Source organism: Magnolia sinica, chromosome 3, assembly GCF_029962835.1.
Source record: "Magnolia sinica isolate HGM2019 chromosome 3, MsV1, whole genome shotgun sequence".
NCBI classification, from domain to species: domain Eukaryota; kingdom Viridiplantae; phylum Streptophyta; class Magnoliopsida; order Magnoliales; family Magnoliaceae; genus Magnolia; species Magnolia sinica.
The window spans coordinates 8528403-8600491 of NC_080575.1; the positions used below are offsets into that span (position 1 = coordinate 8528403).

Below are 72089 nucleotides of genomic sequence, written 5' to 3' on the forward strand. Positions count from 1 at the left end.
TCCAATCGGCTTCATCGGTTGAGGGTCCTGAAATAAATAAGTGTTAGAGGAAAAAGAGATAACACAAGAATTATGAAGGGCAATTTAGAAAACTGAGAGTAAATTGAAGGATAAAAGTAGAACATAGAAAACGTGTTTTAATTTGAGAGAAGGGGAGAGAATACAAGAACCCAGCCCTTCGGTCGGGATATCTTATCCTGTTGAAAGCCAAATGTGGTGACGAGAGGCAAAGGGCTTCAAATCGGCAAAAGCATCACATTGGTGGCAGATGTGGTGGCTTGCATCACTGTCCACCACCCAATGAAGGGGCCGATTGAAGGAGAAATCAGATGGTGAGAAGAGGTTACCAGTGAAATTTGTAGGGGATGGATCATTCGGAGGTTGTGACAGTGTGAGGAGGCTAAGCAACTTCTGATACAGGTCCGGTGACAATCCAGGGACCGAACTTGAAGTGGATGGAGTGAGAGAAACTAGATTCGCAGTGGACGGAGGTTGCCCTAAGATGGACAACCGCGATTTGTTGGTGCGAGGCTCTCGGCCTGGAGGGTACCCGATGATGGTCCAGCAACATTCACGAGTGTGGCCATCTTTTCCACATGCTGTGCACTTCAGAAGGGGTCGTGAGCTAGCAGTGGTGCGAGTAGCCATTGTCATCGTTTCAGAGGATGATGGTTGAAGGTTGAGGAGTCTCTGTTGTTCTTCTTGAAACAAGATTGAGAAGACTTTGCTTATGGAGGGAAGTGGATCCATGGCCAAGATTTGGGTGCGAAGAGGAGCAAATGAATCATTGAGCCCGAGAAGAAATTAGAAAACACGTTCATCATCAACCTGTTTTTGCAAGTCTTTGAGGTCAGTTGTGGTTTGGAGATGACCAAGTTCATCTCAAATCTGTTTGATTTGATTGTAATAATCATGGACAAAATTTGTGGTTTGTTGCAGGAAGGAGATGGCTCGTTTTAGGTGATAGAAGCAGACATTATTTCCATGACAGAAACAGGAAGAGAGGTCAAGCCAGACATCACGGGGATCTGTATGATATTCGAGGGAATTAACGAGGGAAGGACTGATGGAGTTGAGGATCCAAGTAAGGACCATATCCTTCGTTTGATTCCACTGAGTGTATTCTGGTTTGGTCGGTTCAGGGGGTGTGAAGGTGCCGTCGACAAAACCAAGTTTGTTCTTGGCATTAAGGGCTCTTGTCATGGCTTTTTGCCATTTGGGGTAGTTGTTGTCTGTGAGAAGGCTATTGACGAGAATTAAACTAGGAGAATCTAAGGGGTGAAGAAGATAAGAGGAGGGAATGAGTGGGGTGTTGTTGTCAGCCATGGCAGAATAGGTTGATCTTTTTAGGCTTTGATACCATGTAAAGATGGAAGAGAGAGTGAAATATTTGACTGAATTGTGATTGATTTCGTATTAAGCTTTACAAATAAATAGATGTACAATGAGCTATATATGGAAAAATATATTATAAAAATAATCTAATTACAGATTTTGTGCAAGTCTTGATTTTGTGCATGTATGGTAAGAAATCTATCAATAGTTAGCTCAGTACATAGACTATCTTGATTCACCAAACTCCTTGCCATATGTATACTTGGCCCAATCTTCTTGGTACTTAGAGTTCAGCGCAACAAGATTCACAAATCAGATCTACCTTAATACAAGATGAGTATGTCAGAGTTCTTCATCTTGTTGATCACACAACCTAACTTTCCGAACCAATGTTCTTTATGGCTATCTATATTAAAACACAGAAGGATGCTCTTATCTAATTTAACCAATTGATATTTTTTATGTAGTGTATGATAGATTATGGATGAATTATGGACTATCATGATAGAAGGAAACATGCTTTAGGAGTTGAGACGGGTAAAAGACAGGCAAAAAATGACTTAAAATACACTATAACTACCAGCATTCATAAAATTGGGACTGGAAATAGTCGTTGTCCGCGTAAGATATCATTAAAATGATATCGGCTAGCCATATGACCTAGACAATGGCTATGGTCAATTAAGGCCTAAATGTTTTGTAAAATAAGTCCATTTCAAGGCCAAATTTTCATTGGAAGTTAAGCTTTATGATTTTTAGTAATCCTTTTTAATTGGTTTATGACTTAAAGAGTGTTGTAAGGACTTAAATTTCTTATTCCGAGTCATGTGAGTTTGAGTTAGCCTATATGAGGCAGATTCAAGGCTCAAGTGCACCACATGGTGGGGATTGAATGCCCACCATTAAAAGCTTGTTGGGGGCCACAGAAGTTTCGGATCAAGCTGAAATTTGTGTTTTACCTTCATCCAGTTCTATGTGACCTTATGAACAGTGTGGATGACAAATAAAAATCATGGTGGGCCCTATGAAGCTTTCAAGGTTGGGTGTCATTATCACCGCTGCTTCTTGTGGTGTGGTCCATTTGAGCCTCGGATCTGACTTATTTTTAGGCCCATATCTTAAAATTACCTGGAGAAATGGATGAACGGCGTGGATAAAACCCATCCATCATGGTGGGCCCCACAGACCCCTACCTGGACTGATTTCCATCCACACGGGCTTCCATATGTTAATGGTTATCCTGCCCGTAGCGGGCACGGTACGAATGGCAATTAGAGCCATTCCAGCAGCGATGGGGATTGGTTGCAGTGGGAACTTGTCATACCCGTGCTAACCTGGCACGCGTGTAGGGGATCGGGCCAGTCATCTGGTGGGCTCCATGAACATTCCCTCGTCTGAAATTAAAGATGGTCCACTGATTTGTCATGTAAGGGACGTACTTTTGTACATAGACCACCTACCCACCTTTTTCTATTTGTCCAATGTTCATTTTTCTCGTACAAGTGTAACCCACGTGATTAGGCGTAACTGGTTGATTTTTTGGGCCCGGGCATGTTGATAGTGGCCCACCTAGTGAATGTTCAGCATATTGCACACATGTGCCCCGTTGAACCTTTACAGCGAATAGCCCCTTGACCACCCTTCCCACCATCCCCTCTTGGGCAGGTGTCAGTGATTTACAGTTATGTGACATTTCTTGAAGGGTCATTTTTGTTGGCTTTCGTGTTACCGTGATGGAACCAATTGTACAGTTCAAACGCAGGGGAGGACACGAGGTTGAGCACTCTTCCTTGAGAAGATAACTGTTCTGAATTCGTACTTCAATAATAATTTCTATAAAATTTAAAATTGATGGATAAAAGAAATAAATGAGTTCACTAGGATACCAAGTAATGAGGGAGGAATCAGAATCAAGCTATAACTAAAACTCCTAGAATCCGTAACTTACTATAAATAGTAAACTTTCGTGATGTCTACAAATGGGCAAGGTTTTTAGTAAAAAATAGTAAGTGTCCTATTTGGCTTTACCAAGCTGTTCTCCTAATTATTCTAAGCTCTCTTCGTGCCGGACATAACTCCTAAAGCCCAACGGATGAAGAGTTGTGATCAAATTAAAACTCACAATTTATAGTAAAAACGAAATTAAAATTGGAAAACAATCGTCGATCTTGTGGTACTTTGCAAATCCAGCTTGTGCAACCCGATATAGTGGGGTTGGGTGGCTAAAGTAGCTCGTTCTACCCTAAAATCATATATTTTATGTCTGATAACTCATTCCAAAATGCAAGATACGTCTGATTTAAGGTCCGACGGTCCGAATCACTTCTATCATCGACGGGACTTTTCTTATCTATCTTGGCCATGAAACTGTCCACGACCCTCTTTACATCAAAACCGTTGTCAAATGTGAGCTTATATGATAAAGCCCCGAGAAGATTAGTCTCCTATTCATTACTCGTAATGTGATCATAAGATAATCAGGTGATTATTGAAGAGTGGGGTTTTTCTACAATGATGGATTACACATTTCATTCTATACTTAAAAGATTTTTATAAATAGAAACAATCAAGTAAAAAGAAAATACTTGGAGTGGATCACACGGTTAAATATTACTGCAACCCCCGAAATAGAAGTAAGATATAATAAAGAAAGATAATTTGTTTGTTGGATTGGTACGAGAAGATTTTCTTTACTAAACTTCTTATTTATAGATATTTGTTGCAACTTTTTTTCAACCAATTTTTTTTTCTTTATTTCAATGGTTATGGTAGCTAAATCATTGTTATGTTGGTATTTTAAATCATTCCATCTCTTCGTGTAACTCTAGTCCATCTTTTCCACTCGAATGTTTTCCGCCTCTTAAGCTTTTTTGACCCTAACCTGTCATTAAATGATATGTACTATCCAACTGAACTTGAGTTTACTTCCGTGAAAAGGTTTCAAATATATATGAAGTTATACATTTCTTGTGCACAATGACATATGTCCCTTTCCAATTGGCTATTTAAAAAACTATATAACCTATACGAGGAATCAAACATGTTAGGAAGTGGATAAGGTGTGATCCTTACCATAGGGCTCACCTTAATGTACGTATTCTATATCCATACTACCCATCCATTTTACCAATCATTTTAGGGCATGATCCCAAAAATGAAAGAGATGAACTTCTTAGGTGGACCATGCTATAACAAATGATGGTGACTAAACGCTTCAACATTAAAAACTTCCTAGCCCACCGTAATAATTACATGATGTGTATTCGTCATTGGACCTGTTGATAAGGTCACACATGGGGGTGAACACGAACTGAGCCAGCTCGGTCGACTCGCTTGACTTGGCTCAAGCTGGATTTTAGAGCTCGAAACTGAGTTTTAGCCGAGTTTGTGCTGGCCCGAGCTCTACTCAACTTGGTTCGATATATGGCTCGAACTCGGCTCGATTCGGTCAGATGGTATAAAAAGAAAAGAAAAAACCTTAAATTTACCCCATTTCCTTTTTGTTTGAAAAAAGCCCGCCCGACCGTAGCTCTGCCTCCTCTCTCTGCTCGTCTTAGACTCCCACCTGACTTTAGCTCTACCTCCCTCACTTTTTGCTCATCCCAGACTCCCGCCTTACCCTAGCTCTGCCTCCCTCTCTCTTTGCTTGTCCCGGACTCCTGCCCGACCCTAGCTCTGCCTCTCTCTCTCTCTCTCTCTCTCTCTCTCTCTCTCTGTGTGTTCATCCCGGACTCCCGCCCAACCCTACCTCTGCCTCCCTCTCTCCGCTCGTCCTGCCTGACCAGCAGCGGCTTCCCGACCTTGGCTCGAAAGTTAGAGCTCGAACTCGGCTCGAACTGGTCCGATTTGCTAATCGAGTCTAGTTGAGATGGAGATGATGGCTCGGTCACCGAGCCGAGCCGAGTTCAAACCGGTTGTGCCTGCTGACCAAGCCGAGTCGAGCAAATGCCAGCTCAACTCGGCTCGACTCGATGTACACCCCTAGTCACACAAACTTAGATGAGGTAAAAACAAACATCAGCTCATCCAAAGCTTCCGTAGCCTTCTTGAAGTCTTTAACAATGAATTACTATCAATTCACAAGGCATGGTTTACCAGAAATTTGGATTGCTTCATTTCTAGGTTCTACCTTAAAATAATGAATATCATGATTACAAAATACATTTATCATCAAGGTGGGCCCCATAGTAAGGGCCGTACCTTCTTAGGCAAGGCCGGTGCCGCACCTAAACCGCTCACGGCAGTAGCGGTCCCCATCCAACGTACAACTGTAGACCAATGATCAGAGCCGTCTAACATTTCGTATAGGGACACGACCTGCCCGCCACCCTGGAACCAGCAATGTGGGTGGTACCTTGATCGTGGGGCCCACCTTTTGGTGGCCTACAAAAATTTCTTAATAATCATTCACCACCATTTGAGATTTGTATAAACTTCAATTTTGAGCTCATTTCATAAACTGAGCTGGCAAAGTGGATAAACGTTGTAAATATATAAAGCATATATCAAGGTGGGCCCCACAGTTAGGGTACCGTCCACATCTCTGGTTTGGAGTCGCAGCCGTTCAACGTACCTGAACAGTGGGTCGGAATGCGGATTGGCTGCAACCCAGGATACAGCGAGTAGGTGGGGTGCGACCCTGACCGTTGGGCCCACCTCTGTGGATGTATTGTCTATCCAAGCCTCCATCCGTTTTGCCCGTTAAATTTTAAGGCAATACAAATATCAACAGATCATACAGTAGGGATTTAATCCCCGCCACACAAAAGTTTAGGATGAAGCTGCTATTTGTATTTTGTCTTCATCTAGTCTCTGTGACTTTATCAACACTTTGGATGGCAAATATATTGCCGTGGTCCCTAGGAAGTTTTCAACGGTGAGCGTTCAGTGATCAACACCACTGTTTACTATGGTGTAGTCCACCTGATATTTGTTCTTACATTTTTGGGACCGTGTCCTAAAATAAGCTTGGAAAATGGATAAATCGGTGTGGAGATACAATGCAGACATCAAGGCGGGACCTACAGTTAGGGTGGCACCACCTAGCATGGAGCCTATTATGTAGGGGTGTACATTGAGTTGAGCTGGCCTCAGCTCGGCCACTAGCTGACTTTAGCTTGAACTTGGCTCGGCTCGGTCCTTGAGCTTGGTTGCCGACCTTGGCTTAGTTTGGTCAGCAGCATGGGCCAGTTCGAGCCGAGTTCGACCTAAGATCGAGCAAAGTTTGCCTATACAACATTTTTACAAATACATAAACCGTACATTCAAATTCTCATTGAATGTAAAACACCAATATAGTTTTACAGGTATTTCATCAAACACCTTAGAAACAACATCAAAATTAAGAAAAAAGAAAATTTGTTTGATGAAACATACCTTCTTTGCCACCCGCTAACACTTCGTTAAGTTATTTCATTAAACACTTAGTGAATAACATTAGAGAATACCCAAGTCAATCCAACTTCAAGCTATATATGGAATCAAATTGAGTCAAGCTGGGGACGGCTCAAACTCGGCTCGAACTTATTTTTGAGCTCTAAAAACCACCTCAACTCGGATCGTACTCAACTTCAAACCGAGCCAATGCAAGTTTTTTCAAGCCCAGTCGAGTGAGTTGACCGATCTAGCACGGTTCTTCTACGCCCCTACTATCATGTGAGACCCCGGATCCACTGACATAGGTGGGAGCCTTGACTGTGGGGCCTACTGTGATGTATGTGACTATATTTATACTATTAAAAGGTTATTTTAAGGTATGATCCAAAAAATAAAGCAAATCCAAATCTAAAGTGTGCCATAATACAAAACTAGCTGTTATTGATCATTAAAAACTTCTAGTTGCCTTTTGAATTAAGTTGGCGTTTGTTTGGTCTCTTTGTATAAGTTTTGTATCAAGCTCGACAGGATGGCAGATAAACATTCCGGTGGCCCCCTGGAAGTTTTTAATAGTAGGGGTTTAATAACTAATGTTTCCTGTAGAATAGTCACATAAGATTTGGATCTGATTCAATTTTGGGACCATGCATTAAAATAAACTTTTAAACGGTTGGACGGTGTGGATTTAAGGCACACGCATGAATGTGAGTCGCACAGTCAGGGTCCCAGGTGGGTCCGGGTCTCACATAATTCGCTCCCCACCTAGCCGGATCCAGCTAATCCGCGTCCCCGAGTCTAGCAGATGAACCACCTACATCTCGAACGTGTACTCATCATGGTACCTATACCAGTGATTCAAAGAGATCGGGGCCGTTCATCAGGCAGAGGCAATCGCTCAACATCCCCTGGTAAAAAATTAAGGCCGGTCCACTCTTCAGGTTGACGGGTATTGAATAATGAATAGAGACCACTTATTTTTTCAATCCCAACCGTCCATTTTTTCCTGGTCTCACATGGTGATTATTTTTTAACCACGCAAGGTACTTACCAGGGTCACTTTTGCAATCCGAGAGCGACGTGACTGTAACTTTCATTAGATCCACCCCGTACATCAGGTAGGTTGTCTCATGATACCCGTTGAACCCAAAAGTAATAATAATTTAAAATACAGGTGAACCACACCACAGGAAACAGTTGTGATGAAACGCCCACAACTATCGTTATGAAGGACCCACCGTGGTGTGCCATCCAATCCATTAATCTAATGTGCTTCATCGGGATGAAAGTAATATGCAAAATTTATAGCAATCTAAAACTCAGTGGCCCACACGACTTGAATTTAGATGTTTTTAGTTTAATTTTTTTGGGGTGGCCTACCTGTTTATTGAATCATCCTGATTTTTGGGATCAAAGGCCAACAATAGGACGTTTACGTGATGGACGGCGAGGATTTTATCCAAGTTAGATGTTCTCTACCACGTTATTGAAAGCAACCCTGGTAGGCACCTACCGGGAGGTAAAAGAAAACTGATGATACACAGCGGATGTATGCTAACTAAGCATGCATCTCGGTTTTCCCTACCACCTTGTGAAGTTGGGCGACTGTAAAGATCACCTATCTCGAAAATTTATCCAATCTACTCATTAGGTGGGCCACTGCAGTATCTTAATCAGACCTTCGGCCATCATTTGTTAGGATCGTGTGGCATAGTTGATGAGTGTAGCGGTCCGATTTTTCTATCATCTGATATAAATGACGATCGACACTGTTTGTATCGCTCAGATTTCTTATCAAATGAGAAATTGACAGGAAAAATGGGCTGTATTCTAAGTCAGCATGCAGTCGGTTGTAGGCGAGAAGTTCTTGCTGTTGAAAGATGGCGCGGACCGTGATGATTCTTCGCTACGGGCGCGTGCACGGTTGGTCTGTCCTCGCACGAATCGCCTGATAATATCTGAGTCCTGTTTGGGCATTTCCAGCGTACAACGATGGCATTTCCGCAAATTCAATCCTCCTAATGAGTATTTCCGGTAATGCGTCGATCCGCCATAATTACATGGAGCCGTGCTGATGTGGCAAAAGGGAATGGGAAATGCGGGCGCGACAGACAGGGAGAGACGAGAGATCATAGGCTCCTGATGCATGAGATTGTAACAGTGTCCTGATGCGCGCCAGTTCGTGCAAGTGATAGGTGGGACCCAATTTTTAGTGATCCAGACCGTTGATATGATGGTCCCGTCGTGGATGAGGGTCGATATTGAAATCTTCCCGGTTGGACGACTCTAACCCGTTTTACCTGCGTCCTAAAATAGGCTCTGCCGAGCATGAATAACTTCTAAAATTCACGTCAACGGTCTGGATTAACCACCGTGTGCCACGTTCGTCGCACTTGGCGCATAATCACAGCGCTGTTGAAAGCAAAGCGTACACACGCGCCACACCTCGTATAAGACCCACACGTGTGCAGGATCAGATCCTCACGCAACGGCATCAACGGTGCATTAGATGCCCCGTCCGTAGACTATATCTCGACAACAACATCAGGTGGGGGCCACAAGTGTACCATGGCCGTATTTTCTTAATGGCTCATTTATTTTTCACACGTGCAGTCCACTAATGATCGTATGGGAGTAACTTTTCACACAAAAACATCTAGTTTTCCGGTTAGTCTGATGAGCGGATCGGATCTCATACACGTGTGCCTTTTCCCACGTGTGATGCGAGTGCATTTCTTAATTTGCACTCGCAATCCCTCCGTTATAATTTCTCCAACAGAGAGAGAAGCAGGAAAAAAGGCTGGGTAGAGAGAGAGAGAGAGCGAAAAATGAAGAAATGAAGGAATGAATGGAAGGAGGGGTTGCGATGCTGAGGCAGGTCATAGGACAGATTCAAGAGCTCTGGGATCTCTACGGCTCTCTCCCTCTTTCCCATCCTTACTCCCTCCAATCCCATCCGTACGTTCTTCCTCTCTCTCGCGTTTCCATCCTTTTAGGTTTTGAACGGACATCTGTTTGGCTCTCGATTCGAAAATTCGCGTTAAAAGGGTTTTGAAATCGGCATTCTACTCGATTCGTGAAATTTCAGATGCTTAGGTAATCCGATTCTGGTCGTTTGGCGGGTCCGGAAATCTAATAACTTTGAGGTTTTATCCGAAAATTTGTTTCTTGTTTTTGGAAGATTGTTAGGAAGATTTGATCGTATTTTGCGTCTGATTGGAACTTGGATGGATGTTAACCTACAATCGGTTGTGTGCTCCAACCCCCCTTTTCATGCCTGGTGAACTTTAGTTTCCAATTTTGCCCTTGATCATGCCTTTGATTTCAAGGGAAAAATGGTAAAAAGGATCGTAGTTGTATGCCATCAGTTATTTTTAGTAGAGGATTCGTCTCGCGCGTTTGGTTGTCGTTGTAACTATTTATGGAAATTACGGGTTTTGATGTGCTATGGCGGAAATTCTACATTTCACTTGCAGTTTTTTTTTAAAAAATAAATTTTTTATTGGTGTGGTACCGTTTGGATGTACCCCAAATCGCAATTGGGTTGTGTGGCGAACTGGGGAATGCATCCCATCCATGGAAAAGCGAGAACGACCAAACAGACACTATGAAATTGATGAAGTTGCAAATTTGGTATTTATTGTGAGTCTAAATAGGCTGTAGACGGGTGATGTTTGGTTTCTTGGAATTCTGCAATGCAAGATTTTGTATCTGCCATTTGATCATGGTTTGGAGATTTCCTTTGGAAATTTTCTTTTGTTTGGAATTCAAGATTTTGGTTTTGGTTGCTTTGATTTCCAGGTTTCAACTCTTTTGGCACGTCCTAGATGGATTTCTAAGTTCCATTTCGTGCAAACAATCCTATAGGTGTAGGTTTTGTTCTCTAGGAGAGCATCCGAGCCGTCCATCTGGTGGGCCCTGCCTTGTAGTTGCAATGGTTCAGGAATCAGGATGGTTCGTCATAACAAATGGACAGCAAAAAGAACTTGGTTGTGCCATCCATTTTGTTTCGTTCAGCATGGCTGGCGGAGCTATTTGTGGACCAGGGCATGTGCGTGGTGGGGCTGATTTTGATGGACGGTTCAGATGTTTCACGTCTGCCACGTTGGTGCACATGTTGAGGTGTCTGTGGGGCTGGGCATTGCACACCTGTGGGATTAGCAAACCTCATTACAAGAATACTGCAAATATGTGTCTGAGGATTCAGGTGTTTGTGTGATTATTTCTATTTTGTTGCTTGTACATTTGATTGTTATCAAACTGGTCTTCACATCTTCTTGCTGTTAGCGGGACAAGCCCTGCTTATGATACTTGTTCAAAGAGGAACTTTGCAGTATGCATGGCAAACATTTGTGAAATCTAGGCACCCATCAGGTGGGCCCCATAGTGGTCATGCCCTGGCCCAAAAATCAGGTTGGCCCACTCATCAGGTGGCCCAGATTTGCATGTCCAAAATACATATTCATTTTTTCCAAGGCCAGTCTGATATTTAGGCCAGGCAGGCATGCTCATGGTGGTACTATCTGATGAATGGCATGGATATTGTACATGTGTGCCATGTGCCAAAAAGTTCAAGTCCACTTGACTGACCTCCTTCGCATTTCTGTAATGGATATTTTTTTACTTGGTCAACTGCTCTTCTTGCACGTGTCTGACTGGGGAGCAATTTGTTGACAAAATAAAACAGACTGCATGATTGTGTCGGTTTGCGTCTTGCCATTTTGTTAGAATATCGGTATGATTTGCTTGAATATCCTTGGCCTTATGCTATGGATTCACTCTAAAAGATTTTGATGCATGCGTGGAACTGAATAAGATTGTGACATTTTGTGTTGGAGTTGAGAATATGCATAACATGGAAAAAGACCACAAAACAAATTACTCTTTTTATTTTATTTTTTATTTTATGAAAAGTCAGAGTGAATTACTCATTGAGTCTTCATTCTACATATAATGTTGCTGGCCCTTGAATGCTTCATATCTGACTTTTTTCTTTTGGATTCTCTTTTGCCGAGTAATGGTGTAAATTCATTAGCAGACTATCAAAAGGAACACTATCCCTTAAGGCAATAGATAAGTGTCACCTGAGTACACGAAGTTCTAGTCTACTCCCCCGTTGGTTAGACGATGGGCCCAAGAGTTGGCTTCTTTAGGGATGAGATGGAATGAAATCCAATACGAAGACATGAACCCTTTAAATTTTATTTACAAGAAATTGCCCCTTCTGAGGAGCCAGCTTAAACAGACTATAAAGTGAATTATGCATTGAAGTCTCCTCTCTATGCAGAATTTATGAATCTCTACCATAGATAATGTGGCTTGCCATGGGCAGAAATTTCCCTGAGATCAGTTTTTCCAAACGCTAAACATTGCATTGTTAAAGGACATGGTAAAGGTTTTTAACCGATGGAAAGGGCATTTGAGTAATTTAACTAGGCCTGGCTGTGTGCTAAGCTATGGTCTCCACCCTTTTACAACGAGAAAAAACTTCAATACACTGGTAGAGGCATGATGGTTGATATGCGGGCAGTGAGAAAGTGTAAACATGGCATATACTCAACTCAAAATAAACCATAGTAGTTGCTTGTGCACCCTGATTTAGATGGTTCTTGAACCAACAATCACATTGATTTAATTTTGTCACTAGCTTATCAATGGAAACAGCCAACGGTCCAAATTCAACAAACTAATGCTTATTGATAAGAGTTTGGATCCTTAGACCAATCTCAATTTTGGAAGATGACCTCTCTAATGTGGTAACTATGACTTGAATGGCTTGAATGAGTTAATGTATGTGGGTGTACAATGTTTTAGATTGCCCGAGTATCAACCAACACTCTCCTAGAGTATAAAATAATTCCCCTCTTACAATCACTTCAACACCCCTCTCCCACACCTTGCAAACCCACTTCCTCTCTCTCTGCTCTCCCACATCTTGCAAACCACTTCCTCTCTCCGCGTGCGTTGCATGTGCCATATATACCAAGTATAAATAGCATGGCAAACATACTACCAAAGTTTAAAAAATCATTAGAAACTGGTACATATCAGGTATGTGCCAGCATCGGTGTGTAACAATGTGGTACACCCATCGAGACAGAGTCAGCACCTTTGAACCAAACTGATTCGGATGTACTTGTCCATATTGGTGCGACTTGCTGAGTTGGACTGAGTCAACCTGATATTCAGGGCGTCTGACTCAGATTTTAGAGTTGTGGACAGTTATGTGGGTCCACCCATGATGCTGATTTATCATCCCATTACGTTTATCATGATGCCCATCCATTTTTGGCCCTAGACCCAAAATCTACTCCAAAACCAAAATAAAGCGGGTACAACAGTGGGAACAATGGGGAGAATGGCCACCTTGGAAAAATCCAATTGGTTTTGGGGTCTATCCTCTGTGTATCTGGCAGAGTATGAAGCTTGATATGCATGCACCCAGATATTGCTCGCTTGGTATATATCAACTCAGATTAAACTGACTAGATTGTGGAACCCACTATTACTAAGACATGCTCCTAAATTCAGATTGTTTGAACAATCCTAACTTCTGATTCCTGGATACTTAATTGTTGAAATGAGACCATTGGACCATGGTGGTGAGTCTGGTGACTCATCCTTCTCACGTGTGTCAATTACATATGACATCAAAGCTGTCTAAATTATGTGGCACATTGTACACGGAGCATATCTCTAAGATCACAGTAATCGTGAGATCCTAAACATCTTGGACAGAAAGAGCTAGGATTGGCTTATTATCCTGCATTATTTGACATGCATTGGTTTCTGTGGTGACTGATATGGTGCAGTGAAACCGATTTTAAACCTTGCATACTACAAATCGAATTATGCATTGAGTTTTCACTTAACATATAATGTTGTTGGCGTGATTTAAATCTAAGTTTTTCATATTTGACCTTTCTTTTTTGATTTTCCTATAAGTAATATTATAAACTCATTAGCATAAGAGAAAAGGGACATTATTATTGAAAGGTAACAAACATTTTATTAAGTGGGGTGCCGAGATGGTGCAAACACTACAAGCCCAAAAGGGCAAAATTACAGCCTTAGAAAGGAAAAAGTACAATCTTTCAACCCATGTAAACAAGAAGCCCATTCCACAACATATAACATCACCCTACTAGTGACCTGCTCCCCTGTATTGCTCTCATTTCAAAAGCACCTCCCATTTCTTTCTCCCCATAGCGCCCAAAGGTTGGCCAAAATATATTGTCTCCAATGAGAAAAATGGACATTTTCCATTAAGGCAATGGCTATGTGTCACCTGAGTACAATGAAAGGAACCACAATCCAATGCATCCTTGGTTAGGCAATTGACCTAGGAGTTAGCTTACCGAGGGATGAGATCGAATGGAATTGTATACCGAGACTTCAACCTTTTAATGTGATTTACAAGAAAATGTAGCTTCCAAGGAGTCGGCTTAGAGTAGGAAACCCATGCATGAATGCTCTTGGAATTGCCTTTGGTGATGATCCCATCACCTTCTAGATCATTAACAAGCTTCAGGCTAGTGGTCTTTATTGCTTACAATTCTATTTAGAGCCACCCATTTGGTGCTAGAGAAAACAAGCTTGACATTGCCTTGTTTGTCCCTTATGACTCCCCCCACTCTAGATTTCTCAAGGTTACCCATGGAACTATGTCAAGATTCAGCTTCTACCATCCCATCGATGGAAGGGAACACCTCACAATCTTAGTAACCATCCTGTGCCTATCATTAATTATCTAGGCCCGACTTTTAAACATGAACGTAGGAGAGACTCCTTGAAATTCTTTTGATTCTCAACCCAACTCATGAGGGTGATTCTTATTTTCTCAATCAACTTATTGATTGAGGAAGGCTTGATCAAGGAAAGCTTCTTGTAATTTAGACATCATCCCTGACTTTTCTCTTTGACTGCATTAGAAATTTGACACGGTAAAAAGGACTCCTTAATAGTTTTGCATGGATACTTCATTTGGACCTCCTTGCATCTAGGGCTGTACACGAGCAGAGTTAGCTCGGTAACTCGCTCGACTCAACTCGAAAAAAGCTCGATTCAAAACTGAGTTCGAGCCGAGTCGAGCTAATTTTTTGAGCTCGAAAAAATTTCGAACCGAGTTCGAGCTTACCCGAGCTCGACTCGACTTGGATCGAACCCAACTTGAATCGAACTCGGATCGATTCAGTTCGGTGACTCAGTTACTTTGATATTGCTGTTACTCACCAAGTGTTTGATGAAATGACTCAATGAAGTATGGTTGGTGGCAAGGAAGGTACGTATAGGAAGCAAATACCATTTTTTTTCTTCTTGATTTTTATGTTGTTTACAAGGTGTTTGATGAAATACTTGTAAATCCATTGCTGCTGTTTTACATACAGCAAGATTTTGAAAGTGTAGTTCATGTGTTTGTGAAAATGCTACACAAGCGAACTCGGCTCAAAGCCTTGAACTGGCCCGAGCTGCTGACCGAAGCGAGCTGAGCTGGCCAGTCAGGCTTGAGGACCGAGTCGAGCCGAGCTGAGGTCAGCAAGTGGCCGAGCCGAGTCGAGCTGTGCCAAGCTCGACTCGGATCGACTCGTGTACACCTCTACTTGCATCAGATATTTGTACAAATATGATATGTTTGGATATTCCCACTTATACATACTCTTTTGGTGGTTGCGTAATATGCAAAAGGGTGTACATTTTTGCCGATACCATAATCTTGGAGATCAATTGATTTTGGGAGTTATTTTTATTGAAAACATGCACATATTTGGGGATGTATGCGTGTTAGTTGTAGGACATAGTTTGTTCGATATGGGCCCGTGGGGCCCACTTGTGGGTGGGTCCCATATGGTTTTCCTTTAGAGTATTTCTAGTTGGATATCCCTTTTTTCCATTTTCTCTTGAAGTTAAAAATTTTTAATCGAAATTCAAACAGAGGGTAGTAATAAGGGAGTGAGTTTGGATTTGATAGAGATAAGCCGAATAGTATTGAAGCTCCTAAGCCTCTTGATTCCTTCGCATTCAAGCTCCCAATCCTCTTGATTCCTTCCTTTTTATAAAGGGAGCATTTCCTTCAATAAAGGCACACATACAAGTAATTCCCCAGAGAGAAAATCAAGAGGAAAAATAAAAGAATATCCATGGTTCATTAAGCCGCCTCTAGAAGATTTGAACCATTTATCGTGTTTGGTGGCCATCCTAATCGTAGGATCAAAGGGGGTGAGTAGCTCCTTTTTGCTCCTGTAGTTGTTAGGTGGTTTGTTAGGCATGGGCTGTCCATCTTCGACTTTGTGCAAAACTCTCTAAAATTATGTAGATGGCTTCAAATCCTTTGGCCCACCCATCCGGGCCTTTCATTAGTTGAGCCCATGCATCTTAATCTCAGTTACCTGAATCATAGGTTGCTCTGGTACATGGTATGAGAATAAGTACAAGGTTCACTACTTCCTCCAATACATGGTACACTAGGGTAGGAATATGATTATGTGGGTCACTCTAGTACATGTTACTAAGTATATGTAGTTTTATTTCCAAAATTCATTTTGTAGTTTATATATGAGATGATGGATGTGATGTTATCATTAATGATCCTTCACGCATGGTATATTAGTATTATAGTATAGGTTCTTGATATTACATAATTCAAAGGATAAATGTTTGCATTCTAAATGGTGACTTAAAGGTATTGTGTGCAAGTTGGATATTGAGAAGAATCACAATCATGCAGATTGTGGCTTTTTAGATTATATGTTGCAACATATGGGATGTGGGGAGAAATGCTGATGTTGGATCCACGAGTACATGGGGATCGACACACTTCTTAGTGTTGCTTAATGGCTCCCCGAAAGGATTTTTCAAAAGCTCTAGGGGCATACGCCAAGGGGACCTCTTATCTTCTTTTCTTTTTGTTGTAGTGGCTAAGGTGTTGAGAAGGATGCTAGCTAAGGGGCATGAGCAGGGTTTAATTAGTGGCTTCAAGGTGGAGGGGATGGTTGCTCCTATTTCTCATTTCCAGTTTGCGGATGACACTCTCTTATTTGTGATGCAGACCCCCGGTAAGGTAAACAAGTTTGAAAATGATTATTCCATGCTTCGGGGTGGTCTCTGGTCTTAAGGTCAATATTGTTAAAAGCAAATTGTTTGGGGTGCGGATGGAGGAGGATGTAGTGGAGCAATTAGCTTAGATTTTTGGGTGTGGCTGGGACACTTTCGGCTATGTTTATAGGCTTTCCTCTTTGTTTTGGTAAGCTAGCTATACACTTTTGGGACAAGGTGGTAGAGAGATTTGAGAGGAAGCTAGCTAGACGGAAAAGTCAATATCTCTCGCTTGGTGGTTGCTCATTACTCTTATTGAAGCGGCTCTCTTGAATTTTCCCTCTATTTCATGTCGCTTTTTAAGTGCCTAGCTTCGATGCTGTTTAGGCTTGGAGGCTTAAGCGAGATTTCTTGTGGCAAGGGGTGGATGATAAGAAGAAATTCCATTTGGTGGGATGGAAGGAGGTTTGCAAGTTCTATGAAGAGAGAGGATCAGGTATAAAGGATCTTAAATCCATGAATGTTGCTTGGGAAGTGTCTTCGGAGATAAGGGGTGGAAGATGGGGCATTATGGAAGGCAGTGGGAAAAGTAAATATGGGTGCTCATAAGGTGGGTGGTGGACTAGGGACTATTCAGTCTATAGAGTGTCAATGTCGGCCTTGTGGAAAGGGGTTTCTTTCGTGAAGGCTGGTTTTTTTTTTTTTTTTTGTGGAAAAGGGGTTTATTTTGTTTGGGGAATGGGGTGAAAATATTCGATTTTGGGAAAATGTTTAGTTGGGTATCTCTCCTTTAAAAGCCGAGTTTCCTAGGATTTTCCAGTTGGCCCTAGATCCTTCCGTGGTGGTTGTTGACTATTTTTCCCGTATTGGTGGAGAGGTAGATTAGGAACCCTCATGTAGGTGATTTCTTTGCGATGAGGAAATAAACGTGGCTCTTATGGACTGCATTCACCTTTATTCCCTGGTGAGCTCCGTTTTGGACAACATGTTGTGGAAGTCTGAGAAGTTGAGATCATTCTCGGTTAAGTCCCTGTTTCCCTAGTGTGTGAAGGAGGTCAGCATGGGGATTCGGGGCACACTAGATTTATTTGGCACCATGATGTTCCTCCAAACATAGTTGCATTTAGGTGGCTGGCTGGTAGAAAGAAAGTTCTTACTATCGACAATCTTCAGAAAAAGGTATATGGTGATCCTTAATATTTGCCGCTTATGCATGCACAACGAGGAGACGACAAATCATCACTTTGTGCATTGCTCATTTGTGGGGTCAATTTGGGCAGACCTTCTAGGTTGTTTCCAAGTCACGTGGTCTTTCCCAATGTTGGTGGATGATTTCTTGTATGCTTGTCATGCGATGAGCCTTGGGAAGGCAAAGAAGTTGTTATGGAGAATGTCTTTGCTTGCAGTTTAATAGGCTGTTTGGGAAGAAAGAAGTGTAAGATGTTTCAAGAATGAAAGGAAGTTGGTGGAAGGAACTTCCCAAAGGGCTAGGCTACTTGTTGTTGAATGGGCCTCTTGTGTTTTTAAGCTTAAGGGTTGTAATGTTGACTTTCTTGGGTTGTAAGTGGGTCGCCTCCTTGGCGCCCCCATTTTGTTGTTGTTGTTGTTTCTGTTTGCTTGTTCGATAAAATTTTCGTTATCTTTCAAAGAAAAAAGAAAAACAAAAAAACAAATCTACGTTCTAAATACAAACTTAGAATACAACTTAATCAACAATGAGAAGTGCTCCAATACTCTCAGTGCATTCTTAAGTTATAGCGCTCCTAGTTGTATCCGTTCAGTTGGACAGTTCAATCACTAGATCTGAAATGTCCATTAAGTCAAAACACACTTTATCTGCTACAATGCAAAAATTGTGCTGATTAGATGATCCAATCTGTCCTTGATTTGTCCTTATTTTCTATAGCCATCCATTTTCCGACCCATGGATTGGATGGTTAGATTTCCTAACAAAGGTGATTCTTTAGAATCATAAACAATCAATGATTGACCCTAACAAATATAGACCAAAATTTTGATTTGACTTATTTCTGTATAAATTATCTTGATCATCCGTATTAAAGGCCCTTGACCATGTAAGCGTGCCGATGCAACTAGGATCACTATAACCTATGCTACTCTGAGAGCATTGGAGCATCTCTTATCAACAATAAGAATGTAAACCACAACTTCTGGTTGGTACACATAGTGATCTGGATTGTCAATGATCTATAATCTGGTAGCCTGATTTGGAATGGAATGCTAGGGAATTGACGATTTAGGTAAAAATGTCCTGAATTGTGACCTTTCCTATACCATAACCATATACTCACACCTGTACGGACCTGAATATAATTTTCTAGTCAACAAGTTGATAGATTTTCTGAGGAGACAACTGAATTTTTGCACCATCTCTACATGGATATTTATAACTAATGGTAAGATTTGCTTTTTGACCATTCAAGTTTCACATTCTGAAGTATCTGAGTTATCAAGATGGTGCTGAGCTGTTAGAAGAGTGAAAGCTTGATATTGGGCAGAAAGATTCCTTCTATAGGTTCTTTGAGTCCATGAGAAGCAGGCATCTGTTCAATTCATAGGTTCTGAATACAACAAAGAAGAACTAGAGGAAGGAATGGAATGGTGGTTAACAAGTTCCCAGCCAATATCATGTAGGCTTCCATTTTCAGAAATGTACAAAACATCATGCGAAACTATTCTAGCGGATGAGTGGATCATAGTTTTCAGGGGTAACCACATAGACGCCGTGTACGAGCAATAGGAAGGGCCACAGTTCCAAACCCAGGTACCTTGCTCGTGTAAAGTCTAGGCAACTACCTTGGACTGGGGCAAAATAATAGCCCCAAGTGAGTTAAAAGCTGTCATTTCCAATAAATGACAGGTAAGGAGGCAGGGATGATAATTTCTTGGGGGAAAAGTTGGTAGAGATGAGTATATAACCCTGCAAAATAACTTCTTCATCTTCTTCCATGTACCCTGCTAAAATATGTTCATCTTCTTCCATTAATCAATTAGATTAGAACCCAGATTTGGTGCTGATTTTGTTTCTTGTTCTCATAGGTCATTATTTGTTGAAGGCTCTAAAAGAGCAAGGGGAAGGCCCAAAAGGATGTGGGTGGAGGTAGTAAGAAAGGACTTGTTGACCTATGGTCTAACTGAAGTTATGGCCCTCGACAGAGTGGAATGGTGGAATGGGATTCATGGAGTCAACCTCAATTAATTTGGTATAAGGCTTAGATGATGATGGTGATGATGTTTTCATAGATAAATTTTATTATTATTATTATTATTATTATTTTTTCAATATCTGGTAGATCTGGACCTGTTTATCGGAAATGATGTTGGAAAGTTGTCTTGATCAGAAAAGAGCTAAGGAGAGGGTTTTGATGATGTTGTGCTTCTTTCTTATTTATTTATTTATTTTTAAGATAAAGAATTGAATTAAAGAAGAAAACCTATAGCTCTTTAGCCAAGATCCCAATCCCTTAAAAACAGGAAAACGTTAGACACAAATGTCGCCTGAGACCCACTCAAGTTCCAAAAGCAACGGTTATTTTGCTCTCCTTGAAAGGGTCCAAAAAACAGCAAGGCTAATCTCCAAGAGGCCCTGCGCTATCAATGGGCATACCGATATGCTAGGACACCAACAACCCTTCTATAGAGCCTGGCATGGCCCAGGAAACTTTAAAGAACTCCAGGATGTTGCAACAAAATCCCCTAGCGAACGGACAATCAACGAAAATATGATAGGCTGATTCTGCGTCTGCCATGCACAGAAGACAAATATTATTAGGTTATCGACGGTGAGGACTCTGTTGCGACCCATGAGCCACGCAAAAGCCACCACCATAGGTAGGCCTCCGTACGTCCAGGCCCTACAGCAGAAAGTTAGAGTGCCTTCTGGGGATCTTCGGCGAATAAGATTGTGCAAGGATTTAACATGAATAGATCCTGACGTATCTCTCAACCAACATGGAGAATCCGAAGCCCCCGGATCCGGCACTATACACTGGAGGTGAGCAAGGAGCTGAAAAAGCTCTTCCACTTCCATATCATTTTGGTTGCGTCTACATGATGGAATACGAACTCCGTTAGATCCTGACCAAGATAAACAACTCTCCACTAACTGATGGGGACATCTCGCGCACACGCACGCCCCCTTACGCACGTACGCAAGGAGGGCCCCACCTTCGATCTAGATCGATGATGACATCCATGGAGGGCCTCCTAGTTAGAGGACTGTGTTTTGGTTCCCTGTGGTGAACCCGATCATCATGTGGATCCCATCATTGGATCTCATGATCGTGGCCACTACCCTAGGTGATATAGGACTTTGAGTTTTGCTTATTGCTGTTATTAGGAACATTATGAACGGTTTAGATTGCATTGATTAGTTTTTATTTTTGATTACTTCGTATTTAAGTAATAGTATGTGCACATGACGCGGCTTTTGGGGTATAGGTTTTTCTTATAAATAGGCAATCCCTTGTAGGGTTTTTTTCATTAAAGATGATTAATAAAATTTTGCGTTTTCCTACTTATCTAATTCTTTGAGTTGTAGAAACCTAATTGGGTGTGAAACCCTCATTTCTTTGAAGGGCTAACTACCCTGGTGCGAAGTTACACCCATTCCAAATCTCTTCCGTCTCCTACCCTCATATTCTTCATCTCTTACAGCCATCCCCTCATCAAATCCACCCACGTTTGCAACTAATCTTTCCCCTATAACAAATTTCTAAAATCTGGCCGTACAGGAGGGTTGAAACTTCGGCGGAGCACCATGTTCAAACCGATCATTTGTTTGGCCTGAAATTTGGAGGGAAGGTGGCCCATCCCTGGCCAACCAGACCCTAGCTGGCCGATTCTAGATTCGTGGGCCCCACACATGTGCGGGCTGCCATCTACACACGTGCGTCAAGCCAGTTTACTGTCCACACGTGCTGATTGATCACAGGTTCCCTCTCGTCTCTATTTCACTCATCTTTCACCTTGTTTCTATAACCTTAACTCTATATCATCTCAAATCCCCAAGTTCTATTCCACTTTTGAAACCCTAGGTTTTCCCGAATTGAAACATGAGAATCTCTTGGATTGGGAAATAATCCTTTGCATGTGTGGATGAATCTACTATCCTTTGAGCATTGTTTGGTCTATAATTTTTAATTGATTCAACCCTAACATGTGTAGGCTTGGACCCTTGTAGATTCTCCTTGTTGAGTGCTTGACTTTATGTGGGATGTAGAATTATTGTGATTGTTTCTAAATTATTATGATCTAAAGTCTGAAATCTTGCACATCATATCTAATTTTCATGTCCTGCATCAAATTTGGTATCAGAGCTTAGGTTTTTCATAGGGGATTGCATTGCATGTTTAGGGTTTAGTCTACTCGCGTTTATTTTACATTAAATTTCATCATATAGGGCTATTTAGGACCCATCATTCACTACATAGATTGCTGAATTTTCTGTTTTCAGAAATTCCTCAATTTTCATTGCTGAATTTTCTATTAACAAGCTGTTTAGACAGTTATGTTGCTGAAATTTTAAGAGCGTTGCGTAGTTTCCCTTATATAGAGTCATATAGGAGTATTTAGTCCCATTTAGACGTATATAGTTGTATTAAAGGACCTTTGAGTTGAGTGGGTAGTTTTATGCCCATACGTACTGGTTGCGGTTTTGGGTTGCACCCTGCACTAAACATGGAGCAATTACAAGAGTCAATGGACAACATAACCCGACAGTTTGAGTCTTTGCGTAGGCGCTTGAAACAACGTATTGACCAACGCTAGGATCAGCTTAATGCGTGCGTTACCCAACTAGAGACCTCCGCCTGGGCAAATCCTGCCATTGGGGAAGATGCCCAATCTCAGGCAGGTGGTTAGGAGGATAGACAAGGGAATGTGGGTGGTCAAAGAAACAGACATGGGCGCGCACCCGTGCACCCACCCCACGAGGGGCATCATGATCGTTATGACCCAAATGCACAACTCCTCAAGGGAGTTAGAGTAGAGGCCCCCTACGTTTAATGGCCACCTGAGCCCTAAAGCTTTTCTAGATTGGTTGGCGGATATATGGACCACTATTTTTAGTAGTGCGACATGTTAGATGCTCGTCGAGTCTGATTTGCTAAGATGAAGCTTGTGGACCAGGCAAAGAGGTTTTAGACTACTGTGAAGCGAAAAAAAGAGAGGTTAATGGAACCCCCAATAGTCTATTGGGGAGATATGAAAGAAACTCTTAAGGAAAAATACCTCAATTTCTCTTATCACTTGAGGTTGGTTGAGGAATCGAAGTCCAAGTCTAAGCCTCTTCATATTCTAAATACCAAAGATTTTGAGCGAGAGACTGAGTCGGACTTGATGGTGTACGCCCTTGTGGCTAGGGAAAGTGCAGAGTTACCAACTGAGGTTATTCCGGTAGTAGATGAGTTTCGTGATGTTTTTCTCGATGATCTACCAGATGAGCTTTCTCCTATGAGGGATATACAACACGCCATTGATTTAGTCCCCAGGGCTACTTTACCAAACTTGTCTGAGGTGGTCAATAGAAGTCTGAAAAATTTGCTCAGGTGTTTAGTGGGAGAGCACACCAGGACGTGGGACATTGCACTACCTATCCCTGAGTTTGCATTTAATAGTTCTGTCAATAGATCCACAAGTTTAAGTCTTTTTGAAGTCGTTACTGGTTATAAACCTAGGAAGCCTATTGATCTTGTCCCTATGTCCCTGTCCCATAGGCCATCAGAGTCTGCAGAGTCCTTTGCACATCATATTCATTAATTGCATCAAGAAATCAGGCGAAAGATCAATACTAGTAATGAACATTATAAAATTTCTGCTAACCAACATAAACAATTCAAAGAATTTAATATAGGGGACTCTGTGATGGTCCGCATCAGGCAGAGCGGTACCCTCGGGGAGCCGTTCGTAAATTACACGTGCGAAGCGCTGGACCATTCAAAATTATAAAACAAAACGGTCTCAATGCCTATGTGGTAAATCTTCCACCTTCCATGGGAGTTAGTTCCACATTCAATGTGGATGATCTAGTTGCATTTCAGGAGACCACTGATACATTGTCCAGCTTGTCACCTAACCATCCTGATTCCTTAGACCTTTGCCTTGATCCATGGCTCCCTTCCGACTCATCTTCCCAACCTTTACCTCTCATACTTACCATTTCCACACCCAGAGAGGAGATAGAGAATATTCTGGACCATCAGATAATATCGACGTCAGACGGTGGATTTCAAAAGTTCCTGGTCAAGTGGAAGTTACGCCCAGCTTCAGACAGTATGTGGCTCACTGAGGAGAAGCTTCAGAGACTTGATCCTGACATCTTCGAACAATTCAAGAGTTTTATTTCGTCAGTGATGAAATCTTTGCAGCCGAGGAGAGTTGATGGGGACATCTCGCGCACACGCACGCCCCCTCTATGCACGTACGGAAGGAGGGCGCCACCTTCGATCTAAATCGATGACGACATTCATGGAGGGTCTACTAGTTAGAGGATTGTGTTTTGGTTCCTTGTGGTGGACCCGATCATCATGTGGATCCCATCATTGAATTTCATGATCGTGGCCCACTACCCTAGGTGACCTAGGACTTTGAGTTTTTCTTATTGCCGTTATTAGGAACATGAACGGTTTAAATTGCATTGATTAGTTGTTATTTTTTATTACTTCGTCTTTAAGTAATAGTATGTGCACATGGCGCAGCTGTTGGGGTATAGGTTTTTCTTATAAATATGCAACCCTTTATAGGGTTTTTTTCATTGAAGATGATTAATAAAATTCTAAAATTCTGCGTTTTCCTACTTCTCTAATTCTCTAAATTGTGGAAACCTAATTGGGTGCGAAACCCTCCTTTCTTTGAAGGGCTAACTACCGTGGTGCGAAGCCACACCATCACAAATCGCCCCCATCTTCTACCATCCATATTCCTAATCTCCTACAGCCATCCCCTCATTAAATCCACCCACGTTTGCAGCTAATCTTTTCCCTACAGAAGATTTCCAGAATCTGGCCCTGCATGAGGGCTGAAACTTTGGCAGAGCACCGTGTTCAGACCGATCATCCATTTGGCCTGAAATTTGGAGGGAAGGTGACCCATCACTGGCTGACCAGGCCTTAGCTGACCGATTCCAGATTCGTGAGCCCCACACACGTGCGGGTTGCCATCCACACACATGCGTCAGGCCGGTTTGTTGTACACATATGCGGGTTGATCATCGATTTCCTCTCGTCTCTATTTCGCTCCTCTTTCACCTTGTACATAACTCTAACCCTAGATCATCTCAAATCCCCAAGTTCTATTCCACTTTTGAAACCCTAGGTTTTCCTAAATTGAAACGTGAGAATCCCTTGGATTGGAAAATAATCATTTGCATGTGTGGATGAATCTACTATCCTTTGAGCATTGTTTGGTCTATAATTTTTAATTGATTCAGCCCTAACATGTGTAGGCTTGGACCCTCGTAGATTCTCCTTGTTGAATGCTTGATTTTATGTGGGATGTGGAATTATTGTGATTGTTTCTAAATTATTATGATCTAAAGCCTGAAATCTTGCACATCATATGTAATTTTCATGTCTTGCATCACCAACATATTATTCGTAGGACAAAAGACTGCCAGATTAAGATAGTCAGATTTGAGCGTCTATGCCCTACCCCTTGATCATCCCAACAAATGAATAGAAGTCCCACTTCCCAAGGAAAAGCCAATACCATCCCACACGTTTTGCTCGAGTTGCATAATCTATCTCCAAACGTGGGAAGCTCTATATAGTGTTGAAGGCTTGGTTTTCCAACCTGTAGGTACGGTCCCATATTTGCCATCTATGATGCTATGCCACAAGCTATTGCCTTCACTGGCAAACCTCCATATCCACTTTCCCATGAGAGCCGAGTTGATGTCCTTTAGTCTTCTGATGCCCACCCCACCCTCAGAAAGGGGTTTAGAAACTTCGTTTCAATCTAGAAAGTGAAACTTGTCTTTGGATGCCGTGCCTTGCCATAAAAAAGTCTCCCCAACTTATCTATCTTCGAAACTACACCTTTGGAGCACTTGAACAAGGATAAATATTAGATTGGGAGATTCGATAGAGCTGATTTGATGAGGGTCAGTCCACCTCCGAAAGAGAGATGTCTACGTTTCCAAGGAGATAACTTCCATTCCATCCTTTCTATGATATTGTCCCAAAGGTGCATAGAGGGCTTACCTATACATAGAGGCAGCTCCAAATAAGTTGATGGGAAAGAACCCACCCAACAGCCAAACACCGAAGCCAACCCAAAACCTCTAGGTCTGATAGATGGACTCCTAAGATTTCACACTTGGAAATGTTCTCCTCTAGCCTGGACACAACTTCAAAACACATAGTTATCTTCCGGAGATTGTCGACCATAGGGTCCTTAGCCTCACAAAAAATCTGTGCCATCCGCAAATTGAAGGTGGGACACACAGGCATTGGCGTTCTCCACTTCTAATCCTTGGAAGAGACCCAATTCTTGACCCCTTGTCCGCATCCAGCTAGGAGCTTCCTAAATAAACAGGAAAAGGAATGGGGAGACCTGTTCTTCTTGCCTGAGACCTCTGGAAGTGGACAGTACCCAAAAGTAGAGCCATTCACTAAAACCGAATAACGGGCAGACTGGACACAGGTTTGGATCCAATTTCTCTTCCCAGCGCCACACCCAATCCTTTTCAGCATGTAGTCCAGAAATGACCAATCGACGTGATCATAGCCTCTTCTGGCCATCTTTAGTGGTTCTAGAACAAGAAACTTGCATTATCTCCGTTCGAAGTAAATTTTCCTATCAAATGAAGCAGAAAAAATGTGTAGACATTTGTTATGATGATACTCGTATCATCATTGTCGTTGTCAGCGTCATCATCGTAGCCTTGTCCGGTCTTTTGGGTTGGCTCTAAAAAACCTGTTTTTTCCCATCACGCGTGAAGCAGGAATTCTCAAGATTGCTTCTCAAAAGCTCTAGAACCAGTTGCCACCTTAATTAAACCTACTCATTTATCTAGGCTTGGTTCTGACTGGAGCGTCACTTCCAAGCAAGGATCCCTTATCCTTTTTTGAATGGGCTACTCAGATCTTCTTACAGATCCGAGTATCATAGCATATCCATGATAACAGATCCCTAACTCAAATACTCAAGTAAGGATAATGGATCCTTCATGCAACTTTTTTGTAATTGTAACAGTTTTTATCCCTACTCCTTGAGAATTGAACTCCATATCCACCCCATGCATTTAGCAATAGTATTAGTAGGGAAGTATTGTTATACCTATGAATTATCATAAATTCTTGGTATACCCTATTGCCACCGTACTTCTCCCTTGAGTATTCCTACCCATGTAACAAAATTTTCTGTAGGTATGTTATTTCTTTTTTTGAAGGATAACTTAGTTTTATTAAGAAACGAAAACTATACAAAAGGATGACAAGGCATTATCCAAGATACAAAGGAACAAAAATCCTCGAATTTCCCCTAAAAGGATCCTTTGGGTATACCCAATCACCTCTGCTACCGCCCAATCCAGTATCATCCACTTTAACTCTGAAGGAAACCTGATCTACTTGGCACTACTTGTCCCAGAACATTCGGTTGTTGCACTCACCCCATAAGGCCCAAAGAACTGCGATAAAGGATAAGGGCTACAAAGCCAACTTCCTCCTGCATTCCTTCATGCTGCCAAACCAACTTCCTCTATAGGCATGTTAGTAAGGGAGGTATTTCTTGGCATAAGATTCATCAGGGGAATTTCCCTATTAAGAAACGAAAGGGTGTACTAGCCAACCATCTTTAATTAGGCCTTTTATGATTGACAAAAGCTTATCCTGTAAGGTTCTGCAATCAGTTTATGCTGGGCATAATGTCATTTTTTTTTTCTTCTGAGTGTGGTCTGTGGATCTTGTCCTGGCTGTCTGATTTTACCACCCCTGATTTGATCTTTGTTTATAGAGTTATGCTGGTGACTCTGTCTTTTTCTAGAAGGGAGTCCCACTTATATTTGCTTTGAAGCAAGATGTCGAAGGCATTAGACTTCTAGGGATGTTTGGAAGGTATCTTCTTTCAGGACTTGACATATATTGAAATATATTTTCTTGCCTTTTTGGTCTATATACTGATCCAGGCAGTCATTTCCTTTTTCATAACCTGTTACGAGAATCTTCAACTGATAGAAGTCTACGAAGGTGGAATTTGCTGTTAGTTCATCAAATTGGCATTCTATTCTGGAGAATATGCATCATTAAATACTGTAGTGGAATGTTCCCTTCTTGATTTTCTGAAAGATCTCAATTAGATGGTAGAATTTTCCAAAGACCTTCAGCTTGTAGGTCTTCGAAGTGTACACCTGTTTCAACTGTCAGGGATTCCCATTCCTCCTGAGAACGCCAATTTGGGTTTTTCTACGAAAATCCTGCTTTGATTATTCTTGCATTTGCTACCATCCTTGGGGTTCTGCATGGGGAATCTTAAGCGCCATAGGAAAAAAACATATTCTTGGTTTTTTTTTTTTTTTCCTTATCTGTCTCGGCACTCATTTTACTGTTTTATGGTTTTACAGTTTTCAGTTTGAGCCTTCCCAGTCGGGATGATGAACTGACCTAGCTGGCTCCAATCTCCAATTTAATAGACATGCCCATTGCTTTCAATTCATCCAATCTCCAACCTCATGTGGAAGTTTGGTGAAGAGGGAGATTGATTATGGAGAAGCAATTATGTATAGTAGTTATGGGATGAAAGAGTGGCTGGGTTTGCCTAGTGCCAAAGGGAGTTGGTTCAAAAGTGTGGAGCATAGTGCTGGCAATGGATATCTGTTTACCCGATTACCTGACATATCCAACCCAAGAAAGTTGGATACTGTTAACGGTAGTGGCTATGGGCCTATGGCCCACTTTGTCTTGGGATATATTGGGAATATAGTTTTTGTACAAGGGGCATTTTCAGTATTTTTGCTTTTATTTACTTAAGAGCACTTTTTTAATTTCATCAATTTATAAAATAATATAAGAGAAAAGTGGGAACAAGAGCCCTAGCCCTTAATTCCTTTTTCTCAAGTTTTTCTTCTCCTTTTTCTCTTCTTTTCATCTTTTCTTCTACTTTTCTCTTTTCTATACCAACTTACATGGTATCAGAGCCATCCTAGGAGTGGTTTGGACTCTGTAATTCTTACCGATCTAACTTAAGTTGTTGGATCTTTTTTCTTGAGGGCCTTCCGTCATGTTAGCTAATCGGACCATAAGTGGGAGCACGTTTTGTTGTCCATTTGTGCAGAAAACATGTTTTCTGCATTGCTTCTCAAGTAGAAGGAAACGCTCATGAAAAGGAGCGTACATGCCTTGTCGAATTATGAAGGCTTGTTGATTTCTCATAAGGTGATGTTAAAATCATTTGTATAAGATTGTTGAATTATGTGGAAGCAGTTCTTTTGATAGAATATTCTCTCCCGTTAAGTCATATTCGATGTGGGTTTGGTATTGATGTCGATTAGGGCGATAATGGGGCAGCAATCTCCGTGTTATTTTATTGTGGAAGTATAGTTCTATATGGATTTCCTCTCGGGTTAGTGTTTCTCTTTTGTCTTTGAATCAAGTTGATTGTGGAATATCTATGGATCCCAAAAGTACAGTTGTTGGTTCCTCATCTCTTGAGGAAATGTCTGGACTCTCCTTCAATGCATCAATAACTTCTGTGAAGTCGAATGAAAAGAATTACCTTCTGTGGGCCAAATCTGTCGAGGTGTTTCTCTTAGCCACTACCGTTAACAGATACAATATGAATTTTTACAAAATTAAAATATTTTACCTGATTATCTGAATTCTAAGCAGATTGAATAGAGTATTACCATATCCGTATCTACTTAACCCAATTACCCGAGAGCATTTTCATTATTTATCCAACTAATAATATTTTGAACAACAATATTAAGTACAAATATATGATATAAAAGTCTATGGTGTTGAATAATATGGACATTGATGAGGTTGATATGGTGACTTGCTGGAACTGAAAACTCAGGGATTCTGTGAAATGCCTCAGGAGCTGGATCCAGTAATTCCTCTAGGTGTCATACATTCCTGTAGTAGGTATGGATCATAGGGTGTGAAGGGATCCCGGGTTTCTGTTTTGGTTGTTTGTGTTTCTTAGTTGCTGATAAAAGAGAGGTTGCATCCACCAGTTTGCTGGAATTTATTCCTTGTTCCATTAGGTTTGTATGTTTCCTTGTTTTGTGCTGTAGGTCCCAGCAAGATTCTTACAATTAACTGTATGTAGCACAGAATGACCAGAACTCCGAACATACACGTCATGTGTGTTGGGCAGTCAAAGAGAGAAAAGATCCCATTTTCTTCCGCCATATGATGGCAACTGCAGCTTCGAGTTTTTTTTCCCACCCTTTTCTGTTGTTCGGGATATATTAGAGGAGATTTCTCAATCATGATTTCCTTTTTTACTAGGATGTTGTCAGATCTGAGTAACAGATTTCTTTGATCCATGTTATGCTGGAGTGTGAGGGTTTGATAATTGTGCTGATCATCTGGGTGAAATGCATGTCAGCATGCCACATATATTGTCTTCGAGGAATTATACAATCCTCCTATTCGGCTGGGATTTCTGTGTGTGAGCCAGGCCCATGGTTCAATTATCCAGAACATTCATTGGATTGACCCGTGTGGATTGAACATGCCCAAATAACTCCTGGGTTGGATGATCTGAAACATCCAGTCTTTCACATCATTCCAGTTAAATGTGGATGGTTCCTGTGTTTACTTCCTTAATGGTCTTCTGAAAGGCCCCAAATTTTGGAGCATACCTTGTCCATGGTGAGGTCCATCGATTTACATTGTGGATCACTGAATCATGGGCCCCACTTGTGTAAGTTGTAGATTCAAGGATGCTATACATATCCTCCTGGTTGAGGAACATATAATTCCTGTGTTTCATTGCCTGGTAATCTGTGGATGTGCTTTTAATTTGGAAGCATATGAGGATATTAATGTAAGAAATTCACTTCCTTGTGTTCAAGTTATATAGATTTCAACAAGCTTTTGGTAATGAGGAATTATCAGGTTCTCAGCCAGCAAATTATCATGAGATTTCGCATGGTTTTTACTACCTCGTGTCCAATTTATTGATCGGAACTATAGTCGAGCTCACATTTCATGAGCCACTGTACAAAAATCATGTCAGTCGGATCCAATTCTTCTGCAGGTTGGCTTTCTTCTTTATAGACATACGTTTTCCATGCAGTTGGTTGGGATTCCTTGATAAACTCATTCTTTAGAACCACACATGATCCATGATGGGCCTCAACGGATAAATAGCTCATATTGTTTGATTGGATCTGGTTCTATTTCCATGATGGTTAGAATTGTCCAATCAGTACGTTTTTTGCATTGTTGCCCATGAAATATGAGCTAGACCTGGACTGTCCAGATCAATCTACTGGATGGTCCAAATGTCCAGATTCTACTAAGAGCACTATAACCGATGGTGCTCTGAAATCATTGGATCATTTCTGTGTTGTATTGAAAATGTTTTGCAAACTGCCCTTGTAATATTTGCGGACTTTCTTCTTCTTCTTCTTCTTCTTTCTTTCTTTTGTTTTTTAATTTCCTTCTTTTTACATCAGCTAGGTAGAAATGAAATAATTTGCCGAGCTTCATTTGTCGGCACTTCCATTTTCTAAATGTTCTCTATACCAATCTCCCTTCTCTGTTGTTTAGGACTTCTTTAGATTGAAATTGCGCTAACCACAGCCTGTTTCTACTGCACAGATGGTGTTTCCTTGATCTTGATAAGGATTCTGTGGATGATGGTTGCTACAACCTTATACTGAGTAGAGGAAAATCCGGAAGCTTAAAGATGGTGGAAGCTATCAAATCTCCGCCCGCCAAAAAATCTCGAAGGGAGAGGAACCGCGAGAGAATGCTCTCTGCTACTTGCTCTAATATGGATGAGAGGATCTGGAAAGAATTCCCTGAGGACCTCTTTGAAGCAGTCGTAGCAAGGCTCCCTGTTGCGACGGTCCTCCGCTTCCGGTCCGTCTGCAGGAAATGGAATTCCTTACTGGCCTCTCACAGCTTCTCTCAGCGCTGTGCTGAAGTTCCACAGGCCTATCCTTGGTTCTACACTATTACCCATGAAAATGTCAACAGTGGGGCCATGTATGACCCTTCATCAGAGAAATGGCACCACCCCACCATCCCATCTCTATCTCTAGCCATGAAGATGATCATCCTCCCTGTTGCTTCAGCTGGTGGGCTTGTCTGCTTTTTAGACATCGGGCATCGGAACTTTTATGTCTGCAACCCTCTAACTCAATCGTTCCGAGAACTGCCCGCCAGGTCAGTCCGCGTCTGGTCTCGTGTGGCCGTGGGGATGACTCTGAATGGAAATTCGACAAGTGGTGGCTACAAGATCCTGTGGCTAGGATGCAATGGGGATCACGAGGTTTATGATTCGCTTAGCAACAGTTGGACTCGTCCTGGAAGCATGCCTTCAAGCATCAAGCTGCCGCTCGTTCTGAATTTCCGGTCTCAGGCTGTGTCTGTCGATGGCAAGCTCTACTTCATGCGGGCCAACCCAGACGGCGTCGTGTCCTACGACATGAGCAGCGGTGTCTGGAAGCAGTATGCGATCCCACCGCCGCCGCACTTGACAGACCACACGCTGGCAGAGTCAGGGGGGCGGATCATGCTCGTGGGGCTGCTGACGAAGAATGCGGCCACATGTGTGTGCATATGGGAGCTGCAGAAGATGACTCTGTTGTGGAAGGAGGTTGACAGAATGCCAAATATATGGTGCTTGGAGTTTTACGGAAAGCACGTGAGAATGACATGCCTGGGCAACAAGGGGCTGCTCATGCTGTCATTGAGGTCGAGGCAGATGAACCGCCTGGTGACCTACAATGTATCGAGTGGGGACTGGCAGAGAGTGCCAGGCTGCATGCTCCCGCGAGGGAGGAAGCGGCAGTGGATTGCATGCGGTACAGCATTCCACCCGTCCTTGACTGCTCTGGCCTGATTCTTTCCCTGGATTCTGGGTGAGAAAAAAAAGGTATGGGTTTTTTCTGGCTTTAGTTATATCTCAGTTATCTGCAATCCAGAAATTTTGTGTCGTGTCGTATCGTATCTGATTATATGATGTACGATGGTGATGATGATGGCGGTCAGAATGGGAACTATCGCTGCTTTCTTCGTCACTGTATAGACATGAAAGATGGTATAGTTGTGGGTCAGGTTGCATTAGACAAGCTTAGTGTTAATTTATCTTTTGTTTCTTCTAAAGACAAGACTATTTCCCTTGTGAGTTTGTGTTTGGAAAAGTACCTGCTCTGCTCAATTATATCCAGATAACCGATCCCTTTCAGGCAACTGTACCATTAGTTGTGGTACCTTTCCATCATTACCATCAACATCCTACTTAGGGGATTGTTATCACGAAAACGGTAGGTTCCACTATGAAGATCACCCTTCTTGAAAATCAGGTGATCTGCTCACTAGGTGGGCCACACTTGTCTGTCAAGCCAGACTGTCGGTTTTCTACTGTTTTAATGGGGTGTACGTACGTATGAGCAGATAGGCCTGATTTTTGTTTCAGGTGAACCGTTTTCATGGGACGGATGTCCCGAACAAGTGGTATGTTGCTGGGTTGTGGCACTTTGCTGGTAGGTGATCAGTTCTCGTAAAGCATGCTAGCTGTGGATCCTTGATTGCTAGATCTTAAGATGGATGGGCCAAAACCAAAAGAATCGAAGGTCCAATGATCGTAGCCACTGATTGAAGGACTTCCTATGAAGAGAAATAGATGACTATCAAAAAAAAAAAGAGAAAAAAAAAGGGCAGATTGGAGGATTTCCTATGAAGAGAAATAGACTACTATTTTTTTTTTTTTTAAGAGTCTAGTGAATTGGTCACGAGCAATGGGCAAAAATCCGCCAACAAGGTTAGGATCATCTGGCGGTCGTGATTTTCTGTTTATGGGCCATACGTGGTAGGGCCCAACAGAATAGCAGTCGGGATCTCATGGAGGTGTACGATGGTACGGAGATAGCTTGATAACTGAATTAGACGCCAGTGTCGGGCACTGGATCCGTTAGCTTTGAGCTGGATAAGCAACGCTCAGTCCAAACTTATGGGGGTTTATCTTGGGCTGTCGTTGTGTACCACCACTCTCACTGAAAGCTGATGCAGATCGTTCATTTGATGGCCCCCGTGGGGGGATGGTTGCTTTGAAAAAAAACAAAAAAACAAAAGGCTCCCGTCAAATAATCCCAGACATCCGATTGATGGCCTGCAAATATGGATTCTTAAAAAATGTGTATGGCCAACAGTCCATAACCAATTAGAAACAACTCAACTAACTGTATGGCTGGGACTGTTCAATGTAAGATTGTACATTGTGCAATTCAAAGTGGAGTTCAGTCTATCCACGGTTGGCATTATCCAAAGGTGGGTCCCTCAAAGTCAGTGGATCCCTGACTGTGTGGCCCACCATGATGTGTCTTACATCCACATGGTCCCCTCTTTGCCACATCATTTTAGGTTATGATCCCAAAAATGCAGTAGATCCAAATCTCAGGTGGACCACACCACAGGAAACAGTGGTGATTGAATGCCCCACCATTAAAAACATCTTGGAGGCCACCGGAATGTTTTATTTGCCATCCAACCTGTCGATAAGGTCAGTAAGAGATGGATGAAAGGACCGCACAAATATCAGTTTGATCCAAAACACTATGAGCTGGATGAAAGGAATACACAGACAATTTCACGGTTTATCTAGCTAATGTGGATCAAAGGCTCCGCCCCACCAATTGCACGCCAAACTACAGTCCAGCTAGCCACATGCACAAGGGGAGTTATTGGATACACTCTGGTAGAGCTTGACACTTGATATGCAGGCACTACCTCAAATGAAAACGAACTAAAATTATGTTATCCACTGCTGCTAAGTCCCACAATCAGATGATTTGAGCAAATCCAAACCTCTGATTCGCAGAGGCTTGTTGAAATAGGACCATTAGATATTTTCATTTTTAACTCTCCTGTAAACGCCCACTAATATAATATTCAGACAACCATAATTTTTAATATTTTTGGACAGTGCAATTTGAATTTTGACTATATGACAATTTTCTTAAAAAAGTAATTCGCAAGTGCCTGCTATTATCCATTTCCCAATCTACGAATGACACTTTGTATATCTTGATGAATTAGACCATTCATCTGATAGCCTCCAACTTGCAGGTTTGCCAGAAATTATATGAATAAATCTACAATAAAGCAACTTGTTATTGATCAAAAATGGTTGCAATGTCTTTATGAGGAAACCTATTATGAGGCCTATAATAGGTCAAGGCCGGAGGTAATGGGCATGTACCTTCAACATTGGTCCGTGTGGGTGGGGTAGGCCATCTAGGCCTTCCATCCTACTGGTGGCCCATAAGGAATGGAGAATGATACGAGTAACAGGACCATCCAATTCCAAAAGGCATGACTCAGTTTCAATATCAACCATACAGCGTCCTGAAAGCAGAACTCCCACCACTAGATTGATGCCCAGTGGGTCCTAGTTTCCAAAACAAATATACAGCTCTGAAAAACTTGGCTAAGTTTTCTAACCCACCCACCATTTCCCATATTAGAGCCAGTATACAGCTTCTGGTATGAAAAATCAGGCAGGTTTTACTACGGTGGACCACATTTTTCTTAGCCAACGTTTTCTACACTGGCCCACCTGATGGACCATTGTAAAAGGAGGGAGTGCTCATCAGAAAAGTGAAACGGACTTTCAAAACTGAGGGACTAGACAAGATGAGGAGCTCAGATCTCATACATATGCCACATTGACAGGTGTGCCTAGACCCAAGAAGAGTTGGGTTCCCATGCCCGCATTATGCTTAACAGACCTCTATAGATTGATATTTAAGCACCTGGAAAGAAATCCAAGAAGGAAAATGAAGATTAAGCTTACAGATGAGTTGCTGCAAAAGTGCCCAAAATGACAAAATCCTGAAGTAGAAAACCAACCTAAAATCTGCAAATCAACATTAATTTTCAAGAAAAAGAAAAGAAGGGTACTTAAAAGTAAGTTGAATCCCAAAAGCTTGGGAGGTATATGTCTATCACAGCAAAAAAGAAAAAGAAAAAAAGAAGCCTAGGCATCAAGAGAGTTTGTGTATCTATCAGTCTTTTCTATCTCCACTTCTTGGAGAGAACTTCTGGCCCCCAATCGACTTACCCCGCATACAACCTGCAATTCATTGAGCAGGAAACATGGTTATGTTTGATCCATATACATAGATGAATGGCCGGCTGTGCTTTTCACAAAAGCCACAAGAAACAAGCACAGAGGATAGAGACAGAGTGGCGGTATAATCAAATATATGGGATTATAATATCTAAAGGATCATCAAATGGTTCTTTTAGAACTTCATAGGCACGCACACACATACACATCGGTCAGGACCCAGTAGTGTCAACTTCTGTGGGGCACACCATGATGTATACATGACATCTGTTCCATCCATGAGGGGCGCTGCATCAAGTTCACTCTGGAACTCAAAAATCAGCCCAATCAACTCGGGTGGGCCATGCCTAAGGGAACAATGAAAATCATGACTAAAACCTCTAAAATCACTTGGTGTGGCTCACCTGAATTTTGGAATAGCCTGACTTTTGTATGTCACATCCTAGCAATAAGTAGCTGATGAATGGATTGAATGGCATACATACACAACATGGTGGGCCCCACAAGACAATATGGAAGATCTTATTGGTTGGGCATCCCATCCCAACTGATCGCTGTGGTATGGTCCACCCGGGTTTCTGATCAGGTTGATTTTACACTTCATAGCCTAACATTGAAGGGTGCACCTTGGACACATGAATCTGATGCATAATGACAGTTGGCCCCACAGAGGTCAACGCTACTGCAACACTGACCATTTCCTTGTACTGATGGATGCATAGATTAATTTGAAACAATGTTTGAAGTACCAGTATCACTACAAGTTTCGCAAGTTGAGAGATATGGAAACAATATCAATATCACCAATAATATAGTCAATAACCGGAAAAGCAGGGAAGCATTAGGGAAACATGGGAAAACATTGAATTTTTTAGTGAAACTTCAGGATATGCTAAAATATACATATTTGCATATTTAGGAATAAAAAATTGCAAAAAGAATGCATACATAATAAATTTCCATTTAATTGAGGCCTAAAAGCATGTGCTTTTGTAAGAAACCAGTCTGACCATCCCATCTATTTATCCAACCATCCAGCCTTTCATTCAAACATTTTTTTTTTTGAAGAGCCACGCAAATATATTAAAAAAGGAAGCAAAAACAGGGAAGAGGTTAGCTGGTCTGCCTCGAAAGCAAACAAGACTAATCTCCGAGAAAAAGAAGGTCATAATCCTTCAGAAAGGAAACGAAAGACTATAGTCTCGACATCGCCCATGTTGCGATAACGATAATATCATGATATGATTGATATATAATCAACACAATTTGAATACTGCATACAACCATGCGCCCAAAAAAAAATATTTAGAAATTAATATTTTTAATAAATAGAATTTTGGTGATATCAAAACATGCTGATACATTGGCAATACAAGTGACGCCTGGAATTAACATAGTAAAAAATATTGGCAATATTGATACATTGGTGATACAAGCGACACTTGAAATTTATATAGTAAAATATATTGGAGATGTCGATACACTGGGAATGCAAGCGACGCTTGGAATTTACACAACCGAAAATATTGGCAATACTTAGCGATACATCACCGTCACCGATGCCTGGAATCTCTAGGACTACCTGTGTTATCAATATTGCTAGTAATGTTATCGATATAAGTTGGAGATATTTTCCAGACAAGTAGGGAAAAGTCAATGGTTTGGGGTGAATTGGAATGAGTCATGATGGTTTCTGTCCCTAACCAATGTTTTTCTCCAACAAAATCCTTCTCATCCATAGATGATCACCACCACCACCTAAGCCTTATCCCAACTAATTGGGGTCAGCTACGTGAATCATTTTCTGCCATTCCACTCTATCAAGGGCCATAACTTCAGTTAGACCTTAGGTCATCTAGTCTTTTCTTACTATCTCCACCCACGTCCTTTTGGCCCTTCCCTAGCGCTTCTAGAGTCTTTGACTTGTACCAACTCACTTCTTCTAACTGGCATAGTTCTCTTGGTCTCCGTTGCACATAACCAAACAATCTAAGTCTACTTTCCCTCACATGCACCCGCTACACATGACACCACACCCCATGCATGACACCTTTTCAACCAATACATACACTCCACCCCATCTAACCCTAGTTAGATAACTAGCAAAACCTAACCCTAGTTAATTCCCTACACCTAAGGTTAGTTGTTAGGAAGTGTTAGTTGCTAGAGAACACTAGCAAAAGAAAGAAAGAAAAGAGAGAAGGAAAGAGAACAAGAAAGAAAGAAAGAAAAGAAAAGAAAAGAAATGGAGAAGAGAAGGGAGAGGAAAGGAAGGAGGAAGGGAGGAGAAGAGAAGTAGAGGAATAGAATCTGGTGCACTGTCGCCTAGCCGAACTGTCGCCACCCGACATTATATGAGTACCTCTCTCACACAAACTCACACATCTACCCCTCTCCCTTTCTCTCTCTTTTCTTTTTCGTTCTTTCTTTCTTCCTCTTTCTTCTTTTTATTTTTTACTAGAATTCTCTAACAACTAACTCCTTCCTAACAACTAACCTTATCTGTAGGAAACTAACTAGAGTTAAGGTTTTAGGCTAGTTAGCTAACTAGGGTTAGATGGGGTGGAGTGCATGCATTGGTTGAAAAGGAGGTGTGAGGTGAGGTGTCATACATGGAGAATGCATGGGTTGAGGTGTCATGTGTAGAGAGTGCATGTAAGGTGAGGTCTCCTCCTAGGGTGGTAAGGGAGGCCCAAACTCTCCCTCCTTTTGGTGCACTTCATGCACATGGGGAAATCGAAGCTTCTTCGTGTGCTTGAGCATGCCGATGCAGGGGTTCGGTCATACGCGCATGGGAGGTCACTCACACCTATGGGAGTAGGGGTCGAGTTACATGTGCATGGGGGTACAGTCGCACAGACGCACACTTTGGGGAATTTTTGAGAAAACAGGAGTATTACAGACTACCCCCGTTACAAAAATTGTCCTCAAATTTTCAAAACAATACGTACAATCGAAATCTCCCTTAACACCCTAGGTTGGCTTGGACCCAACCCGAGCCATGGGCCCAAAGACCATCACAATAACCTCCACTCACCCTCTCTCTTACCTCACCTTACATCAGACCTTACTACCACCTCTACTCTCTCTCCTCCCATTCACCCCACATGCATGACACCTCACCACCCATGCATCTCACATGCATGACACCTTTCTTCACATGCACTCTCTACACATGACACCTCACCTCACATGCACTCTAATAAAATCAATGCTCAGTTAAAAAAGTGCAAAAGCAAGCATTAAGGACTAGATACACTAGGTGTCCAAAGCTTTATTATAACAGACAGCCTTCATATGTTTTTCAACTCATTTGCACTTCATAAATTGCAATTTTCTCACAAATTTCCTCTTCATGCTGGAGTTCTAGAGGTTCCTCCAAAAAAGTCCTGGACATTCAACTTAATCTGATAACCTGTAATTTGGTTTGAAAGAGAACTTCATTTCTCAGGTGTTCTTATCATTTTTTTTAAATTTTTTTTTGACAAGTAACAGATATATATATATATATATATATATATATATATATATATAGAGAGAGAGAGAGAGAGAGAGAGAGAGAGAGAGGAACTCTCAGCTACGCACCGGGTTGTGTGTCATTACGTAGCCCCATCAGCTACTTCCCTAGGAAAAGAAAATTACAGTTTTTTAATTTGTCAACAGCATAAGCTCACTCAACTATGAAGTAGATCACCCTATTCACAGTGCCCTCTAAAGATTTTGACGTGTCATTAAAGCATCTCCCATTTCTTTCTTCCCACACAGCCCACCAAACTGCCAAAAGCGACATTTTCCATAGCTTTGACCTGTAATTTCCAAAACAAATACCATGAGAAGCCTGCTGCAAATCACGAACATATTGAGGAAAGGACCATTGAATGTTGAAACGACGCAAAATATCAGTCTATATCCGATATGTGAAGGGATAGTGGATAAAGAGATGGTCCACTGTTTCTTCATGTTCCATGCAACACAGTCAAATATTTGTAATGTACATTCCCCTTTTCCTCAAGTTGTCCACTGTCAAAACCTTTTTCTTGCAAACCAACCAACCAAAAGAAGCTATCTTTTGGAGGGACTTGGTATTTCCAGATCTGATGAGTCGGATCCTCTTAGAAATATTTGCAAGATGCCTGTAAAAGGATTTGACCGAGAATAATCCTGATTTGTCGAGCTGCCATACTAAAGTATCTTCCGAAGACTGATCTAAAATGCTGGTTGAATACGATTGAGGAGCGAAACATATTCTTCCATCTCTCGATCCCGAAGATGTCTTCTAACTTTCGGATTCCAAACCACTACTCCTAGAACTGCATAACATTCTTTCACTGTGGCGGACTGGTGGCGGACTGATTCTGGGCCAAACGGAAGATGCGAGGGAAGCTATCATGAAAAGCTTCGACTCCTTCCCAAATGTCTTCCCAGGTGTTCTTATCATTATTTTTTAGTTAGTAATCAATGTGACAAGCTCAAAGTCTCAGTACAACAAATAAACACCACCCTCACTTTCCTCTCACATAGATTTTCTTATACTCAACCTATATTTTTTGGTTTAGTTAAATACAAAACTAAAAGAAAATTGACAGGGATAACAGTTATGGTCAGTGGCATAAATGTAACACTCCAGTGTAACTGCTAAACCAGATGACAAAGTCTCAGCTGACAATAATGAGAGGCAATGAATCAGAACGCATAAATGCATATATCTCACACAAACAGCCCAAACTTCAGCAGCATTGCAGTCCTTGAAGCCAATACCAATGGCCTGAGGCTCAATAGAAAGGGGTCATCAATGCTGACATCTATGCACCCAAGTACTTGAAAACAGGTATGTGCATATCATGTCTACATCCAATACATGAATATTAAGTGTAAAAAAATGTATTCACACCATCCCCAAGATGTATGCGGGTATCGCAGTGGGATGTCCTGAAAATGCCGCATTCAACTCTCCTTATCACCTCCAATCAAAAGCCTCCCACCTACCACAGATCTGGATTTCCAAATGAACAACTGTCAAAGCCATCCTTGAGAGAATCAACAAGGGGATTTTTCCGTCTCTCAAATACATTCTCGATGATCAGTTTCCAATACCAATACAAAGAATCTCCTTCCGTAAGGAATAGTTCTTCACACATCAATGAGCTCACAAGCATAATTAGCAAAATTCCATTTTTTAAACTCTGCAGTTTTGGAGAAAAAAAATTGTGTAATTGGTTAAAAGTTTAAAACTAGATACACTTCAGAAGATCAGTATATAAACTCGCTGTTTTGTGCAAACCAAATTAAACAATTATTTATTATTATTTTTTTTTAAAAAAAACCATGTTTTACTTGAAAGGGAAGGGCATGCACAGTATTCATTTCTTTCTGTTTTTCTAGTCCAAACCATATAAAACCCGATTTTTTCAATCTCCGCATTTTCGGTGTTTCCATTTTTTGACCAAATCTTTTACTATATTTTTAACAATTGGGACTGAATTAGATATGAACATGTCTTGTACCTTCTTTATCTTCATATGCCTTTTTGCTAACTATGTTCATGAGTACTTTCCGTTTAGTACCAGACAACGCCCTCTTCTTCACCCTCTAAAACTTATGCTATTGCATTATTCCAAAGACTCCATATGTCATTTTCATGTATCGTCCGAATAATGTGATTCCTCAGCGGGAACTAGACTGTTCGAACTAGCCACCAAAAGATCCCTAATGGCCACCAGCATTTACAATGCAACCCCAAAGAGGGTTATTGTGGAAGGACGGAAAGCGCAATTCCTTTCACAAAAAGGATGATTTTGACACATTGATGTTTCCATCAGAATAAGATCTCATGATGGCATATTTACACGCATAGAGGCAAGTATACAAAAGAGAGGAATTATATGATACATTACCTGGATATTTGCACAAACATTATATATATGGGTTTTCAGTTTAGAAATCTGGGCCCATGGTTTGGAAATCCGGAAATTGGTCTATTGAGTGACTTGTGTCCACCATGGATGGACAAATCCTCAAAATACTCCAATACAGAACCATCTTAATCTTCTGGTCATGGCCTAAAGGTAGACAATTAAGAAGCAAAATACAACATAGACCCGCATTTGACCCACCATGGATAGAGATTGTCCAATAGACCACCCAGACTGGAAGATCCTAACCCATCGATCCGAACATCATGCATATTCAGATAATCTTCTTCTCTGACACAATAGAATTATCCAAATATCACAAAATTCCATACACATAGGCTCATGGATCCAAATCGTTGATCCGAACGATCCACCATGGATAGAGATTGCCCAATAAATCTCCCAGACTGGAAGATCCCAACCCTTCAATCAGATCGAAGATCACGGATATTCACAAAATTGTCTTCTCTACCACAAAGGAATGATTCAAAACAATCACAAAACTCCTCACATGTACGTATGTACATGCACATGCAGTACAAACCCTTTTATTTTCAGAAGAAGAAGAAGGAAAGCAAGCAAGAAAGAAAAGCGATCCAATCTTGAATCATTACCTAACCAGATCCGACGATTATATTGTTGATCGGAATGAAGATCAGCTTCACGAAAAACCCCACGAACCCCATTACGACGAATCCGATCGCCGTCCGGATCGCGACCTTCGTGAATTCTACACCACACGATCGATTTTCCCCAATCAAATCCAAAGAAACAGTAAAACCAATCCAATTTCAATGAGAAAAGATCGGATCAAGAGGAAAAGAAAAGCATGCAGATAAGGAAATCGAACGATCGAGGAGATGATAGGGAATCGAATTCACCTTTCCGATCCGGTTTGTGGCATCTCTTCACGAGACGAGCGCTATCTTTGGCGAATTCTCGCAAGGGATCGACGACGGAATCTAGGGCATCCATGAGGAAAGGAGACGAATAGAAATGTAACCCTAGATCTGAGACGAGAGGGAGAAGAAAACGAGCAGCAGACACGAGAGAAACAAGTTTGCTAAGGACGCGGATTTCCTGCCAAAGGCTTTGGCAGGAAGTTCCTGCGCTGAGAACTTCAGTGGGGCCCACTGTGATGTTTGTGAGAAATCCACACCGTCCATCCGTTTTTTGAGCTCATTTTAGTTATTGATAACAAACTTGAGTAGTATCCAAGACTAAAGTGGGCCGCACTAATGGAAAAGGTGGGTACAGAAATTCCTACCGTTGAAACCTCCATCGGGTCAACAGTGATGTTTACATGCCATCCATACCGTTTATAACGTCATTACTACTGGGATTAACATAAAACATAAATATTAGACTAATTCAAAACTTCTGTGGCCCCACGAATATTTCAACTGTGGAAGTTTAATCCTTACGTTTTCGGCCCACTTGAGTATTGGATCTGGCTCATTTTTGATTACTAAAAGGAGCTCACAAAACTGATGGTCGGAGTGGATTTCTCAAAAACATCACGGTAGGGTCCATCTAGATTTACAGAGCAGGAACTTTCTCCGAGAGGCTTTCGCAGGAGATCCGCGTTCGTTTGCTAATCTCACACGCGTAAAGGTTCTCGTTGACATGGAATGCTGATCTTTATTCTTTATGAGTGCGGATCGTCTGTGTTGGAGTGGGGATATGACGCCCACCGTTGGATCTTCTTAGGGCCCACCGTGGAAAACTTTCTAAGGGCCACCGTTATGTTTTTTTTTTACCATCCAACCTATTAATAACGTCGTGTAGACGTGGATGACTCCACCGTTGAAACCTTCCTAGGGCCCACCGTGATGTTTATTTTCCATCCAACCTGTCCATAAGGTCACATAAACTTAGATTAAGGAAAAAGATAAGTATTAGCTTAATAAAAAAAACTTTTATGCCCTCGAGAAATTTTCAACGGTAGGCATTCAATGTCCAGGCGACACGACGAGTTTTGCTGACTGGGTCGTCTGGCGGCAATTTCTCTCTCCATGATCGGGTCGTATAAAGTCACTTTCGAGAGGAATGGGCAATCAATGGTGGGCCCGAATGATGGACAATTCGTATCATTAACAAAAGGGATGTGTATTCAAAGGTGGGCCCCACATGAAAGACACTTGTCAGAAGTTTTATTGTATAATAAATATGAATTATTCATTTCCAACCGTTGATAAGATGGTTTGAACAATAAGATTAATGTGATCTTTTAGGAGGGATCAACGACAAAAATGAGCTCCACTTGACGCCGATCATTGATAGCACCTCTTTTGATATAATAAATATCAACCATTCATCTCTTTTCCCTTGGTCTGATGGTTAGGATCATCGTTTATAGTGGTTTTTTAGGGTAATTAGAGGTGGGGCCCATATGATGGACAGTTAAAATTAATGATTAATCATTTATTTATTATAATCAATAAATGGCCTATCTACTTTCATAATCACTAAATGGATGAATAGTTAAAACCCCTAAATAACTTATGCCTTGGGTAAAATAGCTTACACTACATTACCTATTTCAACTTTCATTAACTACTTTACTTTGTTAATTAGCCTTTATTTTCCTCACTTTCTTCTACTAATTTGAAATAAATCCTAATCCCACTACTAATTACAAATGCCATTTTCTAGCAAGCAATACAATGACTCTTTAACTGTGCAAATATGTCAAAAATATGTCCTTGTTCTTACATTTAAGAATTTAAATTACTTATATATGAAATAGGAATTGAATATATTTTTATTATCTATTTTTGTAAATTTCTCGAAAATGTTACTTTCATACTATATAGGAATTAAATATATTTCATCGAATGTTTGAGTTGGCATTTCTATTATTTATTTTGGTAAATTCCTTGAAAGTGTTAATTTTGTTTCTTTCTTATTACTCTAAGAAAAATATTTTCATTTTTCTTTCATATTTTTACATGATATCCTCTCCTAAGCTTGTACATGAGCCAAGCTAGCTCGAAAAGTTTGCTCAACTTGGCTTGATCTAGCTGGGCTTGAATGACGACTCGAAGAGAGTCAAGTTCATATGACCCAGCTCATTTGTTGAGGTCGAGCATAGTGAGCTTAACTCGATATATATATATATATAAGTTAAAGACTTAAAACTCCACCCTACTCATCCGTTTCTTTTTATCATTTCACTATCCAACCTGTCACGCTCGAGCTCCTCTGTCTCTAACCTGAGCTCGACTCAACGCCTGCCCGACTCATCTTAGTTGCATGGCCCGCACTCGGCTACTCGCCCGAGCGCTCTCTCTCTCTCTCTCTCTCTCTCTCTCTCTCTCTCTCTCTTTCCACCAATGTACATTTATCTAAATCTAATTTTATGTATTTTTATTTATATAATTGAATACCTCAAATCCCAAAATTGAGATTTTGAGTTTTGAATATTTGATTTGGGGGTTTGGTCAAGTGTGAGTGTTGGGAGTAGGATCGACTCGACTCAAGATAAGCTCGCTTCAACTTGATCTACGAGCTTGCCTCAAAAGGTTTCAAACACAAGCCAAGCTCTAATGGTAAGCTCAAGGAGAGCACGGACGAGTCAAGTCAAGCTTTGCCCACCACGACTTTACTCGGCTCGATGTGCAACCCTACCCTCTCCCATAACTCATGACTTCAATGTTGAAACATAGCGCCTTTGTTATTGAGCCATGCAATCCAAACTCATTTGCCCCAAATTTAAAAAGTATCATTTTTCAATAAATTGACAGGAAAAGAAGTGAGAGAAGATGAGCTCACTTTTCATAAGATACCCCACATGATAGTCACATGTGCCGCCACCTATTTTCCAAATGCTCCACAAATGCAACCAGCCACCCATCTTCAAACGCATCATATGCACCAAAGTGTCACATGTGTAGAATAAGTCATTATCCATAGCATCACACATATGCCATTGTGCACGTGTAACACATGGTATTGCTATCTTTTAATGACTCATGTTTCAATGTGCTACACATCTTAATATGTCATGTATAACATGTCTCACCCTCATCTTTAAATATCCCATGTGTGTCCCATAGTCCTTCATCCATCTTTAAGCACATCACATACATGTGCCACCCATCATATTCAATTGTCCTATACGTGCAAACATTCATTCAATTAACTTACATATGCCACAAGCCATTTTAAAGTACCATACATGTGCCCATGTGCCACATACTAGGCATGATACAATCACCCATCGTTAGGTGTGTCCACATGCAACATTTACAACATGTGCCACTAATATCTCCAGGCACCTCACATGTGCAAATGTATCACATGTTCATCAAACTTTAAGTGCACTACTTGCACCACACATGTCAACATGTTACTTATGCAACATGTGCCGCTATCCAACCGCTGCCTCGATGGATGGCTCTATGGGGCCCAAATTTTAGTATAGGTTTTATCCATGCTGTCAATCCATTTTGTCAGAACATTTTAAGGTATTAGCCAAAAAATAAATAGGCAGATGCAAGGCATAAGTGGACCACATCACAGGATGCAGCGGTGATAATGACACCCACCATTGAAACTGTTGAGAGAATGATCAATTCTCGACCACACACACAACATTATCAAAATTAAAAGAAAACAAAGAAAGATGCAAACAACAACATGAATATTTATGTGGTTCCCTACCAGCAGGTTCATGTATTTGCACCGATCCACCCTGCTCAGAAGGCAAAAACAAAGCAACTCTCAAAACAATGAGCAAATTTTCTTTCTCATTACAAGATATATATTATGCCGAAAAGGACTATATTTTACATAAAAACATCATGTGAAATTACAAAACTACCCTCTACCTACGAAAGTGCTGGCTGGATGGACAGTATAACTTTGATGATTAAGCTCCATAGATCCTGAGTCTTGATGCATGGCTCACCGGTGGACACTCTACATTTTAACACTAAAGTCCTAGGTTTGAGTGCCCATGTGGGGGGTGTGGAAAAAAAGTAAGAAAGAAGAGGCTCTATAGATCCTAACAAAACCTTCTTAGGGCCAACCATGATATTTACTTGCCATCCAGCCTGTTCATAAGGTTATATTTTTTTTTGAAAGATTGTTCATAAGGTTATATGAACCTAGCTCCTAACAAAAAACTTCCTACAGCCCACCGTGATGTTTATTTGCCATCCAATTTGTTCATAAGGTCACATAGACTTGGATGAAGGGAAAACACAAATATCAGCTTGATCAAAACTTCCCCAGCTCCCACGAAGTTTGTTAACAGTGGACGTTCAATCCCCACTAGGATCCACTTGAGACTTGAATCTGTCTCATTTTTGGGTTCATATCCAAAAATGACCTGAAAAATGCATAGACAGCAGGGATAAAACCCATACATCACAGTAGGCTCCAAAGATCCCCTGCCTGGACCCAGTCCATCCGGGCAGCCCTCAAATGAAACCGTGGTTCAGAAACTCAAAAACTCCACACAGATGTTGAGCCAAAGTCAGGTCGACCGGGAGAGCCCACTCAAATGGACTCAGATGTTCGAGTACTTGGCTACGGGAGTTGCACTCGTGAGGCCACATTCATTGCCAACCGCTGACTCATCTGATGGAACACCCACCCCTAATTTGCACAACAGGCGCACCATGTTTGCGTATATGGAATCAAGTTCGAACTGATCCTTAATCCAGCAGGTATAAAAGGTTAGGCCCAAAAACTCAAGGCTGTTTTGCAATTCAGGTGGCTGCTGGGCCGAAGGGTGGGCATCCTCTCGCATATTGTTCCCTGTTTTACAGCCCCACCCGAGTGATGGATTGGGCTGATTTTCGCAACTGGGGGTAATATAAGGTGACGTGTTGGATGGACTGGTTGAATGGCCTGCATACATCACAAGGGTCCCACATATGGCCAGTAACACCATAAGTGTATGGTTGTACCAGTACTACTGTAGAACGCCTCTCTTATAATTGCCTCTCAGATGTCCCAACTTGGTAATCACACCGAGCCCACTGTGTGGGTTTAACTGGTGCATTGTGTAAAGCATGACAAAAATATAAATCCCATGGTGATGGACTCTATGGCCAAAAAGTCTCGCCCATCTTATTATCTGGGGCCCATATGTACAAAAGAAATGGATCATTGAAAGAAATAAATGGTCCATAATATAAACGTAGACATGTGGCCTAACTGATGAGTGGATCAGCCTCATATTTGAATAGGATGTCCGCAGTCATGTGGCACATGTTGAATGTCCCAGATCCCACATGCATGTTCCACAATGGCCAGAATGTGTAGTGAATCGCTCCAAAAATCTACCTGAAGCAAGTACAATTGGCAGTAAGCACTCCTCCATAAGCTATACTAAAAACCAAATGTTATTTTTGGATCAGCTTTTCCTAATTCTCTAAAAAAAAATGGAAAACAAAAATAAAATAAAACACAGAACAATTATAAGCTTGAATTTTAAGATGTATGCTTTCCAAACTATCAACTTCCTCATATGAAAACATACTTCTAAGATTGGATGCTTACCAAAACAAAATCAGCTTCCTCTTTTCTTTTCTTTTCTTTTTTCTTTTTGGTTGAGAATTGAATTTTTTTATTTTTTGAAAGATGACGAGGCTTTGATTAAAAAAGGGAAAAACAGAACAAAACAGCAGCCAAAGCTGCTGAGATAGCAGGCAAAGGCTACATGCCAAGAAATAAAAGATCAAAATCCTTCAAGGATTCAGCATGAGTGGCCCATTCAATAATAAGTGATTTAGCTCTAGAAGACACCCAACCCGCAGAATTTGCAGAGTCCCGAAAACATCTGCTGTTTCTTTCCTCCCAAACGCACCACCAAATGGCGAGAAGGGCCATTTTCCACAACATGGTCCGCTTCTTGCCAAGCTTCACCCCTTGCCAAGCCATAAAAAGAGGAGAGACAGAATCAGGGGAACACCAACTGAGAGCAAAACAGCCCCCAATATCAGCCCAAATGGAGGAAGTGAAGGGGCAGTGAAGAAGCAGATGATCCACCGATTCCTCCGCCTTCATGCAACACAAACAGATGTTCACTAAGCACGTCCCTCTCTTCCGAAGATTATCCACCGTCAGAATTCTTTTCAAAATGACCACCCAGCCAAACGCAATGAACTTAGGAGGGGTCAGAAGTTTCCAAATTTGCATACAATGATGATCAGCGGGGAGGGAGGATAGGTCCAGCTGAAGGTAAAAAGACCGGACTGAAAATCTGTTGGTCTTGGACATATTCCAGAGCAGCGCGTCGTCGACAAGAGGGTTGGGATGAGCCCTATAAATGCAGTCAAGGAGGTCGACGAACTCTTGGACCTCCCAATCTAGTAGATTTCTCCTACACTCCACGGACCAAACAACCTTTCCAGCAGTAATACAGTAACAATCAGCAACCATAGCATCTGGATCAACAGCGAGAGAGAATATTAAGGGGAATTTGTCTCTAAGAGGAATGTTCTCCACCCAACAATCTTTCCAAAACCAAATGTTTGAACCCTTTCCAAGTTGAAATTCCACCCCGCGCAGGACCTGATCTTGAGTGGAAATAATGTTTCTCCATAGAATTGAAAATTTTATGAAGGTAACCAAAGGCTCCAAAGAACAGAAAAGTAAAGAAAAACAAGACAAACTACCCCAAAACATAAAAAGAACAAAGAGAGCATAGTGATGTGTGTACCAGTGTGCATTCAGCTCAGTCTGCATCTCTACTGGGGAGTGTCATGCTTTCTATTTCTCTGAACGGCCCGTGGGAGGAATGAGAAGCCACGAGTATGGCGATGCCCAAAGCTAACGGTGGAAGGTGAAGAGTCAGACGTGTTTAATTTTGAGACAGCGGAAACAAGGTCATCAATCTTTCCTTCCACTTCCATCTCATCTTCCTTCATCTCCTCCCTCTTATGATCAGCTTGCTTGCGCTGGTACCTCTGCCGCTGTTTCTTGGACGGCTGGGCCTTCTTGAAAAAATCAAATGATGTGGGGAATTTATGCTTATCTATGAGATGCTGTTGTCGACTTTTGTAGCTCTTCAGCTTTGCTCCACAGCCTTCCACCAAACATTCATACTGTTTAACATGTAGAGAGCAGTAATCCGAAAGAGATCATATCGACTGGAAGATCATGTTTAAATTGTAGAGAGCAGTAATGACTAGAGGAAATACAACCAATATTCAACACTGATCAAGAATTCAAGATGTTTCTCCATTAGGACCAAGGAATTATATGTTCGTCACACACACACACACACACACACAGCCCATGGTTCACATACCCATAGTGGGGACCATGTCTCAAGAATATCATGGATGGTGAACACATCAATTTGGTGGCTGATGGTTAAGAAATGAACTGCAGTTACAGTCTGCATTGTAATGAAGGAAAAGTCAAAGATTGAATTTCTTGGGTCTTCCCAAAATAGATGGACCACTTTCCAAGAATTTTCTAGACAACAACCCATCAATTGGGCTGCCCACAAAAGATGGTTAAGAAAAGAAATATAGCAATGGCCAACATTCTATTGAAGGAACGATAAAAGATTGAATTGCTTGGATCTTCCCACCAGGGATTATTATTATTATTAGCACTAGTGCATCTATGGTGGGACCCATCATATGAAGTCTGGATAACCATGGATCCAGCTTGAACAAAATAAAAACCCAAGGATACTATGCATAGCCTGGGATCAATGATCATATAGTTCCTCTTTTGAATATGACAATCAGTGATGGATGCATGTTTATAGTGTGGACCAAAATGTAATCATGGGTATTATATTGTACAGAGGGACGATCCACTGTATAGCATATGCATTGAGTATATTGTATACAGCATAAAAGATTATCAGATAATGCAGGAATAATAGAACCCTTGAACTGTGGCTTCACACAGTATTCAGTTCTGACAAGTGGGGTTCATGGTTTAGTAATCAAGACCATATGCCTTTTGTGTCCCAAGTTGATTGACCATCCCCAATAAATCTCCTCAAGGGAGCAAATAAGCAATTGAACCTTCTTTTTTTGTATGTGTGTGTGTGTGTGTGTGTGTGTGTGTGTGTGGCCTACAAATAGACTGTTAAGAAGTAGCTAGGATCAAATGAAGAAGTGCTAATATGTCTTTCAATCTGGGAGATTTTGAGCACACTTATCCATCCACAGTGAGACACAAGTCCAATTGTTGTCAACTAGCTTAAGCAATCATATGCAACCTAAGGGGCTATGCGCATATGCGTTCACATAATCACATATGCCATAACATTCAAGGCCTCAGTTTGAAGATCATATAGGCTACTGTTACACCAGATCATGAGGGCAATCAAAAGGTCAGGCACACCAAGCTGGTCTCTACTTGAGGAGGTGGTTGATTCCACTGTCCGATGCCATCTAATCATGGTCAGATGGTGCCTACTTCGTATATACCATGTAATCAGGGCATATATTATACACTGATCATTCATCTTTTTGTACATGCTGACATTATAAGCTCTGCCTGTGACTGTCGATTGCATCAACCGCTAGTTTAGTCCCACCCCAAGGATCTCAACGTATCCTTGAACTTACCCAGAAGTGGAAAAAAAAAAACCAGAAGAAGAAGAAGAAGAAGAAGAAGAAGAAGCACTGGTAATAAATCAAGGAGAAAATAGCTTGTTTTGCAACATCGGGGGTAAATGTACAGTTATACAAATCTATATTTTTAGTACTTAGAATTTGTGTGTGTGAAGAGGAAGTCCATCTTGCCTACTTCTGTTTAGTATTTAGAATTTGTCTGTGAAGAGAAGTCCATCTTGCCTACTTATGTTTTAGTATCACACATGCACACACATGCAAACAATTCTAATCATAAATAACAGAAGCACAGCGAACTAGCCATTCCTCGTCCAACCCCCAGCCACACAGCAGATACAAAAGCACAAATTGCAGAATTCCACCCATATGTTGGGGGTTCATAGTTGTTGATGCCCCAGAATCTCCCAGATTGGAAGATCCTAATCCCAACCCTTTGGTTAGCGCTTTTATTAGAGGCCTGTAGTTAAGAGAAAAATACACCGACCCCAATTAGGATAAGGCTTAGATGATGATGATGAGTTGAAAAAAATACAGCAATCTGTAGTCCGCATACAAAAGAAAATTGCCTGAAGTTCAAAAGTTTATGATCTTCCAATCTGGAAGGTCTATGGGGCATCCTCCTCCCCCATTCATGATGGGACCATCAAACCAACAGTCCGATCATCAAACCATGGACCACACATGCCCAGAGTCCTGCAACTCAGCAAACTACACGTGCAGACAGCTACGAACCCTATAATCCTTCACTTCTAATCTAAGCCAATCCTCATGACGTGTGAGCCTACAAAGTGCACTTTGCACCAGATCAATGTATAACGAAATGAAGATAGGAGCTGGAAGAAAGAAGGGAACCTGATTGAAGATGATCACCTGGACTAAAAATTCAAATACAAGCAATGAGATTAAAAGCAGACATTACATGCTGTGTGGGAGGATAAGAGAGTACCATAGGGAACCCACGTGCGACTTTTGCCTGAAAAAAGGAATCATGCGCTTCAGAGACATGTATACTCAGCAGGCGTGATGTTGGGTAGACTCTTGAGCAGACGGAACAAGATGCAGTGTGCCGAGTGCGGTAGTGACCTTCAAAGTTGTCCAAGGAATTCAACTGCACACCACAACCGACTATGGGACAAGATATGCTCCTGTCCATGCATGAAGTGCAGCATGTCAATGTTAACAAAAGTAGGTTTGGAAGAGTAAAATCCCAAGAAGCAAAGGAACCATCATAGCATATTCAGATATAGATGGGATCTCCATCTGATATTAACAACTTGAAGAATATTGAATAGACATGACGAAATAAACAATGTGCTCGCCTGAGCTAATGGCATTTTAGTTCAGGTGAGATGGGTCGGTCCCCCTTTAACTTATCCACACCAGTCATCTGGTGAACACCCCTGTGGATGGTAAATGCTGTGATAAGTGCCACAAAGGACAATCCATGCCATCTGAATATTTCCCTGTAGATGGATTATTAAAGTAAAATATAGACAGTGGCAGTATGTGACAGAAGGGCCACCATGCAATGGCTGCTATTCTTCATTGGAGGAGATTTTTTATCCACCAGCCATCCACAGAGAAACCCTCAACATGAGTGGTTTGGATAACCACAGATAGAGCCTGCACGGAGTGCAAAAGCATTTCCAGCTGAGCATCTCATAAGCCTGCACACATATATATCACACGATGACTGTGGGGGTTGTACATTTGAAGACAGTGAGATGTGCATATGGATGTGTTTGGATACCACTTTGGTACCCTTTTTTTTGAGAGGTCACTTTAGTACCTTCATGTTTGTCTTTTGAAAAAGCATCCCTCAAGAGCCCTCATGTGGCTCTTTGAAAGAGTGAGCTCTCAAATAGTCAAATCCTACTCTCCCCACATTGCAGAAGTGAGCAACATCCAGGATGTTCATCAGGTAGGCCTCAGTATGTGTCATGACCAGTGTTTCAAATAGGAATAACGTGTGGCATGCTGTTCACCCCTCCAGAGTGTGAGGCATAAGCTACATAGAATTTACTGTATGCTACACGCTACTTCTAGATTTTTAATCAAAATAATACGAAAAATATCGCAAAGAGTAAACAAAAAGATAAAATGGCAACGGAACTAATTTAATACATACATACATATATATGTGTGCGTGTATGTACACACACACACACACACACACACACACACATTTGAAAGGTAGACTGTTGCTCATATTATTTCACTGAAATCACTGAAAACCTAAACTAAAATTTAGGGCTTGTTTGATTTGCCAATTACCCCGGTAATGTAGGGCCTGTTTGATTTTTATCGTTTCACCTGGAAACGGTCAATACCTTGGAAATGGGTGATTATTACCGTTTCACCTGTTTGAATATTCATGGGAATTTCATTTCTTGGAAACCGGTTCAAAAGTAGTAGTGGCCATTTTAGGACCCCATCTTGATGTATATGATATATCTGTTCCGTCCATCCATTTTATCACAACATTTTGAGATATGAGAAGAAAAATGAGTTAGATCCAACACTCAACTGGCCCATACCAAAAGAAACAATGGCCCCAGGAAGTTTTTAACGGTAAGTATTTAATTCACATTTTTCTATGGCGTGGTCCACTTGAGCTTTGGATATGCCTCATTTTTTGGCTTATATCATAAATTCATCTGACATAATGGATGAACGGTGTAGATATATGATATGCATCATGGTGGGACCCACAAATATTTCACAATATTTGCCATTTTTACACTGAAAAAGTAAGCCGTCAAATCAATTATGGGGAAGAGTGCGGCAATTAAGGAGGGAAATATTTATTACCATTCACGGGGCATTTCCCTGTGAATTGGAAAATCAAACACGCCCGTAAAGGAAATGTGTCATCATTATAAGAAAGAGGATATGGTCATTCTAAAAGGATGCCTTATATGCCATAGGAGTGTAGAATCAATCAACTACCTATTCTAACATTGTTCCTATGTCCAAGTGATTTGGTGGAAAGTTCTTAGCCTCTTTAAGGAGGTTTGGTAATGCAAAGGCATTTTCACACCGGGCTTGAGTGGGGTAGCCCGTGGGATGCGAAGACACACTCAGGGTGGATGCCCCGTGTGATTTGGGGCCCATGGGGGAGATCTCGTGTTCGAGACTCCTCATCAAGGGTGATTAATGCGCATTTCACACCAGGCTCAAGGGGGGTAGCCTGTGGGATGCAAGGACACGCTCGGGGTGGGTGGCCCATGTGATTTGGGGCCCACGAGGGGGATTCGGCCGAGGTCCTAACCCATGCGATGTGGAGCCTGGGCTACGAGATAAAGGGATTGATTCGCCATGCTCTAACAGTTCGAGCTTTTAGAGCAAGTGGTTAATTGTCTTGCATCATTTGGGTTTTACAGGAGACCATGGTAATTTCCTAGAGGCTTGGCATGGCAGGGGAAGAGGAAGCAAGTTGAGGTCTGCGTTGTGAAGACTCTAGTGGACAAATTGGTTAGTATGCAAACAACTGGATTTCCAAGATAAGTTGAATCCTCCAGGCGCCATCTTCCTCAAAAGCCACAAGACCTGTTGTGGAGCCCATGCAGCAAATTTTGAGGGGGTTGTGCAAGGGAGTCTCTAAGAGTCTATAGGGTTTTTCTTGTTTTCTTTTGTTGCCTTTGGGATAAGCTCTAATTATCCACTGGAATTAGAGCTTATACAAGAATAGAATATCATAGAATGCATTTCTGAAATTTCAATAATTCTTTTAAAAAGGGGAAACTATGTGCGGACATCATAAAGCCCTGAAACTAAAATGGCAAACGAAGAGGTAAGCACTTAGCACTACAAACCAGATTTCCATGTCTTCCATGTTTTGAAGCTGATTTCTCTCCTCTTCTGTTAAATCTAATGCAACCTGGAAATTAAGATAAATCAATAAGAGAAAATTTCATAACATTAAAAAGAATGAAAGAAAGAAAGAAAGAAAGACTTATAACAATATAAACGAAAGGGATAACTGGGCACCAATGAACTCATATGCTTCATCTTAGTTAAAGCTGATCCCCTTGATCTTCATTAAACCAAGCATGTGTGAACTTGCAATAGACTGAAGGAAAATAACATAATGGAAGCATAAACCGAGTACCTTGTGCACGACGGCCCTTCATAACAATAAGACCCAACACATATAGATATTTCAGTCTTTCACATCACATGAACTCACACCACTAGGAATGGAAGTTTTTCCAAACCCAAAGCATGCAGATTGAAGCATACATGCACCAAACCTGCCAAATGGCATACATGTCCAAGATCCATCACACCCATCAAGTGGTCCCATTGTGTATGTGCCCTGACCCAAAGATCAGGCCAATCCATCAATCAGGTAGGCAACACACATGCACTGAATATGGGCCATTCACAAGTCTTTTTAACTGTCCATTTTTTCTGGCCTACAGCTGGCCTGATTCTGGGCCAGGCACATACAAGACCCGGTGAATCCGATGGACAGATTTGACGTTGGATATTTGGGCCATCTCCTGCTCTTGGTGGGCCCACTGCAGGAGTGATTTGGATCTTCTACGTGTGAGATAAGCCGTTTGCAATCAGCATTCATCCTTCATGCTCCTGTGAGAGCTATGGTAGCTAGGGCCAGCAAGCAGGAGAGCAGCAGCTGCAGGACTGGCCTGTGATGGGCCAGGATCGGGCCTCGTTCTTTAGGCCCACATGGCAGGCCCGAACCTCATATTCATGTCCAATCAAACAACTGGCACACGTTCCTATATTTACCAAATTTCCTTATCAAGGCTGATACTGAGACCGGATACAAACGTCCATAGATGAACTCGGCCACTTAATCTCGATTTTCAGGCCCATTCGCCGTGCCTAAGTATCTGGGGCCCAGTAAATAATAAGGGCCGGGCCCACTTCGCCCGCCCAATTAACAGTTCCAGATCATAAAGGGACTGTTTGAATGCACTCCCAGAATGAGAATGGCGTGGAATGGGCCCGGATCCTGCAGCATTTTGCGAAGCAAGGGTTATCGAAACCCTCCTGCTTGCGGAAATGGCCCCCAAAAGGGAAATGCAATAGAATCAGATTTTCCTAGAGCAATCCAAAGAGCACGCAGTTCTATCTTAAGAGCCCTAGGTTTCCTGATTACAATATCTCGATACTCAATCTCCTCCTCCTCCTCCTTCTTATTACTTGAAAATCAAAGACTACTACAATAAAATCGGAAAAAAAGAAAAAAAAAAAAGGAAAATCGAAAGATCTTCGACGAGAAGAATAAGATCTGAATTCAATATCTAGAGAGAGAGAGAGAGACCTGTTTGGCGAGTAGCTCTCTTTCAAGATTTCCTGAAGAGAAGAAGGGGTCATGGGGTTGGAACCTTCGGAGGACTGGGACCCAGTACGGAAACCCTAGCTCTTCATCTCCTCTTCCACCTCCTGCATCGTCTGCTGCCATTGCTCCTGCTCTACTCTCCTGAAGAGCTGAAGAAGCGTTTTGAATTCGCTGCTGCGATGGGAAGGGCCTCTTCTATCTTCCGTTTATACGGGGACTTTCACGGCGTTTCGTTGCTGGAACATGAAAGAAACGGTTCTTTGGTAATTTCAGGCGAGAAGAACTTATATACTCTGGAAGAATACAGTTATTGATACTCAGTTAAAATCAAATTGCATGATTTAGTAAATTTAACTTATATAAAAAGGTTCCAAATTGTTATTTAACGGTTCAGATGATTTTTAGAAATAAGAATTCATATTTATTTTATCATGTAACTGGGATGTTGGTCTACATTTAATGGACGGTTCAAGTAAAAAAGATCCAATGGTTCAGATTCAGCAAAACAGTGTCCACAAATCAGAGGTTAGAATTCATATCTATTTGTGCAAGCTTTTAATGCCTGCGCATTAGTGCCGGAGTATCAAGTAACTCACCACTGAGAGCAGATTGCCTAGCCCTGGCTGTTGGACCGGGCCTATTCAAAATTCGGATTTTGGTAGGCCCGAGCCAACCCATTGACAGCCCTGGCTCTAAACACGAGGCACAAAGATATTCTTGTGCGCGGGTTGTTTGAGTCCACAAAGATGTCCGTGACAAATCCACTCGGTCCATCTGTTTCAAAAGACCACAATATGACAGGATTATAAAAATGTGGATCCAAAACTTAGGTGGGTTGTACCACATAAAATAGTGGGGATTGAACGCCGGGGGTGACAGATGTTTTGCATCAGGGCGAGGATCATGTAACTCTTCAACCAAACAGCTTTCAACATGAAAATCACGGGTCTAATATCTAACAGTAATCTGCTGTCAAATAAAATTTTACCACACCATGTTTATACTAACTTTGGTACAGTCAAGGGCAGTGCCCAATTTGCATCCCCTATAGTGATTTGTTGTGCACATGCTAAGCATACATGGACATTTATTAGTTGGAAATAAGCATAGGTGGAATACAAGTAATTCAAATTAAACCTTTTGAAATAAGGGTTCTAGTTTAGATGTATGATGTGTTATAAAACCAAAAATTACGCTTACATGACGCATCATGCCCTGCTAATGTATCAAAAACGTCCCTAAATGAATATAATTGAGCCACCCGCCTCACACGGGTTGCTCACCCCGAGTATGCCCATTTATCATATAGGCAATCTCACTCAAGCCAGGTGTGAAAATGCACCTGCATTAATCTTAACCACTTGGTCTAAAAAAGCTCAAATTGATAAAGCATAACGAATCAATCCCCTTATTTGATAGCCCAGGCCCCACGTCCCATGGGTTAAAACTTTAGCCGAACCCCCTTCGTGAGCCCCACTTCACACAAGCCACCTGCCTCATAGGCTACCCACCCCGAGTGTGCCCCTGCATCCCACAGGCAACCCCACTCGAGCCTGGTGTGAAAATGCACCTGCATTACTAATATTCTATTGTTGATCCTCGTTTCTTACGAATCACCTAAAATTATTTCACCACTTCTGTTTTTGAAGCCACCCTAAAAAGACCTAGGAAATTCATGCTCAACAAATCACCAGCTACTATCCATCTAAAACAAACTCTATCACCTTTTCCTCTCACAAATCTCATCCCCTATTTGAGAATTTTCCTTGAATATCTCTCCCATGTTACGAGTACCCTTCCAAGTTCCAGACATATTCACCATAATTGGATCCCACCCACCATTAGATATCTATACTATTAAGAAGTGAGAAGAAGATCCACTTTAACAGTATTGTCCTAGTCAGGAAGAGGAGGAGCCACTTTAATACTACTTTCCTAGTCAAGAGGTGGCAGAGGAGGAGAAGAAGCCATTTAACACTACAAATATTTGAATATCAATCTCATCGCATCTCATCAGTATCATACCAAATCCCATCAATCGATTCCCTCCCACTCCCTCAGTATTGGAGGAGGAGCCATTTTAACACTACCTTCTGAGTCTCTCACCACCTTATGCATCTCTAGGAGAGATGCGATGCACGAGAAGGAACCACTTTAACACTACCGTTATAATCTCACACTACCTTCCTAGTCTCTAGGAGAGTTATGGAGGAGAAGCCACTTTGACACTACCATCTTAGATCCTAGCTTCTCACTACCTTCCTTGTTTCTGGTATAGATATGGTTTGGTCACATATTGTCCTCCAAATGTGTTAAAACCTGTGATACCTAGATACTTGCATATGATCAACTTGTCCAACTTGATACTGATAGAAGAAGGATGAGGAGCACTTCAAAACCACCTTCCTAGTCCCTATGGGAGATGTGATTTGATCACATACTGTCCTCAAAATACATTGAAACCTTTGATATCCGGATACTTGCATATGCTCAACCCTTCCAAATTGATCCTAATACTGATTCTATATGCTCTAAGATTGTAAGACTTTTCTTTTCACTGAATCCTATTATATTATTAGTTTATGGATTATAACATTTTCTAACATTCTTTTGGTAGTATGTGTGGTGTAAGACCCGTATCCTAGCTCGTATTGTTCCGTAAACTTCCGCAGTCCTCCCAGTCGAATTCCCGTGACCAGCGATCTGTTATCGGCGTTTGCGCGCGATCCCGAGACGTGTCCCGTATATTAGAGTCGACTCGACCCAAGACTTGTACCAGTGCGACCACGCCATCGCCACGGTTTCGACGTCGCGTATTATGCGCCGAGGCGATACCCGGGCCAGGAGATGTGGGCCCGCGTTCAGTTCGAGAAAAACGCAGCTCGTTGCAAATATTGAGGGAATCTCTACGACACGTAACATCATTCCATCAATCAAGTACAAGCAACCCAACCCATTCCTCTCTTAATGAAACTTTACCAAAAGTCAACACTCTCTCTTACCTAAGTAGACATCCATCACCCATCACCCATCCCTCACTCCATCACTCACATTACGTCTCTCTCTCTCTCACCTCTCTCTCATTTCTCTCCCAAGCTCCATGAGAGCAACTCCAACATCCATGGCTTCTATGGAGAGGCTAGGTGTGGCCCACCTCCCTACCGCTCAATCCCACCATGTAAAAACCATCTCCACCATTTAAATGCATCCTTTGGAGCTCTAAGATGCGTTGATGGAAGAAGAAGTCCAAGAAGATAAAAGGTGGGTGTTTCTCTTTTTAAAGTTTTGTTTGTGTGGATTTGATCATTTTAGGGCTCACATGCTTTGGGACCCATTTCATGTTTGTAAGCAAGAGAGGCCCATGATGGTAGGGTCCCTCTATCTCACCGATCTCTCTCTCTCTCTCTCTCTCTCTCTCTCTCTCTCTCTCTCTCTCTCTCTTCCTATTTTGTGGATCCCGCTATGATGCACGTATTTGATCCCCACCGTCCAACCATTTTGCTATCCAAATGGTGGTGACCATTTTGCTATCCAAATGGTGGGATGCACCATGACGTGTGTGTTGTATCTACGCCACCATCCATCACTGTGGAGCCCACCTCGATATGTGTTTCATCCGTCCGGGGACGGTGGAACCCACTTGGTATATCTGTGGTATATTCACCGCCCAGCAGCGCCTGCTACTGGAGTGAAAAAGGAAAATATCAGCTTAATTCAAAACACAAAAAAAATAAAATTCTGATGGGCCGCTCATGTGGACCCCATCTTGATGTATGTATCTGATCCACACCCTCCATATAATTTCCCAGCTCATTTTAGGCGTTGAGCCGAAAAATGAAGCTAATCCAAATCTTTTGCAGGCCATGTTGTATAAAATAGTTGTATTAGCGATATAAACTGTTAGGGCCCGCTGTGATGTTTCTATACACCGAAAATATGGTATATCGTTAGACCTATTATGAGTCAGAAAGATCAATAGATGGTGTGGATTGTCCTGATATGGGCCCCACCTATGAAAAACCTCAGCAATAAAAAAAAAAAAAAAGAAGCAACGTGCAGGACGCTGCTGCTGTCAGCGTCCAGAGGACGCTGCAACAAGCATCCTGCTGCATGTGCAGGTAGACTGGGACGGTGGGCCCCACCACTGGTCCCACATTGATGTATGTGGAACATCTACACCGTGCATTTGATGGGTCCCCTTAAAAAATGGGATGTCCCCAAAGTTTAGCCATACATGGAACTCAGGTGGCCCACACCGTCCAAAATCATGTGGAAACATGCCTAAAACATATATATATATACACTTGTTGGGGCCCATGTGAAATTTGGATGCTTCTGAAACTCAGTCTGACCCCTTAACTAGGTAGGACACACTTATTGAATGGGCTGGATTTGTGAACCATGGCTTGGTGGGCCCTACCCTGATGATGTGTCGTATCCACCGTCCATTACTTGGACGGTGGGTCACTTTACAGATGCATTTCAGCCAGCCGTCCATTCCTCTGAACGCTAGATGTTGAGTTTAAAATAATAATAATAATACACACACACACACACACACACCATATGTATATATATGGTGGGCCCCACGTGAGACCCACCTACTTGCAACGGATTGGCTGGTGCGTTTCACACCAGCTATGTATAGCTGCAGTATTTACGTTAGCTAGTGTGGGTCCCACTTGGGATGTGTTATACCCCAACTGTGGCCATCCGTTGAGGCCCACCGTGATATATATATATATATATATATATATATATATATATGTGTGTGTGTGTGTGTGTGTGTGTGTGTGTGTTTTATCCCTGCTGTTCAGATGGGCTGAACGGTGGGGCCCACCAGATATATGTATTATATATCTACACCATCCTTCTATCAAGTGGACCACACTGCATAAACAGTGGAAGATTAAACGTCTATCATTGAACTCATTTGGGTTTTCAGAAGTTCAGGATCAATATGAAATTATTTTTTTCTAATTCAGGTCTATGTAACCTTATGATCAGATTGGACGGAAAATAACATAATGGTAGGCCCGTAGATTTTAAACAGGGAAAATCATTATCTCCACTGTTATTTGTGGTATGGTCCATATGATTTTCCAATCATCATCTCCGCCGCTATTTGGGGTGCGATCCAGCTGATCTTTTGATATGATTCATTTTTGGGTAATATTCTAAAATGATCTCTTAAAATAGATGAATGATGTAGATGGCACGGCCCACTCAATGTTTATGAGGCCAATTGGCGCGACCCATTGATGTGACCCACTTGATGTTTATGAGGGCCATTGGTGCGACCCATTGATGCGGTCCACTTGATGTTTATGAGGCCTATTGGTGCGACCCGTTGGTGCGGCCCACTTGTTGTATATGGGGCCCAATGGTGCAGCCCAATGACACAACTCACCATGATGTGTATGTTATATAGGTTGTTCTTTGGCTGGGCTGCTGGTAGGACCAGCTGTGATGAGTAGGCCTACTTGCTGCTTATGCAGGGCCCACCTGTTGTGTCTGTAGCCCTTATATGAGGCCCATTGTGATGTATTCGAGGCCTATGGGCAACGCCCATTGTGATGTATTCGTGGCCTAAGGGCAAGACCCATTGTGATATGTATTAGGCCCATGATGTGTAGCCCACTTGATGTATTCGAGGCCCAGGTGCGTGGCCCATTAGATGTATATGAGACCCATGTGTAGGGCCCGTATGCTGTATGTTTGAGGCCCATGTGCAGGGCCCACCTGTCATGTATATGAGACCCATTATATTGTCCACTTGATGTATATTGAGGTCTATGGGCTATAGTCCATTATGATGTATCGAAGGACCATGGCTCGTGGCCCATGGTGATGTACATTAGGCCCGTGTATTCAGCCCATTGTGATGTATATCAAACCCTTGTATGAGGTTGTAGGCCCACTATATGTTTGGCCCTATGTGGGCCACTTGTTAGGAGCAATGTTGGTTAGATGTCAACATTGATGGGCAATGACGGTTAGATGTCCTCATTGTGACCTTCCCTTAGGCTTTGTTAGGCCATTCTCATCGATGTTGATTGTCGATTCCGATTATCAATCAATTCCGATTGTTGTGACCGATTACCGATTCCGATTATCATGACCGATTGTCGATTCTAATTGACGTGATCGATTTGCCGATTTTGATTATCGATCGATTCCGATTGTCGTGGTCGATTACCGATTAGCGATCAAGGTCGATTATTATGACTGATTATCGATTTCGATTATCATGACCGATTGCCGATTCTGATTGACGTGACCGATTTGCTGATTTTGTTTATCAATCGATTTCGATTTGTCGAGGCCGATTGTATAGGCCGATTCCGATTTGTAGAGGTTGATTATATAGGCCAATTCCGATTGTCGAGGCTGAGTATCAAGGCCGATTCCGATTGTTAAGGCTGATTTCGATTATCGATGCCGATTTTGATTTACCGAGGCCGATTATCGAGACCTATATAATGTATATGCGGCCCGTAGTTGAGGTCCATTATGATGTGTATTTGGCCTGTGTGATGTATATGCGGCCCATGTTTGAGGCCCAATGCGATGTATATGTGGCCCGTATTTTAGGCCCATTGTAATGTGTATTCAACCCGTGTTTAAGGCCTAATGTGATATACCTGAGGCCTATGTGATGAGGCCCATTGTGATGCATTTAAGGGCAAGGCGATGGAGCCCATTGTGATGTATGTTAGGCCCATGTGAAAGGCCCATCGTGATGTGTATTAAGCCCTATGAGGGTCATTTCTTAGAGGCAATGTTGGTTAAATGTCTACATTGTCGAGGTCGGTTGTTAAGAGACTCCCTGGTAGGTGGAGGTTATCTCACATGAGCGCACGGTATGCGCAGGATTGATGCTTGACTGGATTGTATGACTCATGCATCTTGCATTGTGATTACTATATGCCCTAGCGACATCAGGGTCGTAGCCTCCACGAGCATATCGTGGATAGCTAGATGGGATACCAAAATGTTTGGTTCTAGCATACGGGCGCCATAGATGTCCCTGGGTGAAAATTCTTAAAACTCTGTGGCCAAGAGATGCCCCAACGTCAAGACCGAGTGGATATATATGAACGCATGAGGGCCGTATACCAGTAGGCCGCGTCTCCCACCGTCTCGTGGTCAGTTGGGAGGGGGCGTGACCTTACTCGCCTGAGTAAGGGGGTAATATCTAAGTTGAGTCTGACCAGCTTGAGGAATGGGTCCGCTATCGACGAGCCGAGCCCGATATTGGTAGACGAATAGTGAGGTCTCTTCCACTTACTCAATAGTGCGCTCGGATAGGGGCGGCAAGCTAGCGTATAGTGTAATAGACCCTGGTCATGATCCCAGAGATGAACTGTACTGATATGTGGACTTATTGAGTAGGAGTTGCATACTCATTCTTTCATTCATTCACTATCCACTCAGGTTAGTGGTGCGCAATTATCTGTTACGTGTACCTTCGCAATGGCCATAATTTTGGTTAGGGCGCCCGACTAACCTGAGATCAGGAGTCTAATACATTGAGTCTGACTATCTAAATTTAGGTATGTGACTGGTTTTGATAGAAGTCCCTTGTGATGGACCCCATAGCCTGTGATACTGCGTACTATCATCCCGACTTCACACTCCAGTATGATCATTCCATTCGCATCGCATATTGCATTACATCCGCGGCATATGACATTTTGGGTTACTATGTTTCTGCATTTATATAGTCTAGATGCGACTGACGCTATTCGTGAACTCGTCAGGAATTGTATATTGCATCGCATCCTCGGCAGCTGATATTTGGCTCTTTATAACTCCTGATTTGCATAGCTATTCTATATTGCGTATTCTGATATTGATTGATTAGTGGACTTATCCGTATTTCCGCTTACTCTGTTAGCGTTTGATTTATGATCTTGTCAATATTTCTGCTTACTCTAATAATTCATGATCTTGTCAGCATTTCTGCTTATTCCGATATTATAGGATTTATGGAATTACCGGTGTTTCCAGTATTGTGTAATGATGGCATTGTATTGAATACTAGGCACTTACCTTGTGCACACACTTACACCACCCTCTAAGCTTTCTATAAGCTTATGCACGATAGATGCGTGCAGGTGATGTTTAGGTTGCAGCAGTGTTGAGCTTGGAGCATGCAGCGGTCTTCCGGAGCTTGATTTTCAATTTATGTATTTCCCTTTCAGCATTGTACTCAAATGATTATATTAGTGGATATGTGCTGATGATGTTGCCTTTGTGAATTGGGTAATCTTGTGGTTATGCTTATTACGAGTTAAATGTATATTAAAAAAATAATAATAAATCCTCCTTGTAGGATTTCAGGATTGGAATCTAGCCTATGAATGCTAGGAGCCAAGAATGGGGTACTACGGAGGCTGTCGGCACCGGATTCGGCGATCGGGATTCCCGTGAATCCGATTTCCGGGTTTGGGGCGTGACATGTGGTATGGTAAAAATTGTAAAAAATCAATAAAAAATACATTTTGTATGTTAGAAAGATTAAAACATAACTTTAATACAACTAAACGTTGATGAAATGGGTTCAATCTTTCATTACAAAACTAAATATGAGTATCTCTATTCTTGTATCCTTGTATGTATCGATATCTGTATTTGGGTATCGCAAGTTAAAACAGTCTAAATGGAGCCATTAAAGAAAGAAAAAAGCCCCAGTGGATGTTATATCTATAGAAGTGCTGGACAGGATGATATCAATGGTTGTATTTGGTTAGAGTAGTTCTGATGTATGGGATTGCATGTACAACCATTGATATCGATGGAAGTGCCGGACAGGAAGGAAAAAAAGAAGCAAAAAGCAAATTCATTTGAATCCATGTTGGTTCATCTTTCAAGAGAGCTGTACTGAGTCAACATGGTTTTGGGGGAGTCTGTTTTGAGTTGTAATGATTTTGTCTTCGGTTAATCACACTCCCAAAACCAACTTTCATTTCCTTGAACACATTGGGCAGTAGACTTTATATCCAGCTGCTGCTTTTTTATCTCCTGTAGAATCCTTACAAATTTATCATTCCTGTCACTTAATGCTTTTACGATTCTTCCAGGACTCCAATTATCTGTCATTGTACCTCACTAAGTATTTCCTCTCCAGTGTTATCTTCATGGAGAAACTACTATTCTCATTGGTTGAGGAAAGTGGGACGCCATTTTTTTCAATCTGTTTCTGAGTCTTGTGTTCCTTCCAGACTAAAGCATATGATTGAAATTCTGGGTTGTGTTGGGTGCTCAAGCGAATTGAATTGCATAAAATCAATTCAATTAAGTGGAAATAACCTTAGTGGATTATCTCCATTTCAATTCTAATGACGGCCAAACCCCTAATTTCAAATCTGTGTGCTTCAGGTTACATTTGAGCATTACTAATTTCAACATTATTATGTCTACTCTCCCATTATGAATGGGGTGTGTCTAGACTGATATTGCTCTTTCCTCTCTAAGGGCTCTAGTTATTGTATTTCATTTTAATTCAGATCCCAAACACAACTTCTGTGCATTTATCTTGTTTCATAAGAGTGGAGACTGGTTGGCATTGCAATACTTGGATAGAGAGTCCTCACCTTGTTTGTGGAATTTGCAGTTGATGCAATTCGGACTCTGAAGTTCATATCCAAGGTTAAGAGTTTCTTCATGTGGTGGGCAATTGCCTCCGTCTTCATATTTGAGATTTGAATTTCAGCCCCAATGTTCAGAAACTCTCTCTTGACTGGGAAATTGCCTAGAGCTGTGGATGAATTAACTTGTGCGAGTTAGTGTGGAAATTAGCAAAGTTGAACTAGGTAACGGAAATTGGAAAAAATACTGAATAATCAGAAAAAATAGAGAAAATAAATGGTAGAATCTCTATATGGAACAAGATTGAGGACAAACTGAACAAATCTTATGAGAAGGATTAAAAAAGGGTCTTAGAGATAAGGTTAGGAGGAGAGTGAGGGTGGTTCATGGAACTTGACAAGAGTGGTCCAAAGAAAGGAGATTAGTTAAAAAAGATATAAGGTTAGAGAATGAGAAATTGGTAAGAATGGATGAGGGTGCTTTAAAAAATAGAACTGTAAAATGGATTTCTATTATTATTATTATTATTATTATTATTTTTTCTTCTCTTTTCTTTTGGTTGGGGACCAGTTAATGAATTTTAAACATTACAACAGATCCTGTTGCAACCCAAACAGAACTGAATTAATTTGGAAAACTTCACTTTCAGTTTCCACAAGCCATTGTTGAGTTTAATGGACTCATTGATAGATTAGATTTTGTGTCAGTAATCGAGTCAGCACTTTGTATATTTTCTTATTAGCTCATTGATTTGTACAACATAATACTTTGGTCCTGGACAAAATGAATAATGTTGAGTCTCTAGTTTGAGTTATGGTTTTCTTAAGCATTTGTGGATTGAACTATAGGTTACCTGACTTGGATGCAAGTATTTGGATGAGAATACAACTCAGCTGCATTTTTATTTTCTGACAATCTTTTCCCACAAATAACCCTCTATTCAAGAGAAATGAGAGTTGGCCACATGAGAAGATAGCTAATTTTTAGGACTAGTGGATACCTGATTTGGATATTCATTTGAAGAACGTTAATAGATATGATCTATTCAACCATCTCATTCCTTTTTCGCTACTCTCATTTCCCCCCTCCTCTCCCTTTTTTGCGAGTTAAAACTCAAGATCTCGTTTAGAATTTAAGAGTTAAGAAAAATAATAGGGTTACAAGCACAACTCGTGTTTTTTTTTTTTTTTTTTTAATATAAAAAATTTAAATATTCATTTATGAACAGTACTATTGGTGGAAGGAATATTTTTAACATGATTGTACTCATGAGCATGGGTTGAGATACTGAGCTCACTCTAGTTTAGTGGAGATTGGAACCCTAAAAGCATCGATTCCAACCGATTCAGATTGAGTTGTTCCAGTTTCCGTCCCCAGTTGACTCGCACTCCAAAACCAAGTTTTGTTTCCTTGCTCATGAGATGCATTCTTACCAGTCCTTGATGTACCTGATCCTTATATTGCTCATATCCTGGTAATGGGTAATGGGTTTAACATGAGACTGCCCATGAACAGTGGTAGGACTAATCCCAATATATGACATTTGATACATATTTTTTTAACTAATTAACGCAATTCAACTTAAATGAATTAACTTTCTTTCATTGGCAATTGTCTAAGCAAGCACTTTGTAACATCTTCAATAGGACATTGCTGCATTACTGCCTTTAACATGTATACTTACATAGTTACGTAGAAAAAGAAAATCTTGTTATTTGAAGCTTCATAAAACACATCACTAAAGCACGGCCAATTTTTACCCTACTTCTTTAGTATTAAAATAATTTACTCCATTTTTCTTAGTGTTGTTTCTTTCATCATTTATTGTCAGTCTTAGTTTCCATGGATTTTGGGGCACAATTTCCACTAACATATATGTTTACATAGAAAATAAAATCTTCTTATTAGGAGTTTCACAGAACTTCCAATAAATTTTTCTATTTATTTGGAGGGCTGCTGTGTTTGAATTCCTGTTCAGGGTTCTTGATTTAGCCAATATATGTAATGTTTAGCCTATTGTAAAGGTAAATGACTGACTATCTTTTCTTCTCATAGTCACAGGGACTTTAAAAGGATATGACCAATTGCTGAACCTTGTGCAGGACAATTAACCATTTGCTCTAAATGCTTGAACTGATAGAATATGACGAATTAATCCCTTTATCTTATAGCCCAGGCCCCAAATCCATGGGTTAGGTCCTCAGCCGAACCTTCCTCGTGAGCCCCAAATCCATGGGTTCCGCAGGCCAACCACCCCGAGTGTGCCCCTACATCCCACAGGCTACCCCACTTGAGCCCAGTGTGAAAATGCCCCCGCATTAAAATAGCCCAGTGCTATCGTAACTTTCACAAGCTCTAATTGTTTCTGAATAAAATTATCTGTGCACTCATACCATTGACTGAATTGTGCAAGAAATAATTTAGTGGATGATGGTTTTCATTGATTTTGAACTCCATGAGAGACTGCATAAAGCCATCATTGGAAGGAAGGGTAAAATGGAGTAGAATGAAATGACTTGAGTTGGTCACTGAAAACTAGGGTAAAATGGCTTTTCATGACTAATTTTAGTTATTGCAGTTAGGTATTGAGGGATTGTTTGATTGTGGTGGACTATGAAAGCCATTGGCATGCAAGCAACAGCTGTACACTTGAGATGCTTGTATCTCCAGACTGTCCAAATCATGGGATACAGTCAAGATGGGCATAATCATGGTTAAAGGATCTATATGATGATCCTAATTTTTGGTAGTGGGATTTTATTTGTTGAATTTTTACATTTAACTTTTTATTTAGCTGTCATACTAACAGACACAGATTTGATGGTTAGGATCATTCCTTTTATGTGGCATTTAGTTTATGACCCATCTATAGTGGGCCTCATGATTTGGATGGGGTTGGATTGACAGATATGCCATAATACAGTATGTGAGCACCTTATTTTGTGGTCTTTTTATTTTTTTTCTTTTTGGGTAACTGGTTATTTTATTTATCTAGCATGGAAATATACTCACCCAAAAGCATCTGCTAACATCGTATATGCTACCATATAAGGAGTGCTTTAGGGAAATCTCTCTTGAAGACATCGTGTTTTTTTTAAAAAAAAAATTTCTAATTTATATCCTCACAAGGTATATCTCTTCAGCTTGTTGTTAAATGGTATAAAAGTTAAAATTATCATTAATAAACCATTTCTTGATTATGGTGGAACCATCCATTTACTCAATTCAACTATGTATGTAGGTTTGGTGATGGTTGTATAGAGGGTTTCTTGATTCCATCAAAACTTGTGATTTTCATTCATTTAGCCTTCTCAGGAAATATAATTTTCATCCATGGTGGAAAAATGCCATGAAATTTGATTGGCTGCAACAAAATTATGAGATATTATGCAAAGCTTTGGCCAAGAGTTTTTACAGCAAAAATGGGCCTCTTTGGCTGAATGCCCCACTGTGGATGACTTATCAACCAGTTGCTTTTTCTTCCTAAACTGTCTATTTCTTAATTGTTGGGTAAGATAAAAGTGCTTACTATTGACAATCTCCAAAAGATGAAGCTGGTGAATCCCAATATTTGTATAATGTGTATGCAAGAGGCAGAGTCGATTGATCATCTATGTAATCACTGGCCGTTTACAGGCGTGGGTGGATTTCCTTGAAGCATTTGGAACTTCGTAGGTGATACTTGGGTCTATTGAAGGCCTCTTTAGGACGAAGGATTATCCAAACATCCCATCATTCTAAAATTCGCATGGGCCATACCACCGGAATTTTTGTACATTTTGAACTAGGTGACCCACCTGAGTGTTGAATCAACTTGAATTTTGGGATCAAATCCAAGAAAGAGGTGTTAGGAGGACCGCGGAAGCACACGGAGATGAATCAAGTGAAGTAATCCAATCCAATCAATCAAGCACAATGCAAACACACTTCATTTAATGTGGAAAAACACTTTTAGAAAAAAAAAAACCACAGCACAAAGCGACAACTAATCACTATAAAAGCAAAAATTACAAAAGTTTAGAGAATACCCAATTTGAACAAATCTCAAATCACTCCAAGCTACACTCTTGAAACCCTACGAACGAATTGGAAAAGCTCTGAGGTACACCCCAATCTTGATTACAACCCTATATATAGCCATAGTAAGAATCACAATCAAAATCGGAAACAAATCCCGCAGATACGCATCTCTGCATAACTTTGCAATATGTTCGATGGCACTTTTGATGGGACTTCGATGTCATTGACAAACCATCGATGGCATTGAACTAATACCAAAACAGTCCAGAGACAAAACATGGAAAAACGAATTTGCTCGATTACACTTCGTTGGGTCTCGATGGCATCGAACTTAAGTTTCAATGACATCAAAACTAAGTTCGATGGCATCGAACAGGTATTCAAATAGTCCAGCAACCAACTGAAGAAATTCTAAATTTCTCAATGGGATCGAGCAGTTGTTCGATGGTATCAAATGGTCTGTCAATGGCATCGATAAGCCCTGTTTCTGAATTGATTTAAGACATCAAAAACAACAAGAGGTGGCCGTATCTGAAGGATAGGATGGATGTCATGCATGCTTAAATCATTTCCTCACATTACAGAAATTACCCCGTTAGAAACTGGGGTGAGGTAGGCCAGCCTTTTACTTAAAACTCATGCTGCATTCGTCTCTGCAACGTTCTGTGTCCTTAACAGAAGAAATTCCTGTGAACGAGGCATCTACATTCCAGTCCTCATCTTCTTCTTCTGTCTGTCTCAGCATAAGAACTGACTTCTGCAACGTTCCCTTTGGAAACTTTCACTCTGCAATTACGAGCAAAGTGACCTGGCTACAGGTAAATGCAGCATGCATGTACTTACCAAAGAAATCATTCAATTGTGGGTCCCTGTTATGGTGGCCCGGCTTCAAACTCATCAGCTCATCCAATCGCACAATTCATATATTGAACTTCAGAAAGTGGACCACTTTTTTTTCTAAACCCTCCAATTTTATAGTAATTGAGATTGTAAATTTTGGGTCATGTCCATCGCAAAGTTTCTAAGATGTGTCATTAGTAATATACGTACATCTCCCTTGGAAGGTAGATGTTTGCATGCATGTGATCCACAACATTCCAGATTTTATATTTTGAAGCATGACCCATTTATATACTACTATTAAAAGTGCTAGAAGTGAATTTTGGAGTGACCCATTCACTGTTCGAAATACAAAGTGCATGGTTTAGATCTCATTCATGTAAGCCATGAAAGAGCAGGTGTCTATCAGAATAAAATTAACTGAAGTGTCGCCTCTCTCTCTCTCTCTCTCTCTCTCTCTCTATATATATATATATATATATAGATAGATAGATATATATAAAATCCAACCTTGAGTTATTCTAGAAAATCACAATCTTTTATATATAGCCTTTTTATTATTATTATTATTTTTTTTTTATTAATCTCTTTCACTTTTTAGTTTTTTTTAATCTCTCTCACTTTTTGTTTTTATTTTTAATTTTGAGACAAGCTACAAAATAGGTGTATTGAGAAATCTGCAAAAATTACTAGAAGTAAAGAAGTTAAAGGCATTTACTGTGAAAGTATGTTTGGAGTGCTGTTGTTTTATTTTTTAGGCCAGAGCCTATGTTTTTTCACTTTAGAAAAGGAAGCTTATTGTATCCTGAAAGTAGATTTGTTGCAACCCTTACGCAAACGGAT

At 41.2% G+C, this 72089-nt stretch overlaps 3 protein-coding genes across 7 annotated transcripts; 1 reads left to right on the forward strand and 2 right to left on the reverse strand.

Annotated features, from left to right (window-relative positions):
• The first annotated feature begins 9489 nt into the window (after nt 1-9489).
• On the forward strand, nt 9490-33066 carry LOC131239451 (F-box only protein 6). 3 transcript variants are annotated; one of them, XM_058237150.1, is made up of 2 exons: nt 9490-9666; nt 31536-33066. In XM_058237150.1, exons 1-2 carry the CDS (start codon nt 9557-9559, stop codon nt 32782-32784), a joined length of 1359 nt encoding a protein of 452 aa, XP_058093133.1. In that variant the 5' UTR covers nt 9490-9556; the 3' UTR covers nt 32785-33066. The 3 variants fall into 3 exon arrangements, with proteins under 3 accessions (XP_058093133.1, XP_058093136.1, XP_058093134.1); XM_058237153.1 differs by having other exon boundaries at nt 9665-9804; XM_058237151.1 differs by lacking the exon at nt 9490-9666 and adding an exon at nt 27793-27818.
• Nucleotides 33067-35780: 2714 nt separating this feature from the next.
• LOC131239452 (protein transport protein Sec61 subunit gamma) lies at nt 35781-42990 on the reverse strand. Of its 2 annotated transcripts, none has more exons than XM_058237154.1 (3): nt 42806-42987; nt 42539-42654; nt 35781-36015 (listed from the first exon to the last, which is right to left on the reverse strand). In XM_058237154.1, exons 1-2 carry the CDS (start codon nt 42897-42899, stop codon nt 42539-42541), a joined length of 210 nt encoding a protein of 69 aa, XP_058093137.1. In that variant the 5' UTR covers nt 42900-42987; the 3' UTR covers nt 35781-36015. The 2 variants fall into 2 exon arrangements, with proteins under 2 accessions (XP_058093137.1, XP_058093138.1); XM_058237155.1 differs by lacking the exon at nt 35781-36015 and adding an exon at nt 36292-36316 and having other exon boundaries at nt 42806-42990.
• Nucleotides 42991-47990: 5000 nt separating this feature from the next.
• Nucleotides 47991-57062, reverse strand: LOC131239453 (uncharacterized). Of its 2 annotated transcripts, XM_058237157.1 has the most exons (5): nt 56775-57062; nt 55297-55361; nt 52428-52626; nt 49600-49984; nt 47991-48221 (listed from the first exon to the last, which is right to left on the reverse strand). In XM_058237157.1, exons 1-4 carry the CDS (start codon nt 56913-56915, stop codon nt 49628-49630), a joined length of 762 nt encoding a protein of 253 aa, XP_058093140.1. In that variant the 5' UTR covers nt 56916-57062; the 3' UTR covers nt 47991-48221; nt 49600-49627. The 2 variants fall into 2 exon arrangements, with proteins under 2 accessions (XP_058093140.1, XP_058093139.1); XM_058237156.1 differs by lacking the exon at nt 47991-48221 and having other exon boundaries at nt 49332-49984.
• Between the last annotated feature and the right edge of the window lie 15027 nt (nt 57063-72089).

Bases quoted from the DNA above. Each gene is read 5' to 3' on its own strand.
- LOC131239451 (XM_058237150.1), top strand. From the start codon at position 9,557: ATGGAAGGAGGGGTTGCGATGCTGAGGCAGGTCATAGGACAGATTCAA. The intron at 9,667-31,535 runs GTACGTTCTTCC...TCTACTGCACAG, and splicing joins TACTCCCTCCAATCCCATCC to ATGGTGTTTCCTTGATCTTG.
- LOC131239452 (XM_058237154.1), bottom strand. From the start codon at position 42,899: ATGGATGCCCTAGATTCCGTCGTCGATCCCTTGCGAGAATTCGCCAAA. The intron at 42,655-42,805 runs GTGAATTCGATT...CGTGTGGTGTAG, and splicing joins CCACAAACCGGATCGGAAAG to AATTCACGAAGGTCGCGATC.
- LOC131239453 (XM_058237157.1), bottom strand. From the start codon at position 56,915: ATGGCAGCAGACGATGCAGGAGGTGGAAGAGGAGATGAAGAGCTAGGG. The intron at 55,362-56,774 runs GTCTCTCTCTCT...CTTAATTTCCAG, and splicing joins GAGAGCTACTCGCCAAACAG to GTTGCATTAGATTTAACAGA. The intron at 49,985-52,427 runs GTACTCTCTTAT...CATGTTAAACAG, and splicing joins TCGCACGTGGGTTCCCTATG to TATGAATGTTTGGTGGAAGG.